The following is a 51,445-nucleotide window of genomic DNA, read 5'->3' as shown; positions in this document are numbered from 1 at the left end:
CTGCTTTGGTGCTGGACGTACATTAAATATACATTAATAGACAGGATTTCTAGGATAATACACTGACTGGCCTGAATGAATAAATGTGATCAGATTTTGGTGATGACAATGTTTGTGTAGGTTGATGGTTGGTTCCAGCTGTACAAGGATAAAACATGTTATACCTGTGTAGGAGAGTGTGTCTGTTTGTGTTTCATCCTAATAGAACTGAGGATAAGTGGCCCAGCATTAACACCGCCGTCCAAGGTGAGAGATGGTCAATGTGCTTGTGTTTGAGAGTCATTGAATATTCATTGATTAGAAGAACAAGTGGTCTGACTCAGGCAATACAAGTACAAGTGTATGTGTGTGTGTGATGTGTCCTGTTCTTGTCTAGTGGGAAGCTATTCAACTCTCTCAATTTAGATGGGATTGAATGAATGAAAAGAGTGGAGAATGAATGGAGAAGAGGGAGGACAGATGAAAGGACACACACACATCATTGTAATATCCATGTAGCAGCTCTCTCTTGACCTTTTTCATTCTTCGTTCCCTTTTCCTGTCTTTCCTTCTTCCATTTTCCAATCTTTCCTTCCATCCACTTGTCTTTTTTCTTGCCTTTTTTTAAAGTGAGCATCTAAGCCTTTATTTGATAGCAGATAGTGGAGAGGTGACAGGAAATGAGGGAAAAGAGGGTGGAGACAAAAAGCAACAACAATCATCCTCAGCTAGATTTGAAACAGGGACGTTGTACTACGGTCAACATCTTCCATCACTGTTCTTCCTCTTTCTTGTCTTTGTTTCTTCTTCTCATTTTCCTTTTTTTTTGCTCTTCCCAAAAGCTAACGTTAGCATGCTAATATACAAAGATAATATTAGCATGTTAATGTTACAAAGATAATATTATAATATATTCAATAACTTCACTCTTATACAGTGTAGTGTCCCCAAAATCACTTCACACATCAGTAGTCTGCTGTTGGTTATACGACACCACTTTGGAAAAAAGGTTTAGGGGTTATGAATATTGTTTGAAGTAGCTCTTTGTAGTGTTGAACTTTTTAGACGGTCCCTGTGCACTCGTCTCACAGCCGGCTGTACATAGAGTACCTCACTACACTCAAAAAAAAAACAACTCATTGGATGAACTCAATTAAATTGTGGGCAGAATTTCTATCCAATAAATATATGTAGCCCAACTCAAACCAACTACATCTATGCATTATAATGTATTTGTCCAACTTGCTTTTCTCCTGTTGGTCCAACTCAAACTAAAAACATCTATGTAATGTACTTGAATCGAGTTAGTCAAATAGAGCTTAAATAAAATAACTACATTAAAGTAGTTCAAATAATTTGTGGTTGTTCAACCTAAAAAATATATAATTAATTGGAAATACGGTAGGAAAGAGGCCTCGTTTGTGTTTTAACAACATTTTGCTTATGAGTTATTGAAGTGTTCGTCACTTTTAAGTCTCCTCTAGAAACACTTTTCTGTTGTCGTTTCTGTAATGTGTTCTGGTATTTACAACAAATTGATGAAGATATTTTTGTCACACCCTGCCTGGACTTTGTGTGTTCTTTGGGGTCTCCTGGTTTGCACTTCTGTTTAGTCCTTCGGTTCATGTGGGTTTTCTTGTTATAGTTGGGTTGTGGGTTTGGACTGCCTTTTGTTGTTTAGCCTGGTGTGTTGTATACTTTAGTTTAGGTTCATGGTGGTTCTTGGACGGGTTGGTGTGGGTTGTATTTAGAGTATTGTGTTTTCTGGGTTTTAGTTTTGTTACTGTGTTTCCCTTGTGTGTTCATGTACTCCTCCTCACCTGCCCTGCTTCACCCTCGTTAGCCCTGCCCTGCTTCCTGTGTTTCCTCAGCCAATCACTCCCTTGTGTCTCGTCACCTGTTCCCCATTCCCTGATTAGTTTAGTCTGTATTTAAGGTCTGGTTTTGAGTTGAGTCTTTGTTAGATCATTTGTTTTGTTTCATCTGCTAGTTCTGTTCAGCTCTGTTTGCCTGTTCATGACATCCACGATTAAAGGAGATTTTTTTTCATCAAATCTGCATTCCAGCCTCTGTGTTTGGGTCCACTCCTGCTTCCCTAACCTGACAATTTTCTTAATTTGCTTGTGTTTTCTTAAGTTGCAGGATGTTTGCCCTTGTTGGCCACCGTAGATTGTGACTTGTAAGCAGATTTTCTTTTGTGATCAGACTTTAAAAAAAAACAAAAAACTTGCAAAAACATGAAGTTCAAAGGGGCAGAAAAAGCTGCAATGAGACGTTCAGGTTGAAGACAAAATGTGTTTTTATTTAAAGATCTCTATTAGGCACTATAGTTATCATTATTATCGTTAAAACACGGGCAAAGCGGCTACCTGGGTCACATGTTACAATGCTGAGGTACAGAGGATGAAGGGACGACAAAATACCTGCAGACAACACAGTGCAAAGTACAAAGATATGACGAAGAAAGAACAAAAGGAGACACCTGCACACTTATTATAATAAATACAATAATGATAATAATACAGTCAATGAAAGACTACATTATACAGTGTTGATTAACTCAGGGGTAAAAATCAATTAAAATCTAAATAAATACCAAAACCGCATCTGAAATAATATAATTTAACATTTTCAGTTTCTGTGGTGATGAAGTGAAACACAGAGTTTAGTTGCTACTGCAGTTCACAGATTAGCATATGGCTTTAGATAGAAAATCTAACATCATTCATCTCGGACAGAAAGATGACAACAGCTCGTTAAGTCTCATAAAAACACACAAAAATGCTACAGAGAAGCTACATTTTCTTTGGAGAGAATGGATGATTCAGGGATTTTACAAGTTTTAGTGATGTCAAAACTGAAAAAATGAGTTGAAAAAATCGGATTCATAAAAGTGCGTGTATGCTTTCTTTCACAGCGATTTTAATTTGTGTCACTGATTTGTTGTCGAAGTCAACGTTTCTGTCCAACAGGTTTGTATTTTTTGCACAAAAAAAATACTGGTTGGAAACACAATGATAGAGGATGAAAACAGGGAAGAGTAAAATAAAGAAGTAAGGTTGAATATTATGATCTTATGTTGTTCTACAATTTTTTTTTGTCCAATTTCTGAGCAAAGTTATTAAAAACGAAGAGAATTAGTTATAGAAGTTTTGGTTTTACACTTATAAACAGTGATAACACAGTTCATAGCATTTCTATGACTATTTAAAAGATGATTTTGTTTATACATTTTTGACACACTATATATCAATATTAGAAAATATTCTTATTAACATTGAGATAATGATTTAAACATTGCCCAGCATTAAAAAGGAGGGAACGGAGGAAAAGAAGTAAAAGAGGAAAAATACAGGGGATAAAAGATGAAGCAAGAAAGAAAGAAAAAAGTAAGTATCTCTAGAAGGGAAGACGGAGGCAGATGCAGTGTCCTTAATGTTCACACATGGATTTGACCTTTTTGTTTTAAGTCACATTCATGGAGTCATACAACTCAGGATCATTCACTCCTAGTGAGAATCCGAGTCTGTTCGTGTGTTTTCCTGATGCCTCTAAATGTCACATCACGTTCTAAAATGCGACTGAATGGCAGCATCACTGAATTTTCTTTGGAAACTGCTGTTGGTTTGTGGCTGTCGGAACTGTTTGGAGAGCATTTGTCAAACTAAGGACAGAAATAGTTACAAAGTGAACAAGAGGGTTTGTTGTTTACACAGGAAACTACTTAATGCTCAGGAGAAAGTATGTTGTGCACAAAAAACTTTCTTGCTCACACAAGAAAGTAGCGGATGCCCTTTTAGTAGTTAAAAATTACCCACAATTTTCTGTCTCTATCATTTCTGTAGAAATGACAGCAAACAAGTTATATTTTATGGAGCCCTGAAGGCCACATGAGAGCCTTAAAAAGCACATGTTGCCTTCAGGGCTCCATAAAATATTCATTATAACGTTAGTTTTTCACTTTTCAGTTTAGCTTCATAGATGCAGCTCTGAGTGTAAAACAAAATACTTGATTAAGTCATTTAAGACTTGTGCACAGATATCTATCTAGGCCTGGTCACACCAGAGAGTGGCACAGCAAAAATATTTGGTTGTAGTAACTTTGTGACATAGCGATTACTCGCCGAGTAGTTGGTGAACTGATGTAGCTGGTGAGCTAACCGCTAACATGCTAGCCAGTTACAGACATGCAGTCACCATAGCTCTCTAAACCTCTCTACCGCTCTGTTTACTCCACCTGGGCAGTTTGTTGACTATTGTACACCATTTCAATGAGAAGTTATGGAAGAGAGAAAATAAAACTCTCTCTCGTTAGCTTAGCTCAATCGCTAACGGGACATTAAGTTCACACAGTTCATGTAAAAGATCTATTTTAAATAAACACCTGTCTCATAATTGTCTGCAAACCATTCTTCTTTTATTTTGCAGTTTTTACACCGACAGAAGAGGTTAAATAAAACTGGATGGTGACACACAGCTAATAAGCTAAAATAGTGTCAATGTCTAAAATACAAGACGTCTCTGGGGTCTAAGGCTTTGTTGAGACTGCAGGCAGAGAAATTCCAGCTTTGCCTGTACAGAGGTCTCGCCGCAAAGTACCAGCAGACAATTTATTTCAGCATCTGTCTACAGACTGTTGTTCACTGCTAGTAGCAGCATGGAGCCGCTTCAATGCACTTCCGTCACTCTGGATTTGAGGTTGCTGTTGGGTGTTGCATTGCGAGCGATACAGAAGACACTTTGAAATCCGATTTGAGCAGCCAGAGCGTCCGGACTGAGACACATCTGTAGAAATCCAATTGGAATCGCATTTCAAACCACCTCCAGATGTGGCTTGGATCCAAAAATTGCAAAATTGCATTTCATGTGTTTTTTTGCTGTCTAGACTTTCTAAAATCAATCTGGATGGGATCTGGATATGCCAAAAAACTGATTTGGGCTCTCAGTCTGAACAAGGCCTAACTGACAGCTTTGACCCCCTGAAAATCTCAAAATGAAATTTTAATTGAATTTGATTTGATTTTCAACAATTATTTTCCAGTTATTAACACATTTTTATGCAACTATCAATATCTTGGATCGTTTTGAAAACAGCACAATAAAAATATATTGCGGTCAAAACATTTACGGCATCTGAACACAATTTGCTCCGCCTCTGCATATTTAAAACGTTCAATAAAAAATGTGAATGTGAACAAATTAATATACAAAATTTGTAAAAAGTCTTTAAACAGGCCTTCTATCACAGAACAAACAAATAAAAAGACCAATAAAAAAACACAACCGCACGTGTTCTTGTAGAGCTACTGGGATCTAGTGGCTGATCTGCCTGCTCTGTTATGGAAATGATTGATTGTGACGATTCCTGTGGAGTAAATTGAATTAGCCACTACATGGAAACACTGGTGTGACCAGGCCTTAAGACTGGGGAAACTTTAAAACACTTCTCTTGCTTTTGTCCATGATGTCTAAGGAGAAATAAATAATCTTTTACATTCATAGTTTGTTTTTCAGTCGTTACAGAGGAACGTTTTCTACTCCTGCTTAACACAAATCTGAAGACTCACAGATATCAACACAGAACAAACTTCTTTTCCACAAACCAGATGTGCTACAGCAGCGTACAGCAACATTCAAGTTTACCACAAAACATGGTGATAAAACATCGTCCCACAGCCGAACCTGAGGAGGAAATTATGTATTTACAACAACAGTCAGTTCACACAGAGAACAGAAGCAGCCGCAGACTAAAGTTCGGCTGTTAGTTTTCATTGGCAGCCACATCACCCAGCCTTGTGGCTGTTGCTAAGCAACAAGTAGCATCACGCCAGGTAATTTTTAGACTGTCAGGCATGTTGGAGAGAGAACTGTAGAAATTTGGAGACAACAGTTGAAGATTTAAAACACCCTCAGATACAGGATGAATCACGTTTGATGATAGCAGTTCTATTGTTGGCTCTGCATGGAAACATTCAGCTTTCAAAAAGTCTTCTTAAAACATTATAATTGCACTTTCCTCTTCAGTTTCATTTCTAGAAATCAGTGTAAGTGTGTCGAACTAGAAAGAAGAAGAATACAGATTATTGTACAAGAACGTAGAGAGTGACAACGCTCATCTCTTCCTGTTTCACCAAATAACATCACCTACATGTGAACACTGGGAAACACTTTATGATACAAATGTTTTAGTCAACAAGTGAACACTCCCATGTAACTGTCCCGTTGACATGTTTTACAGAAGTGAATTGAAATACGGCCACTAAGTCTGGCGCTGACCCATGCAGCCTCTCTCACCATTAGAAATGATGTCCTTGCTTTGCACAATGTCAAGCTTGTGCTTCTGGTGTGAAAGCCCTTCCTAATGGTACAATCAAACTGGATTTGCTCACATACAAATAAGAGACATTTAGTTTATAAGAGTTGATTTGCACTGTTCAAGATACTCAAAGCCAGTACAATGAATAGAAACCTGAACCTTGTATGTAGGAAATAGTGTGGGCAGTGTTGTAAACATAAACTGTGGGAGCTTTCATGACAAGCTAACAACAATATTTCACAAGTTGAAAATTATACAGCTTCTTATCAAACACTTTACTGTCATTAATATCCATTATTACGCCTGCTCTCACTAGAGTAAAGTAGCATCCGTCCTTCTCTGCTGTTTCTGTTATTTTACTGTGAAACAATGAATGAATAAGACAATAAACATTTCCTGAATAAACAATTCAGTTCAATCACATTTAACTCTGCAGGAGTCAACTCACAACCAAAAGCAAATACAGAAGTCAGTGTGGCGGCCCTGCACGTCAGAGATCAATACGTTCTACAGCTGCAGAACTTATAACTTTATATTACAGACATACAGACAGATATTATAGTGCATTGATGCCAGAGTGTCTAGAATGACAGGTTGGACCTGTGCTACACACTGAGAGGAACAGCTCCGACAAAAATGGTTCCTCTACTTTCAGCAGACAAACCCTGACGTACAAGACAACAAAACACATCATTATCTGGTCTTATTGCTGGTCTAAACACCAAAACACTTAAAAGCAGCTCAGTTTCATACCACAACAGCTAGTCCTCAGTCCTGACTGCTACAAAAACACTGAGGGAGGGGGGGGGGGAGCTGAGTCACTGGTGATTTAAGACACAAATCACCCGAGATTTTTATCAGAGCCATTTTTACCAGAATGAAGCCTACAAGCTGCTGCATGAAAAAGGAACAAAGTGTCTCCTGAAGTGCTGCCAGTTACACATGATTTTTTTTATACACTTTCCTGTTCCTCACTTTGGTCGGCTGTCAGCTTTCCCTGTCAGTCTAAACTCAGGGTAGAAATCGAGAGGGGCCATCTGCACCCTACTTTATTCACATGGTCTAGATTTTGTCCTCATTACTGCTGAAGGCGATGTTTGAAAGGCCTTGAGGCGCTGGCCGTGTGTTGTTTTCATCCTGGAGCTGTTCAGTTCAGTGAGCTACAACATTCATGTTTAACACGCAGAGACATTTCATTATCTTCTTAATTAGATTCAAAGTCTTGATTGATAAGGATTGTGTTTTAGCGTGATGTTTTGGCTGTTTAAAGGACTCTTGTTGAAGCTTCCTCAAGTGCAGTAAAGCCAAATGCGTGACTTGAGCGTATTACACATGAGGGTGAAGGCCAATGACTGTTCATTACCAACCTGCTGGATAATGGTGTGATCCAAAGCTTTGTCCCATTTCTTGGTGCACAATGTACACTATATGGCCAAAAGTCACACAACTGTCCACAAATTGCTGTACTTTTGGGCTAGGACTGCTAACTGCATTTTTGATCAATTTTAATCCTACAGTCTGAAATGAAAGTTGACAATCGTGAGAGAAATGTGGCAAAATCTTTGGTCATCAATGCAAAAGAGTGTCCTAGATCTCACTGTGAGACTCGTCCACTGGCGGACGATTTGGAGCTTTGGAGACCAAAGACTGCTACAATCCACGACTACAAACCAACCAATCAGAATAAGAGACGAAATGATGGCTTACATTTCGTAAGTGCAGTTTTTGAATAAGGTTTAGTGGGAAAACACATTTAATACATCCATGGCAAATCAAAAACGATTGGTGGTGAAACAAAAAAACCCGTCTGCACAGCACTCAATGCTGTGCAGACGGGTGACAAGATGATGACGTCTTTGCTTTCATTTACTTTTTTTCTATTTCAATTGTAGCACTGTGATTCACCACACATTTGGCGCACAATCTGACAGCTTCACACTGATATTACAGTACTGTCTGACACAGATTGTGACAATCTTGCACAGGGTGACTTGCAATAAACTTACATGATCGTTGTTGTCGCGGTCTAAAGGTGCTTTAAGACGAGGGGTACGCCAAGTGGGTTTAGGACCGGCCTAGCATGCTGTGAGATTTCCATTTTTTTACTGTACACATTCAATAATGTTTTGCAATATCAAAAAATGAGGTGACATCTACATTTTTACACTCACTTGCCAGTTTGTTAAATATACCTAGATAAAACTAAAATACTGCATCCCAACATTCATGAACCTTAGGTTCAGTTTTAGAGGCTGAACTCTATTCAGTTATACTGAGAGATGTTTCTAATATTTAGGAATGTTTAGCTGTTCACATATGTTTGGCCATGTAGTGTACCAACACATTGCTTTGTTTCAGGACTTTTGTTTTACAATATCCTTTTATTCCTTTCTGAGAAATCTGGTTCAATGATCTAAATTTCCCAGTTTGGTCTCAAATTGAACCATTGCGACTTGATCGAAGGGTCGACTGCAACTTTTCTAGCTCAGTGTCTGTTTTCAGTCATTATTATGGTAAATCAATGGGGAGACTCATGTCGCAGTTGGTTTTACTGATGTCAGAATGCTCTAATGCTGTATATGAACCCTCTATACCCTCTTTGTTTTGGTTTGATTTGATGAATGCAGTGTTTGCTGCTCCCAGTTTAACCTCCAACATATGAGCCTGGGGTTTGCTCCTGCTGTCAGCAAACACCTTCATGGTCCAAAGAGCTCTCACATCATTAACAAGCAGGCGGTTCGGAGTCCCTGAAGCAACAGGAGCCACTAATGGGCCCTCTGATGAGTCAAGAGTGTATTTGAATATATAAATAAATAAATAATAAAGTTCAATAATTTAAATATATCATAAAAAATGAATCCCAGATTTACCTTTTACTGGCTCTTTTTATTTTTCACCTCTTACCCTTCCTGTTTTCCGAAGACTTACATGAATTTAACAACTTTTCTGTTTCCCAATGTCCTTGTTGTTTGAGTTACTGGTACTACTAAAGACTATCTTCTTTCCTGTACCGCATTTCAGATGGAGATATTTTTTACTCCACTATATTTTTCTGCAGGCTGGTTTTCACTCTGCATATTTGGGTTTTATTTTATTTTAAACATGAGAGAAGCTCATGAAATAATATACATAACTATAGCTGGAACAGTATAAAGCAGTGGTCAGACTAAACTACAATGTTAAAATACTGCTCACAGATTCACTTATCATTCTTTTAATCATGAGTGCTGCTGCTTTTCATCTCTGAAGTATATTTTGCTTCTAAAACTTGTTAACGCATATTTAAGTAACATTATGAAAGCAGGACTTTAACTTACATATTTGTTTTCTCATGTCAAACGATGAGGTTACTTTTCTATTGTGGGTTACATGATTATGAAAAGAGGAAATAAAAAGAGCTCGTAAAAGCTAAACAGGTAAGTATGTACAGATCATGTATTTATATTTCAACATTTACTTTTTCTCTCATCAGACTTCTGAGCTATGCCCCAAACGTACAAAAGCTTAAATAAACCCCATTGACAATTACTACAAATCATGACCTGACTAAACAGTACGTTGTGTGGTTCACTACATATATCTAGATAAAAATGATCTGATGCTCTTGTTTATTAAGTATTTCTGCTGTTAGTGGCCTTTAATGAAACCACAAGTCAGATCTCTGCAGATTAAACCAGCTCGACAAAATGAGGCAATTCAAGGCGAGTCTAGTTCACACACGGCTGTAACAGGGCATCCTGGTGGACTAGTGGTTAGGGTGCATATTACATGTGTAAGACCTTGTTGTCCCTGTTTGATTCAGCACAGTAAAGACTAAAATTAAGACTAAAATCCTTCTATCTCCAAAACTCTCCCCTCTATGATTCTATTGTAAGATAGTTGAATAAAGACAAAAATGCCCCCGAAATATCTCAGAACAAAGGACATGTGGGCCGAATGGTGCAGATGTTTTTAGACAGCATAGATTACATCGAAAAAGTTGCAACATTAGAAGAGAGTCTTGGAGAATATGAAGGATTTGGAAGAAACCAACAGTTACACTGACACATTTTGCACACTGCTGTACTCGTAAAACTTCATGAGTTGTATTTAGTTGTTTTTTTTTTTAACTGCTAACAAATGAATCATTTTTAAAATCACGCTGATGTTGGTACTCATTTATCTTAAAACCCCAAGGAACAAAAATAAACCCTCAATGAAAGATTGCATTGACTTACAGAAGCCTATGAAAGGAAGTGGTGTCAAGACTTCAGCTCTCTATTTAGTCATATTTGTGGCTACTGGGACTGGAGTAAGAAGCAGTGAGCTACAGAAGGAAAGCTTAGTTTATAGAAGAGCTACAAAGAAGACTGCAGAGTCCAACATATCAGACAACTGATTCATCGTACCATCTATCACAGCACTGGTGTCATTCATTTAAATAACCCTTCAATAAGATTAAACTCAGCAGCATCCGTCAGTCTCCGCTCATCCAATTTGTTCAGTTAAAATCAGAGGAAAGGTGCTGATGTTTCTCTGCAGAGTTACAGCTGAAATCTATAGGCAACAGGGTGGATTTCCTGTCATCCTCTGCTCGTGTTTGTGTCTCATTTGGACATTTCTGATCATACAAACCAGACGGCAGCAGGTTGTCGGTGGCGTCCTCAGCCAGCTTTGTGACCCCCACCAGCTCATCAGCGTCCTAAGACGTGAAATCAACTTTCTGCTCTGTCTTAATGTTCCCGATCGCGGCGTCGCACCGGCACTGCAAACAGTGGCAGGGTCCTAGAGGGCGACGACAGCTCGGGGTCAGAGTTTGTTGTGAGGGGGTCAGCGGCTTTGTTGCCACGGCGATCTGAAGCCACGGTCCCCAAGTCTTGGCACACCTCGTAGGAGCATTTCCTCTTCTGGAGAGCCTCAGCACGCACGGCCAGGGAGCGAGCGCAAACCGTCAGCAGCACGATGAGCGTGCCCAGAAGGAGCGACACCATTGGCCAGAGGACGCAGTGCAGCAGGACGCTGGTGTCATGGGAACGGCGCCACAACACGTCGTCAGGCCTGAAATCACAAAAAGAAGAAATAAACAAACAATAAAAGCACACGCAAAACTACAGTCACTGTGTATTGAGCTCTGAACACTTCCAACTCGCAGGTAAACGATACTCAAAACGACACACAGACGGAGCAGACGCTGCTGCTGCTGCTCTGCCTTGGTGTATGAACGGTACTAAAACAGTACTTACTTTGCTTCACCATCCTCATATTACAATCACTAATCTTACACAGACACAAATAGATACATTACCTCGTCCCTATGCATCCTGCAAACAGCTGTGTTTAAAAATTAGCAGCTCCTTCTTTCACTCGCTTCCTAAACAAATGCTCGTGTTAGCTAAGATCTTTATGACATGAGGGGGTGGTGCTCATGGGAAATGTAGTCCTCATTCTGGGAAAACACTACCGCTTTTGTCCACAGGGGCTGCAAAAATCAACACAAAATGACAGTTCCTTCCTTTTTTTAACTTTAAAAAACCCTTTTTGTGTGTTCCAGTTTTTTTCTACAATACCAAACAGGAGCTTATCTGCAGCATCAATGAGCTCCCACTGGGCTCTCTTATGAAGCAGAGTTTCCTCATTCTGATCCTTCTGGTGCAGAGATAAAAATAAAACCAGCCAAGGTCACAGGTAAGCATCGCGTGTGAATAACAGGAGGATTAAGCTGACAAGGTAAAGACGATCTCTGTTTTTCTGCGTCTCATCAATTTTTAGTCACAGTGTAAAAAAAAAAAGAGCTGTGTTTCATAAAAGGCCTGCAGTAACCTGAATAACAGGCTAAAAAGAAAAGTCCTTCAAACATTATAAATCAATTCACCTGTTCTACTTTATTTAATAACTATTTATGTTACAGGATTCAGGGAGACTCTATAGTTCCTTCTGCTGTATAATCCTACAGTATACACAGCACATACACTATATGGCCAAAAGTATGTGGACAAACAAACACTACACCCATGTTTGATAGTTGATAGGACATGTGATTCCAAAACCTTGGGCATTAATCTGCTATCGTAGCCAGGTTTCCATCTAACTGTAGTACAAATTTTAACCAAATTCCCAGAATATCAGCAAAAGAAAATTAAAATGAATGCTTGTTTCCGTCTACCGCTGTTGTGTGAACATTAAGAGATTAACAGTCGGTGATACAACGAGATGACGTCATTAAAAGAGCGACAGTCAAACTCAAATGATGGAAAACATGATGGAAATATGACATTTCTGTTTGTTTCATGTATTCATTTCATTGCTCCACACAGATCTGATGTTTTCAGCTCTTCAGTGATGTTTAAGTCACATGATTCACGTACGTTATCATTTATTCACTCAGTCTGTTTACATTACACTTTGTTGCATTTTGCAACTTTTACACTTCAGCCAAGTGTAAAAACTTTTTTTGCAATATTTTGCAATTTTTTAAAAATATTCTGCATTTCCACTCAGGTTTTTTAATACATAAATTGAAAATGCAAATAAAAAAGAGCATTATAACATTGTCAGATTGTCTTCTTTTTCGTCAAAACCTGGTGCCTACACTACCCACAATGCAACTTGACCCCTGACAGTTTGGTCTGAGATTCAGGTGTGTTATGCTGGTGGCCTCCACTTCTGTCTAACTCCACATCCCCAGATTTTTACACCTTTTATGCTCGCACACCTGATTACAGCAGAACATATAACACAGCTTACAGACGTAAACTAGAAAGATTTATCAATGGATCAGCACACTCTTGATAAATCCTTAACGTTTCTGGTGACTTCCTGACTTGTACACAAGAGAAGTCAAAATCAAACTGAGCACTTTCCTGCTCACAAGAGGATTATTCCTCTAAAACCAGCTAATTCACCAGTAAGTTGTCTTTTTTTTGTTGTTTTTTGGAGTATCATGAACACTGTAGCCTCAATGACAGTTATTACCAAACTTTTTGGCTTGAAAAATGAAACTAGGGCAGCAACTATTAATTATTTTTATTATCAATTAATCTGTCGATTATTTACTTGATGAATCGATTAATCACCTGGTCTATAAAATGTCAGAAAGCAGTGAAAAATGTTGATCACTATTCTTAATTGTCTTGTTTTGTCCCAACCAACAGTAATCAATCCAAATATATTCATTATTCATATTTACTGGTGACGACTAAATAAACCAGATAATATTCATTTGTATTATATTATATTATATTATATTATATTATATTATATTATATTATATTATATTATATTATATTATTATAAGCTGGAACCAAAGAACTGTTTATTCTTAAATATTACTAAAAAGAATTAATTGATTACCAAAAGAATTGGCCATTAATTTTTTTGTCGATCGACCAATCAAATATATGTTGCAGCTCTAAATAAAATGTCTACTTGTCACCAGTGGATTGTCCTGGATTAGTTTGAATAATTTTAGAATCTTGAAGAAGCCAAATTATCCAATTATTCACAGGAAAAAAGTGAAGTAAAGACAAACTTTTATCTATTAAAAATATGTTTTATCTATTATATATATATATATGTATGTATATATATATATATATATATATATATATATATATATATATATATATATATATATATATATATATATATATATATATATATATATATATATATATATATATATATATATATATATGTATGTATGTATATATGTATATGTATATGTGTGTGTGTGTATATATATATATATATATATATATATATATATATATATATATATATATATATATATATATATATATATATATATTAATCACTTGTTTCATGTTTCAGTGTGGTCATGTGATGTCTTGAGTTCACTATTTTCTGTTTTTGTTTCATGTGACCTCCCTATAAACTGAGTTGAATCCACGACAGTTTTGAACATTGTGGTGCTTTTATAAGACTTTCAGTTTAAAATGGTGCCGAAGATTCAAAACACGATTGTGCTTCTTCCTCCTGTTATAGTTTGTAATCTTCTGCAGCAGCAAAAATGTTATTAAAAAAAATGGAGCTATGAGTTGTGGAGGACTGTTAAATTGAAGTCAAGGGTCATTTCTGAGGGGTCAAAGGTCACAAGCAGCAAACTGTGAAGTGGAAACAGTTCTGTCAAAAAGAGACGCCTCAGTAATGCTGCTGGTTGCCATCTGTAATCTCCTGTGGAAACAATGATCTGTCACCGAGGCAAATTTCACAGCATCACACATCCCGTTTCCAATTTATCTGTATCACACCTTAAAATAGACCGCAGTGTAATAAATGTGTGTGTGTGTGTGTGTGTGTCTCACCTCCTCTGCTGGTTGAAGAAGCAGGTGAAGGACTGGCTGCTGACCTCTTTGGTGAAGTAATCCTCCCACTGCAGGACCCTGTCTCTGTTCTTCTGGTTGTCCCTCTCACACGGAGGCACGAACGAGCACTGAGACACAAAGAGAGACACGACGGTCATCTGTAGTTCAGCCACAAACGTCGTCGAAGAAAACTACTCAGCGTTCGACAAAATCTCAACTCACGGTCCACTTAACTCGCTTGTTATGGAGCTTTCAACCACATCAACATGGTCATTGTTAGGTCCTGTTGGCAGTTTTGAGCCAAATAGATGCTCAGAATCATGAAAAGTTTGACAATATAATTCCATAATAACTAAGCAAACATAGGCGATGTCTTAAATCATCCCCTCGATCACTCATTCATTACTTCTTATAGACGAATCTGAGTTGTAGACACAAGGAAACAAGCCTCCATCACTTTTTAAGAGGAAGTCTGTCTAGGAGATCCTGTAGAAAGAGTTTTATTTTGAAAATACAGCCATCAAATGCTGATAAAATAAAGATTATAATCTATAAAATTTAGCAACATCTTCAGCAAAATCAACATCTTTTACTATCTGTGCTGTTAATTTAAATATCTTCTCTAATGATGAATCCTGAACAAATACAAAATGTTTTAAATCACTTTTTTCCCTTCATGACTAAACTGTAGGACTAAAGTCCAGCTTCTGTTTGCTGCTTGTGGTTATAAGTAAGTTTTGTTGTATAATTTAGTAAGAGTGAAACAAAGATTGAACCAAATTTTAATTTTTTTACTCTTGCTATTTATTTATTTTATTTATTTTATTTTTCTTTTAGGAGGCAGGCAGTTGAGCTGGAGGACAACAGGTTAGACTGATGATCAGATTTTGATAAAACTTGAAGGATTGTTTCTCTAAAAATGGCCGTTATTAGCCAGCGCAGGGCGCTGTCATAACGTCAAAACAAGGTGATAAGTTCGCTGCTGATTGGCTCAGAGGGGGTCTGCATCTTCCTCTTGGTTTTCAGTTGCAGCTTCTAAACATGAACACAGACACACGGATTCACATCGCAGGAGGTTGATTGGTGCCTGGCTGGTTACTGTGGATCAAATGGTTGCTATGACGATGATGTGATTGGGATTGGTACAGAGAAGAGGGCTGTGTTTGTGTGTATGTGTGTGTGTGTGTGTAGTGATAGCAACCCAAACTACCATTCGTCTCCACAACATTACACCAATCTGATAACATTTTTATTTGCTCTTGATCCTGATTAGAGTCATTTAACATCGAGTATCTGCTCATAACAAGTCTGATCTGGTAGAGATGTGAAGAGGGATGAGATATTTTGGACGCCCCTGGTTCCAGTAGTAAGAATCTGATTTATTTTTCCCATAGACAGCGTTACGTGACCCATATTTAGATAACTTCTATAGCTTGGATCAACATCATTCAGTATGAAAGATGAGGAATTTAGAAATGATCTGGCTCTTTGATAAAAAGTCGAAGGCACAAGACTGTTTACGTAAAAATTTCAGGGAATAAATTAACTACGACTCCCAAGGTGCACTTCAGCAAGAAACATCCAATCACATATCTTAAATTACGGTCGTGTGTGCCACTAACGAGCAAGCAGAAGCTAAAGATTACGATGAAGAGAAAACTGATTTGACGATCTGCAGATGTAGATTCTTTTGGCTTCTTTTCCATAATAACAGCAGCTAAGGCTCATGGGTATTGTAGTATTTTTTTAGGTGTCCACCAAAATGACAAACAAAATGTGATTGCTCAGGAAAAAAGTTGAAATGACACTAGAGGTCATAATATGAACCTGTAGGGTTGTTATATTATCCAGGAGAGTTTCTATGCAGCCCAACTCACAACGGTCATTAGGAAAATAAGGAAATCTGTATTATTCATTAGGTCGAATTCTGATTGGCTTGGGGTGAAGGTGGGGGCCACACCTCCAGGAGGTGGTTATTAATAATGCAGATTTTTATGTAAATAGCTTCTGAAACAGCCTGCAGAGGGGAACCTGGGCCGTAAGGAAAGATGGATTTAAAGAAACAGCTTTTGGTGAATAAAATATCACAGACTAAGTATTTATAAAAATGAATTAAAAAAAAGAACCATAATATCAGATCTTAAAGACTTCAATGAAAGTAAAGTATGTTTTAAAAATTCATCAGTGACGCAGCCTGTTTTCCTTCTTATCAGAACATGTTTAACTCACTGCTGCTCTTTCTGTTTCTCACAAGGTGACAAATATCACACAAGCGTTCGTGTCTCTTTTTGTAAATGTCCTGTCAAGTGTGAGTAGAGCCCAGTATGTCTGAATGACAAAACACATCACTTTAACAGACAGATAAAGGTCATTTTTTTTAGCGTTTTTAAGGACACTGATCAAAATTTCTGACTTTCTGTCCTGTAAAACTATTAAAATCATACATCACCTTTTCAAATGATCATTCTCATGAAGCAAACTATAAATATAGAAGGAAAATTGTTCTTTTAGAGTAATATATAAGGCAATAAAGCAATAATTACCCATATTACTGCTTACTGTGATGTTTTCAGTGATAATAGTGACACTTGTTTTGCTTGTGTGATGTTTCTATGATCAGATCTTGATGTGTTTTTCTCTCTAACTACTCGGTGCAGGCTCTCTATGTCTGTCTGTGTTTCAGGTAATTGTCAGCTTACTACGCTGCTCAGCACAGCAGCCATTCATCATCCAGCCAATCAAACCCTCCTCGCCTGATGACGTCATAAGAGGGTCGTCCTGCCGGATGATTGAGGTTGCTATGCCAACAGGCTGAGGTTACAATTACGTCTGTGCGCGCGTGTGTGTATTTAGGTCTCTAATAAATGGCCTAAATGAGATCAATCTGGAGTGTGTGTGTGTTGATATGCGGCTGGATTTATAAAAACGACGGCCTGCTGCTTACAGGATGAACACAGCAGATCTAAACTCATTTAAATTCTACCCTCAGTGTTATTTCACTTCTTGATATTCAAAGCATGGACACACTGACGCACTTATAGAGGGTTTGGTTTGTTGGTGGCTGAAATCAAGACAGTCAAAATAATATATGATGATTCTTACATATTTTAAAGGATATGTCTGCTGATTTTCTATATTTTTCTTATTGTAAACAATCTCATGTTTGGATCCAAACCAACGATGAACTGATCTACTAACTACTAAGTGTTGTGTGTGTATCAAAGCTGATATATCTTATTAAAAACACATCAGTGAGTCACAGCGCTGCACTGGGTGACATGTTCCTTCATCATGAAGAGTTCGGTCAGTTTGTTTAGAAACGGCTCCAAAGACTAATAACAGCATCATGTTTTCAGTCTCCGGAGAGTAGTTCTGTGTAAGGCAGACGTCACTGAGCATGTGCAGGAACGCTGTTCTGTTTACAGCTTCACTAGCTTGTTGGGCTACATATCACAGCTTCTTGACTTTGTGCTACATTATAAATTTCTCAAAGAGCTTCAGTGTAGAACTTACACAGAACTACTGTCTGGAGACTGAAAACGTGATCGGAAGGGAAGCATTCTGGATATTTATGTTACAGACTTCATCTCCCAAGAGACTGAATGATGAACTTCTACTTAATGTAATGTTATAACTTCTACATGTGAGGCTATATTTATTAGACAAATACCTACACCAGTTAGTGTATCCTGGAGCTGAGTATTAACAAAAATGATAAGTTAGTCTTCCCTGTTCTGTAATGCCTTCATTAAAATGTCTAGATTCACATTTTTTCACATCCCTTACAGTGTTTTTTTAATAACATCTATGGATTGATTACGTCTATTGGTCCTCTGAACTATTTTATCCCCAGCCTCTATAATGTTTCTTTTACTATTTAAATTACATAGATATCACCGTAAAGATTCACTGATGAATTTGCCCTTGATTATACTATTTATTTATGCGATTGTATCTAATGCCAATTAGGAGATATATTTAATGTATGATGACATTGAAAACATTTTTTGACAAATTAAGACTTTTGTCCCTAATTTACCTTCCCCCCCTTTGACTTTTATATATATAATGAATGTAATATGTTTGATAACACTGTAAGATTCATGATATATCAGTATGTTTGCTCTTAATTCACTTTGAGGTTACATGGATTTATTTACATCATTATATTGTCGTTTTGTATCTTTCTTATTTTTGTAATGCTGTTTTCTGACTGGTGACGCATATGCTTTGAGTAAGTTCACTGTCCTCATCAGCCAGACCAGTCAGTGGTCCTCTGATTGGATGATCGAGGCGTCTACTATATGTGTATATATCTCGAAGTGTTGCTGCCCTTAAACCTGACGAAGGTTGGACAGACTGAATGTTGTGATCTCATAAATATTTCAGCAGTAAGCGAGGCGGTGCAGCAGTTCTTCTCATAGTTTTAAAGTTGCACTTTCCTCCGATGCAGCTGTCACACACTCAGGTGTGCAGAGTTTTTTTATATACACAAAATATGCTTGAAAAATACTGAAATGAATCATTTGCATTAAATTAATTAATTTATTTTAGTTGCCAATTAATTCTCTGTTGATCGAGTAATAGTTTCAGCTCAAGTCCAAACTTTTCTTGAATGAGCTGCTTAAAAGTCGAGTCAGTTATTCTGGAGAGAGATTGATGATATTTGAACTAAACACCCAATTAATAAAACCCCTCCCCTCAAGCTCCTTCAGAAGCTCCGCCCCCCCCCCCCCCCAATTCATGGACACCCATTGCCATGGCAACAACCAAAAGAGAAATATGGTGGAATCCAGAGCGATGCGTCAGCTGTAGAGTCACTTCTGTTCCTCTCACACTTTATCACAAGCGGAAAAAAAACCCCTCATGTGAGCACAACAGTCGGTCCAGACTCTTCGCCTCTCTGCAGCCTCCTCACTTCTCACTCGACCTGCGTTCAGCGTCTCCGTCGTCTGTCAGCTGAGAGGACAAACTGCCTTCACCAGGCCGACTGACAGCAGACATTTACTGAAAATAGTTTGCATGTCGGCTCCGAGGGAAGAAATCAATAGTGTTTGTATTGATTGATTCATTGATATGGTTAACAAGGTACACGTCTTTTTTTCTGTTTACTATGACTATTCCTAATTTCACCGGCTGGGAACACGAACCACAAATTGTTTTTCTCTTTAACATGAATCTGCTCCAACCCTGTTAAAGCTGAATAATCTCAATAACCTAAACCTTGTGTTGTAATATTAACATTACTACTGGTATATATGTCTGAGTGTGTGTGTATTTTTACTATCGTGTGCCTCATTTTTCCTCTTTCTCTTGTCATTCTTATTGACTTGTAAAGTGTAAAGAGACTCTCTGGGTGCTTTGCACTTTAAATAAACTGAAGTTAAAGTTAAAAACACACATACAGCTGCCTGCTCAGATTACGCTTCACTAAACGCAACAGAAACAGACTCGGAGCGTAAAAAAACGCGGCTGGTCTCTGTGAGACTGTCTGGGATTCAATGTGGATTGATAGATTCATAGATTTAATAACATGGAAGTGTATCTATTCTATGAGAAAACACTTTCTATATGAATTGGCCACAGCCTCTCTGTCTCCAGTTCACCAGCCCTCCCACCATTCAACAGCTGCTCTGATGACTCCTCCCTGTCCTGTGCACGAGCATGAACGCCTCCTGCTGATTGGCTGGAATAGTGTCGTGTTTAGTTCTCATCTACAGAGCACACACACTGAACGGACAGCTAGCGGACCGTGAGGAGATATTAGATGAATTTGACAAAAAGTGTGTTAAACAGTCTTTCTCCAAAATCACTGACTCTACCTTTACTGACAAAACACACAAGCACAAACAATGAACTGTGAGCGTGAGGGCATCAATCATTTCCAGACAGGCTGACAGCACAAACACAGTCAATCCTGACTGGATCAGTCAAGGAGAGAGGTTCTTTGATTGGTTGGTAATGAAGAAGTGAACTTTGTCCTGCTGGAAGTTTAGGAGCAGCAGAGCGAAGAAAGAGGACGCTGAGGTCATCACATGTTAACAGTGTAAAGTCGCCGTCGCCCCACAGCACGACTTTGTGAAAGAAGATGTTTATGAATCTCATTACTGTCTGCAAACTATTCCTCGTTTGTTGAGCTGTTTATTCTCCGTCAGAGGAGGTTAAATCTAACTGGATGGAGCAAAACAGTAAATGTTAGCTTCCTGAGTTTTGGACTCAACGATGCAAAATTGTGTCTCATATTTAATCAAAGTTAAACTTGTTAAAAAGATTTGCACTGGTTCATGTTGCTCCAGCGAGCGAATCTACTGATCGCTGCGATTCCACTGAGATTAATTGAATTTTCTGTGAAACTTTGCTGTTTTCAGTGGTGATGTGACAGAATGTGAGCATAATAAAATAAAATATTTATATTATTTGCATTCGATTTTTAAAGTTATGTTTTAAATTATTCAGGGCTGCTTTCAAAAGTTCATCTGCTTCTCAGAACTGTCTTCATAATTTTAGTTATTTTTGTTAAATTATGTATTCAGACATTGCCAAAACCTTAATTTCATCAACGCAAGTGTGTGTGTTTGTGTGTTTTTTGTTATCCAACCAAAATAACTGTACGCAGCTCTCCAGATACATAGCGTTGCATTCACTGAAAAAAGCTTCAGTTTCTGCAAAAAATATAAAAATATGAATTTATTAACTGTCCAGACGTCTGCTGACATTATAAAAGGAAGTCAGTGTGTTTCCGTCGTACAACCTTATTATGAATCTAAATAGATAATAACTCCGCACACTGCAAAACAGATTAACATGAGGCTGCATCGACCTGTCTCTCTGTCTGTCTCTCTGTCTGTCTGTCTCATCCTCTGGAGGGAGGATGAACAGGACAGTGATGAATCAGCAGGTCAGACTGTGCTTATTTAAGCAGGTGTGAGTGTGTTTGCCCTACTACCTGAGAGGAGAAAAGGCCTGAGGATCTCTCCAGATAAAACTATCACAATCTTAACAAAAGACTTTCCTTAAAACGAGTCCTCCAAACTAAACTAGAAAACAGATTGTTTGCAAGCAGCTTTCGGTAACGCTTTGTTACACAGGTCCTTTAATCTTACACGAATTTCCTTGAAGTTTTCGCAGTAACTTGCAGGTATCTGATGGTTATTTTTCAGGACGTTTTACAGAAAGGGTGATGCAATTTGGTACAAATTATAAGAAAAAACTGAAAGGTTTGGTTTGTAACTCATTATATTGGGGTTCATATACTATTTGCAGAAATTCTTTTATTACTACAGTTTGTAGTTGTTTGTGTTAAACATATTAGCATATTAGATCGTTAATTAAAAACTCTATAGTGAGCATATTTACCTCAAGCCACTGATATACTTGCTTTTTACCAACACGTACGTGATTCCAGCGTCATTATTCACATTCTCGCTTGCGTACTTTAAAACTGTATCCACTAGGGGGCAGATTGGGCTCTAATCATCCCTTGTCAACACCAGAATATCTTCCTTGAACCCCCATTTTTGCACAACGTAAACAGTAACCATGGCGACTCTCGAGGAGGTTACGATACTGTTGATGCTGAGATCACGGCATATCCATCTCTTTCAACCTTTATCATAGCACTCCTTCACAGAAAAAACAGAAACCTGGCAGTTCTGCGTAGATTTTACCGGTAATGTTGTGTGGTGTTAAAGTGACGAGATCTTTTCAGATTATTATTATTGGTAGGAATAATCTAGACCCGAATCTACTCCCATGTGTATATTGTTTTATTATTAGCATTTTGTGTTGAATGTTGTCCTGTTTGTACTGTTGCATTTTAACATTTGACTTTGTTTTCTCTCACAAATAAGTAAAAATGTGTTTGCTATCTGACTGCTTATGTCCCTGCACTTCTGGACTGACGTTTGTGTAAAAGATCTTCACTGTAAAAATAAAGAAATATGAGGCTGAATAAACCTGAATTTTCCTTTAGAGACACAGTTACGAGGACAGGATGAACAAAGGCTTCTTGTTACAGGAAAATGTCACCTATAACTTTACTTTAAGAACAATTTTGGGTGATTCTCTGCTCTGAAAAAGAGAGAGATGTAGAGAGGAGAGTGTATCCCCAGGGACAGAGGCTACTGGCTGGGCAGGGAGACACCGATGGCCCCCCTGGCGTCCTTGAGCTCCAGAAGCTCTGCCTCATTACAGTTAATTAGATTAAGTTAGCAGCGCACGCACACACACACACACACACATATACTATAATTATTGCTGTTGTCATTCCTGAGTGATTAAATTAAGTGGGTTTTTTTTCGTTTCCGCCCTTCAGAAACACATACTTTCATAAATTAATATTTCGGTTTTTGGCCCTTTTCAGCCTCCACAGTGAGGTCTTTTTGCCAATTGTTACTTAAAATGATTAGTTTGGGATCAGAGTTCATTGTTAATATTAGAATAACGGTGAAAGTCAGAGGTCAGGGTGGGTAAATGAATACAAAATGTGTGTGTGTCAGTCAGCCGAACAGCGCTGCCCTCTGGGTACCTGGAGCTCTTGTCATTTACATTCATAACATAATTAAGTCATAAACGAGGAAATTACTCGGCGAGTAATTGGCTCAGTGAAACCACCCACCTGCCTTCATCTCCCCTCTTCCTTCCTCTCTCTCTCTGTCTCTCTCTCTCTCCGTTCATCATGTCTCTCTTCTCTATTCAGAAGCCGGATCTCCATTTTACAGCTCAAAACACAGGATTTAGTGCTGATTTGCTCTTTAAATGACAGGAACTGGAAGAAAGAGACTCCAATTCATCTCCTGTATAGAGAGATTTGTCTTTTCTTCCGCTGCTTGTCACAGAATACTCACAGTAAATCTCCAGGCATTGATGTGATTATTGATCAGTACCTACAGTACGGCTCAATTAGTAGTTATACTGAATATTTCTGGCTTTTAAATCTCAGCTGAACATGTATTTATTTTGGAGCAACACATACACATACATAGCAATGTCAACTTGCTACTAGTGGCCATTTTTGTTATTGATTAATGTGCTAATTATGTGCTTAATTAATTGATTAATCATTTAGTCAATAAATTGTAAAAGAAAAATGTCAATTACACTTTTCCAGAACCCAAAGCGTCACCCAACCAGTGACCCTAAACCTAGGCAAGGCAAGTTTATTTGTACAGCACATTTCAACAACAAGGCGATTCAAAGTGCTTTACATAGAGCATAAAAGGCATTAAAACAGAATATAAAAGCAACACAAGTTAAAAGACGTATAAAAACTATTAAAAAGTGTTAAATTTGGAAATAAAAAGAAGCTAAAAAGGGTAATACGACAGATAAAACAAGAGAATAAAAGTAACAGTGCAGTGTAAAATATTAACCCTTAATGTGGTTTAATGAAAGCCTAAAGATCTTCTGTTTACTATGATATGAAACAAACAAAAAATAAATCTTATATTTGAGAAACAGAGAATGTTTGGTGTATCGAAGCGTCAAACACAGGGGTACAAAAATGTTTGGTCATCACTCATGACGACGCCACACTTCGAAAACTGTATTTGAACTCGAGCATTTAGTTCTTGCTGAAGAGGCTGCTGGAATCAGCCTTTGCTGATGATTGTTGTCTCGATTAATCAATTAGTCGCTTGGTCTATAAAACGTCAGAAATTGGTGAAAGATGATGATCACTGTTTACCAAAGTCCAAGATGCAAAATGTAGACCTAAAACATCTTCAAAACAACCTAAAAACAGCCCAAAACCCAAAAATATTCAGTTTACTGTCATCATGGACTAAAGAAACCAGAAAATATTCACATTTAAGAAGCTGAAATCAGAGAATTTGGACATTTTTTCTTAAAAAAAAAGAAAGAAAAAAAGACTGAAATGATTGATCGATTATTAAAATAGTTGGCGATTAATTTTCTGTTGATCGACTAATCGTTGTGGCTTCACACAGAGATTAAACTGAAATCAACCCTCCATCAAACTACCTGTCTGCGTATGGGACTGGGAACTGGTACTGGGATTACTGGGATTATAACTGTATTTCAAATTGTGATCAATTTTATGTTACTGATACTGCTTGCAAATAATTTCTTAAAATGCTTTTAAAAAGCCTTTTTTTTAATGTTAAGTTTTTTGTTTCCATTTTTACTCTGTTTTATGTCTTTTATTTGTTTATTTTACCTTTTTTTAAAAAATCTTTTTTTATTATGTTTTGGGTATTTTATTCTACTTTTTTTCCTATTTTCACTGCTGGATTTATTACATCGGAGTGCTGTAATTGGTTTGTTTTAATGCAGCTTTTCTTTCTGTAACGCTGGTTTGTAAGGTGCTATATAAATAAAGATTATTATTATTAATAAACTACTTGCTACTAAAAAGTGCAGCAGTGCCACAAGCTACATACAACACCACCAACAAATGAAGACTAGACTCAATAAAAGAGACAAATTTATTAACGAACTGTTAAAAAATAAAATGTGACATATGTGGACACCTGTGTCGACATTAACAGAACCACTGCAACAAAACCAGCCATCGTTACTGGTCCACAAACATGTGGAGTAATCCCCATCAGGAAGCTAACATCTGCATCAGCAGCATGTGTGTGTGTGTGTGTGTGTGTGTGTGTGTGTTGAGATATTACAGATCTCCTCCAAAGCTAAAGCTGCTTTAGTTTGTTGTTAAGACTTCAATCAGGGATTTCAGCACTTATGAAATATATTATGTGATGCACATAAACACACACACACACTCTGGTAGTTATCTTTAGGGCATATAAAGACACACACTCAATCACACACACCTCAGGATGCCGTTATTACATGTGGGCAGAAAAGGACTCTGGAAAATGTAGCTGGAGTAGACCTCTGTGTGTGTGTGTGTGTGTGTGTGTACTGGTAAAGTAAAATACATGCGGACGCACACACACACACACATGAACACACACCATTCAATCCATTTCTAGTTTAATGGAGTCTGCCAAGCCAAGCTAGGTTGGCTACATTAATACTGTGTGTGTTAATGTGTGTGTGTGTGTGTGTGAGAGCGGTGAGTTATGTCTATACTTGATAGAAGGCCAAGGGAACATTATGAGCTCAGAGCAATAAACTGCAAACAGGCTCAGAGAGAATCGAGTATAAGACAGAAAGAGGAAGCAGGTTTCCACCCGATACGCAGAGCAGATTTGAAAGAAAATGTGAATGTTTGTTTTAATCCACAAGAAGAGCAGCAGTCAAAACTCAAACGATGGAAAACATGATGGAAATATGACATTTCTGTTAGTTTCATGTACAGATGTGAGGAAGGTTACAGTCTCCTCATCATCGTCGCTCCACACAGATCTGATGTTTTCAGCTCGTCAGTGACGTTTCAGTCACATGATTCATTTATTTACTTTCTAACATTTGCTTTTTATTCACACACCGGATCGATTTGTCAACATCCTCCCGATCATTTTATTCATAACTGAACAATATTCCATCAAGTCAAGTCAGTTTTACTTGAATATCTAATATATCAAATCCCAAACTTGCGTCGGGAGGCTTTAAAATCTGTACAGCAATATAACATCTTCTATCCTCAGACGCTCAATTTGAATACAGATAACATCCCACAAAAAATGTAGGTACATCAGAGTTTCTATGTGTTCTGACTATTACAGTACTGCAGTTCTAATGACACTCTGGCTGCTTTTATACTTTAGTTTTGACTCATAATTGAACTAATGAAGCTGATATTTCCTTTCTTAAATAAAATCCACATACTGTCTGACGCAGGGAAACGTTACAGGGCGGTTTTGAGTTCTGTTAGCGTGTCTTTGTCTCTTTGTGTTTTGATTCGTATGACTTTGTGGAGCTATTTTGGAAGATAAATAAGTCTGATAGTCTTTTCTTTAATAAATGACATATTACAAAAATGTGTCTTTATAGGAGCAGCTGGATCTGAGATGAGCAGACGAGCTGCATTGATACATCAGTTTGATAACCTCCAAAGAAAGTTACAGTGGGAGACACACACACACACACACACACATACACACACCCTGTGATACACACCTCCTGAACCATCGGCCGTTTATTGGGGTCATGGGTTCATTTCATTTTTGTAGGAACATAAATGAACTGTGGAGACGAGAGCAGAGAAAATGGCTGGAAGAAAAAAAAAAGTAATTGGACAACCAGAGTTTCTACACACAGCTGAGCTGCAGTGTGTGTGTGTGTACAGGTGTGTGTGTGTGTACAGGTGTGTGTGTAAAGGTGTGTGTTCATGCACGCACAACGTAAATGAAGCACCGTGTTCAGGTGTGAAAACAAATATCAGAGCTTCTGACTGGACGTGCTCTGTTTCTCTCAAAGTGACTCCAAAATAAATCTCAGTGAAGTTATTTGATAATGAGGCGACATCATTACATGCATAGATGCTGTAGCGCTGCAACTAATGATTACTTTCATTATTGATTGATCGATTAATCGTTTGGTCTCTAAAATGTCTGAAAATGGTGAAAAATGTCAATAACTGTTTCCCAAAACCCAAACAACAGTCAACAACCCAAAGATATTCAGTTTACTGTCATAGAGACTAAAGAAACCAGAAAATATTCACATCTGAGAAGCTGGAATCAGAGAATTTGGGAATTTTTTTCTATAAAAAATGACAATTATGATCAATATGAAACTCTCCTGGTTGATTCATCAGAACAAATGATGAACAGCTGTGTTAGAAAATATCTGGTTCTTTAGTAAGAAGTCGAAGCTACAAGACTGTGGACATAAAAATTCTGAGGTAAAAGTTAACTATGATTCCCAAGGTGCATTTCAGCAGGAGACGGCCAATCACATGCGCCGCTAACGGCGGGCAGAAGCTAAAGATTACAATAGAAGGAAAAAACAAACTTCATACGTGGTGCAGAAATGAAAAAACTCTGAGATTAAGTTAAAAAACTTTTATTCATCATGGCTACTTACAATTAAAAAACCAAAGTTTGTTTTTTCCTTCTATGTGATGACCCTTATCTTCAACAGCACGGTCCTGGAGCACAGCGCTACCTCTTTTTCTAAAGATTACAATGTTGAGAGAACTGATTTTGCAATCTGCAGCGTGAGTCTCTACCGAGGCAGCCGAGGCTCATGGGTATTGTAGTTTTCTTACCCGTCCACCAGGCCAAAAAAATCACAGACAAAATGTGATTTCTCAGAAACGAAGTTGAAATAATTGAAACTGGTGGTCAGAATATAAACCTATAGGATCTTTACATTATACCGGAGAGTAATATTAAGTAATATCAGTAATATTGAAGAGATTGTTTACAGAAAAAATTAAAAAATAGGAATACAGAATGGAGAAAAACCCTTCAGTAACCAGTGACCCTTCACACTTTACAGCAACATCCATATAAATTATAAAGTAAAGAAAATGTTAGAAAATACTTAAATGTGAGTAAAAATCCATCTGTATTCTGTGGTGAATGTTACATAATTTTGCTGTTAAGTGATGTTTTATCCTCCAAATAAGTTTGACTAACCAGACGTTTTTTTAGTGACATTATCATGTTCCCAGATCTCAGATATGAGCCTGTCAACAGTTTTCATAAACACTTCATCTTTTATTTTTCAACTTTTAAAGAAAAAAAGCAAAAATTCTCTACTTCAAGCTTTTCATGTGAATATAATATGATATGAATGAATATTTTCTGCTTTCTTTAGTCTTCACTGATAGTAAATTGAATATCTTTGGATTGTTGACCTTTGATCAAGACAAAACAAGACATTTGAGGACTTTGGGAAACAGTTATTTTCAGACAATTTTCACCACTTTCTGACATTTTATAAACCAAACGACCAAACGATTAACCAAGGAAACACTCAACAAAGTATCGATCATGAAAATAATGGTTATTATTGGGGGGAAACTATGGAAAAATGTACAAAAATAAGTCGTAATAAACCAGAATTATCCTTTAACACTACCACACACACACACACACACACACACACACACACACACACACACACACACAGACGGTTGGTTTTTGTAACAGTCCTGCTGCTGTTGATCTTAATGTCATGTCAGTCATCTGATCCACAGGCGGCTCCATTAACTAATCGCCCCCTATAGACACAACACCAATTAACTGCAGGTCTCTCTCTCTCTTCATCTGTCTCCCAGTCAGCTGTTCTACAGGGACGACGTCCGTTATAAACGCCAGTGCAATTAACTCTCTGCGTCCGTCTGTCCGTCTGTCCGTCTGTCTCTCTCATTAGTTGCAGGTAAAAGGTCACAGAGTCAAAGGAAAATCCCACGTTTTAATAACCTGGATCATACTTTCATAGTTTTATCCATTATCACTAAAAGTTATGATATGTTTTTATATGTTTGTTGTCCAGACACTTCAGTATTTATCTCCAATATGTATATATGTAAGTTAGCATTAGTGATGTCATAAAAGTATTGAAAAAAGTTCATATGAATAGATTTTGTCCTGTTACTGTTCTTCGTTCCTTGTCTCACTTTGATTTGGAGGTAATCAAGCTCTCAGTTTTGGAACTACAGTTCCCATAATGCTTTAGGGGATGTGAACAGGAAGTGTAACGTTGCCATGGATTCAGTGAGTTAACTGTGAGCTACAACTTTAACCAGTATGTGTTTACAGTTTGACAAATAGTCTCCATTAAAGATACTGGATGAGCTTCTAGCAGCTCCTGTTTGCAGTGTTGCCATGAAAGTACAGACGACTGTCACTGGATCACTTTGATACTGAAGAAAACTTAAACATGTGATGATTCTCAGGCAAGTTCTGCAGCTTCTTCTTCTTTGTTTTTAATCACACTGATTAAAAACATGTTTCATATCTGTTCAGATTTGACTGAGTTATGCTTCAAAGCAAGAGTACAAGTTCTGTCACGTCTCTCCCGTCACCTCAAAGTTTGGGAACCACTGGTTTAGACAAATACCACATTATCAATTATTTCTTGGTGAGCTCTTTGTGACTCCAAAGAAGATGAATAAACATATGAGGGTTCAGTAAAGTGCTGCATTTCTTGCTGTCAGTCACCAGAATGAGATTTTCTTCCATCACCTGTTGGTCCAGATGACTTTATGTTTACACTTTATCTGGACCAATCAGCAGCCACCGCGTCTTGAGGCTGACGTACCAGGTACAGTATCTGGTACTTTTTTTGATATCACCTCCGTCGAGGACCATCTGTCTCCAGAGTAAATCATCTGTTGAGTCTTTGATGGTCATTAATCTGTGTTTTAGAACGTAACCACCATGAAACAATTAGAAGATAACAATCAGCAACCATCATCCCTGTAAACCCTGCCGCCACTGAGAGGGTACTACATGCAGTGGAAAACCGGAAAAGTACCTGGTACCAAAAGTGAGTAGAGTTGAGCCGAGTTGGTATCATGTAGTGGAAACACGGCTTTAAAGTGCCGTCGACGGCCGCTAGATGCTCCAACTGACTCCCTTTCAAAAAGACTCAACTTCTCTCTAGAAATACTGAGTCAATCATTTTTTTAACGAGTCATTCTGGTCTCAATCTCTAAATTCAGACCCTCTAATAAGTGTGCTGGTGGTCATTTAGGAAATGATTGCTCCGTTAATAAGATTTGAAGACTTATAGTAGCTTTGATGTCTGCCGTGTGGGTGTTGATTGACAGCTGTGATTGACAGTTGGCTCACACTGACTCGGACTATTGTGGCAATATTTCACTAAGTTTAATGTTATTGGATTAGTACCTGCTGTGTTCGCATAACTGAGATCATGAAAGTAACACTCTGCACTCCTTATTTGGAAGGTCTTGGCTCCAAATGGCGCCGACCATAACCTGCAACTCTGAGCTCCAATGAAACCAACAGGTGACATCACACCGGTTATATACAGGCTATGATCTGGACCAAATGAACCAACCAACAAGTGTAAAAGAGACCTCATATCGTTACAAACTGATCTATGTTTTGTTTGGATTATGGATCCTGGTCCACATATTTAAATATTAATTTGAGAGGGACAGAAACACTGGGGGGTTTTGTCTTCTCTCCAACATGTTAATGAAGTATTCATTCTTCATATTCAGACCTCGGAGGGGGTGGAGCATTAAAGGTTTTCTGTTTGAAGCTCTCTCATTAGTTATATATAAAAGGTCACAGAGTGAGAGAGACTGTGACATCCATCCTAATATTCTCTCTCTCTCTCTATTAGACATTTAAAGGATTTCTGAATGAAGCGTGACTCGTCTCTCTCTCTCTGTTTCTCTCTGTCTCTCCACATCATCTCCATTACGGTCGCCATGGCAACTGAGCGGCATCGATGACGCGCCGTCTCCCTCCTCTATATTTATTCTGTTGCTGTAGCGACGCTGCGGACGTGTACCAAAGAAGAAGAAGAAGAGGAGAGGAAGAGGTGCACGTCCCACTGAGTACTGTATGAGTCTGTGCTGGTGTTGTTTTGTGTTGGACCCACCCGTCTCCTCCTTTCAGTCGGACACGGACAAAAGTCCTTAATTCACTTTAAGTCCTTCATTCACACGCTGAGGGTCGCTTGTTGTGTCTCACTGGTTCATTCTCACTCCGTCTATTTCTGTTCAGCTCATGACTTCAGATGCTGCGATACAAACATCAATCCACTTTTATCTTCAAGTGTTTCAGCATTCAGCCATTTAACTTCTGATTCACCTGTTTTTTGATGCGTGGTGCTAAATCCTCGTCAACCACTCTAACCAGTTCACCCACAACCAGTATGAATGAATTTACTAACTGTCTGACATTAAAAGTTTAGAAATAAAGTCATCAATCAACTGAAATTTAATTGCCTTTTTTTATTGGGAAATCCATTAACTCTACACAGATACGCTGACAAATATCTCCATATCTTTATATAAATGTCTTGCCTCACATTCATTATGTTTACTTGGTTTAGTTTGTCTAAAACCTGAGTGAACACTGATGCAGCCTTTGAAACTTCAAACTTAATATGTTGTTTCTTATTTCCTTTAAAAACAACATATACGAGTGTTTCCAGGTCTGTCATCGCTGGTTAAATGACGGGTTCACATTGTTTCAAGTCAACCTAAAACAACAGTCAGGAGCCCAAATGAACATTAAACCTGTTTTTCTTGCTGTAATCATTCCTCCTGTTCATACTGACCATTAGAAGATCCCTTCATAATGCACTTACAATGGAAGTGATGGAGGACAAAATCCACAGTCCAAAAGTTTATCTGAAGCTAATATGAAGCTTCAGCGTCCAAATGAGTCAAATCAAGTAGATATCTTTCAACGTTACAGTCTTTTTAGTGCCAAAGTCCCTCTTTTTGTTACTATACTTCCACCTGCAGCTCAACAGGGAAACACTGTCCGAGGAAACACAAAGAGGGAATTTGATGTTAAAAAGACTGTAAATGTGTCAGATATCCACTTGATATGACTAACTCAGACTGCTGAAGCTGAATAGAAGCTTCACAGAGACTTTTAAATGACAGTTGCAGTTAAGAGCAACCAACATTGACAGTAGGAAGGAAACAGGAAACATAACGGAGATCCCCCATGAAAAAGTTGGACATTTGTTGACCCAACCATCCACTTCCAACAAAGTTTTGTGGTTGTATAACAAGGTCACACCACTTCCACCTTTTTTGCTAGTAGCCGTTTTTCTTCAGAGGACGGTCTCACTCTTTAATACTGATGTAGCATTGGCAACGTTATTTTTATTTATTGGTTCATTTAACCCAAAGATATTCAGTTTACTGTCATAGAGGACTAAAGAAACCAGAAAATACATTTGAGAAGTTGGAATCAGAGAATTTTGACTTTTTTTCTTAAAGAATAACTCAAGACGATTAATTGATAATCAAAATAGTTGGCGATAGTTGGCGACTAACTGATTAATCAACTAAACATTGTAGATCTAAAGAATAAAATAATATAAATCTGCATCTGTTGGACCGATAAGACACTGATGATAAAGCTAATGTTAGCCATATCAGCTAGCTAGCTTACAGTTACAGTTACATCAACTCAACAAAGCTTCTAATTTGCCACAATTTTCACAAATATCCAGCAGAACTCTTGCTAGCTGGCTCAAGTCAAGCTAAAGTGTAAAAAAACGTACATTGGGTTGATATAATAACATTTGCAATTTGAAGTTGAAGTTTTTATGTAAATCTCAACATGAAACTTTTAAAACAAAGAACATTGCTGCTATCATTTGTAAGTTTAACACACCACAGTGAACGAATAAAAAGCACTTTGTCGGTACCTTTGGGTTGAGGACCAGCTGCTGCTCATCAAAGTGCAGCAGAGCCACGGAGTTGGACTCCGAGTTGTTAACGAAGATCTGCAGGCAGGGATAGAGCGACGTCCCTTTACAGTCCGCACCGCAGGTAAACACACACTCGAACATTTCCTCAGGACGCAACACCGACACCACCTGGAGGACAGAAAACAGACAATGAGAATATTTTCTATTTTTAAGTATATTTAATTTAGCCACTTTTTTTTCTCTCTGACCCAGATCCTTAACTTAAGTACCAACACAGCAATGTAAAAATACTCCATTACAAGTAAAAGTCCTGCTTGAAAAATCTTATTAAGTAAAAGTACATAAGTATTAACAGCAAAATGTAGTTAAAGTATTGCAGTAAAAGTGGTTTGGTCCCTCTGACTGATATATTATTGTATATGACATCATTCATTGTTTGTTTCAAGTCATTTTTTGAGAAAAAAATATCCAAATTTTCTGATTCCAGTTTCTTAAATGTGAATATTTTCTGGTTTATTTAGTCTCTATGACAGTAAACTGAATGTATTTGGGTTTTTGGACTGTTGGTTGAGACAAAACAAGACATTTTAGGTTCTCAGGCTTTGAGAAACAGTGATTGACACTTTTCACCATTTTCTGACATTTTATGGACCAAACGATGAGAAAATAATCGACAGATTAATCAATAATGAAAATAATCATTCGTAACTGTACTTATGTCTGAAATCAAGGGCCCAATGTTTCAATATCAGCCACTGTTGTCTTTGTAAACTGCTTACTGAACAATTGTTCATACATATAACTGCTATCAATATGTGTGTAGACACTGAATAATGACAAAACAATATCTTTGGATGTCAGGCCTGAATATGTCAGAGAACGTGACCTGAATGATCAAGATATTTCAAATAAAAATGAAGACTGATTGCAGCAATTCTTCTGTGCATTAACAGAGACATAACATAAATAACAACCGCATGCATGAGAGTAAATATCAATAAACGTGTAACACACAATCAATCTACGCAGATTTGATAAAAGTCAAAGCTTTCTTCATCACTCAAAAGGTCGGAGAGCTACAATAAAGTCAGAGTATTGTGATTTATGTTATATTAAGCAGTGGATTAGTGAATGACATCACTCTCACTGCCACATGACATTGGTTTTTTAGAAACAAACACAAAAAAAAAAATCTTCCACTCTCTATAATGCATGAACATTATTCCAGGACGATGCAATAAGCTAACAGCCACATAAATCAAGTCAGTATGAATTCATCATCCGCAGTAAACAGGAGTGCAAGCTGTGGCCGCCTGCAATTTGAAAACTCCCAGTGGCTTTAAAAGGCTGTGCAAACACTTTTAATAATCCGCAGTGGAAAGTGACACAGCATGAAGGAACCTGCACATCCAAATGACCTGAAGGTACAAAAACACACTTTGTATTGGCTCGTAAAACAAAACAGATTAATGACTAAATATGTTTGATGACTAAATAAGTGCAAAAAGGCTTGAAGTTGGTTGACCTGTCGTTTCAAATAATATGTTAAATTTGTGTGTGAAAACCAAAGGTCATGTTTTGCTTCAGAATGGAGGGACCCATTTTCTGTATAAAAAAAACACCAAACAAACAGCAAAGTCATCACTAAAATTATGACATAGCAGGGCTGCAACTAACATTCATTGTATTACTGATTCATCTATTAATTATTTTTGATTAATAGATTAATTGTTTGGTCTAAAAACGTCAGAAAATAGTGAAAACATTTCACATAGTTTCGTCTAAAACTTAAAGATAGTTTGCTGTGATATAAAACAGAGAACTTCATAACTGAGCAGTCGGGGCCAGTAAACGACATTTTTGATTGACAAATGGCTTACACAATTATCAAAACTGTTTGCAAAACCAGTTAATTAACCAGTTGTTTCAACTCTAATTCTCAAGGATTCTCAACATTTAACGGCTCACGACACAGTTTTTAGTCGGTTAGTTGTTACGATGTTGTACATGCTGTTTGAATTCTTCTTTTGGGAGTGAAGGAAGCTCCAGATGGAATAAAAAAATATGATACATTATATTTAAAACCTTTAAAATATGTCAGTGTTGTTTTAAAGATGTAAAAACCTGGCCCGATAATCATCTCATCATTGCATCATTTTCAGTTGACAATAAAGCTACGATTAATATATAAGAGTTGTTGTTCGTTCATGTATGTCACCATTTTTCTTGCTCAGGAACAGCAGGATTATCTACTTTTAATTCCCGCCTGCTAAACTCTGATTGGTTGTTTTGACAAATGATGAATCAGCCGTCAGTGACCACAACAAAAAGTCAGAGATGAAGCGATTTTACAGATTTTAACAGATTTTAACAGATTGATTGGGAATAAAGCTGCAACAATTAATTGATTTTTAACAGCAACTATTTCAATATTCAAATTATTGCTTGAGTCATTTTCTTCAAGTAAAAACGTTGCTCTTCCACCATCTTGAATGTGAGGATTTGCTGTTTTGCAGTTTTATATCATTGACTCATTCATCTCTGTGACATTGTGATGGGCATTTGTAACTATTTTCTGACAGTTTATTGACTAGAAAATAATAAACTGATTAATAGATTATTAAAACATATTTATCTTGCAGCTGTATAGTTGAGAAACACTACAAGTGAATTAGACGTAAATACAATTTTGTAGTAATGTTACGGAAAACAGGAACTTCACTTTTAATGGAGAAGAATCAGAAACTGTTTTAGTAAAAACACCAAAACTAAAGGAAATAATGAAGTAATGACAGGACAGAGTTTCAGGTCGGCCATTAGTCAGTAACGTACAGTTCCAGCGTCAGTGTGACGTTTGATTGACATCTCAGGGTGACTGATCTGATCACCTTCACTGTCCATCATAATTATTCATGTTAACAGCAAATTAATAAAACTGGTGTGTATTAGTTCCTGTGCTGATTCATCACTCTACACTTCACTCGTTTCAAGTGTCTGAAGGAGATTAACACAGAGCACCTTCACTCAAATGATAGAAAACATGTAAATACGCCTGCAACTGATGATTATTTTCTATCTCTACAACTTTTTTAGTTAGTAGATTAACCATCTGAACCGTATGACATCAAAATATGACAGACAAAATCCTTCTTACAGTTTCCTGGAGCCCAAAGTGATGTCATCAAGTGTCTTGTTTTGTCCGACAACAGCCCGAAACCCCAATATATTCATTACATTATAAAGCAGCAAATTTAACACTTGAGAAGCTCAAACGAGAGAATGTTGATGCTGATTAATTTCTAGTCGATCGATTATTCAGCTGATTGTCGCAGCTCTGCAGGTAACAATGGTTTTAACATTTTCATCAGCAGGACAGTATGATGTCAGCTAATAAAGGTACTCTACCATCATCAGTTACTGTCACAATTTTAATAAAGACGTTTTCCAATAATATGACAATATCATGTATGTAAACTCACATATGACATAATCATCATGATGTTCAGAGATGTTCTGTGTTCCTCTCATGCTGTACGTGAGACCAAACTGAATAAAGCCATATTCACCACTTCCAACCTTTATATTATCACTTGTGCTGAAATTAATTTTTGCTATCGATTCTTTTTTTTCAATGAATAAATTCATGAAGTTTATAAAATGCCAAAAAGAAAACTGTGAAACATGTCTATCAAAATATCCCTGAGCTGAACAGTAGGTGACATCTTCAGATGTTTTGTTCAATCCAACAAAGTCCAAAATATTTAACTTAGATTAGATAAAACAAATAAATCATCAAATTGGAAAAGCTGATATCAGAGCCTCTTTGGTTTTTGCTTAATCAATGACTTAAAGAAATAACAAATCTTCAAAATTTCTATTTTTAACTAATCATTTCAGCCAATAACCTATTAATACTTCTAGTATTGCTACTGATAGTAACCCCAATAAACTAATAATACTCATAATAGTAACTAGTTTTAATATTGCTGAAGCAACTATACAATAAACTAAAGGACAAGTGTATCTTAAACCAGCAGTCAGGTGTCTGTAATCATTCCTCCTGTTCATACTGGATATTAAAAGATCCTTCAAATGTGCTTTCAATGGAAGTGATGGAGGATAAAATCCACAGTGTGTCCACACAGTCATTTAAAAGTCTGTGAAGCTTCTATTCAGCTTCATCAGTCTGAGTTAGTCATATCAAGTGGATATCTGACACATTTACAGTCTTTTTAGCATCAAATTCCCTCTTTGTGTTTCCTCGGACAGTGTTTCCCTGTTGAGCTGCAGGTGGAAGTATAGTAACAAAAAGAGGGACTTTGGCACTAAAAAGACTGTAACGTTGAAAGATATCTACTTGATTTGACTCATTTGGATGCTGAAGCTTCATATTAGCTTTAGATAAACTTTTAAATACATTTTTTGCACAGAAGGAGGACTGTGGATTTTGTCCCCCATCACTTCCATTGTAAGGTCATTATGAAGGGATCTTCTAATGGTCAGTATGAACAGGAGGAATGATTACAGCAAGAAAAACAGCTTTAATGTTCATTTGGGCTCCTGACTGTTGGTTTAAGACACACTTGAAAAATACTACCACAGCGACTAGTACTATCACAACTACACCTGAATTGGACACTAATAGCACTAAAAATACTACATTACTAATACTAACAGCTGCTTGTACTACTGTTGTTATTGCCAACACTTCCACTGATACCAAAACAACGACTACAATAATACAACTAGGCTACTAAAATACTCCACTGTGATAATACGTCACTATTATTACGATTACTGTTACACTCATAATAGTAACTAGTTTATCTTAATAGTAAAACTCATACAGGTAAAACAGCTACTACTTAAAAGCTGGATATTATATTATTAATACACAAAAAATACTAACCATATTTTTAATATCATTAAAAAAATACTACATTACTAATACTAGCAGCTGCTTCTACACAACCTACACCAAAACTACTACTACAATAATACAACTACTAAACATAAGCACAAATACTCCACTGTCACAAGTTACGTCACTATTATTAGTATATATTATTGAGCCCTAATACTTCATCCACTAACCCTCCAACTACTACTAAGTACTACTACTACATCAACAACTACTACAGTCCGTAGCTCCGACACCACCACCGGCGGCTGCGCGGAGCTGGTACCCGGGCTCACCGTGCAGTTGGCCGGCTTGCTCTGCAGGCTCTGCAGGGTCGGGCTGAGCCAGCAGAAGCCCAGGATGAAGAGGCTGAGGATCCCGCAGGCGATCAGGAACAACCCCAGCCGGATGCTCTTGTCCTCGGCCTCGGAGTACTCGTACGACACCCGGATCTTCGCCATGGCAGCCCCGCGGAGACCTCCGCCGGCATGGAGAGGAGGAGGAGAGGAAGAGGAGGAGGAGGCGGAGGAGAAAAAGAGGAGGATGGAGGATGATGAAGGTGGAGGAGGAGGAGGAGGAGGAGGAGGAGGCGTTTGCCAGCCTGCTGCTGAGAAACTGTTGAGTTTAAACACCGGCTGCTTTCTGTCTCTGAATCGGTTTTATCTGCCTCTGGCTTCATTTACCCTCCCTCTCCCTCTCTCTCTCTCTCTCTCTCCCTCTCTCTTTCAGACTCTACTGCCTCTATTTATCTTCTATTTTCACTTCCTCTCCTCGTGAGCTTCCTCCCTCCTAATTTCTGTCATTTATTCTGCTCATTTTAAGTCTCTGTTGCAAAAGAAAGTAACACAAGAAAAAATAAAAACCTTTTACTACGAAACAACCCTCAACTTTCCATATTAAAGGGTCAGTTCACGCAAATGAACTTCACTTAATAGCAGTGGTTTAGGTAGGCTACTCATCATTTACTTCAGTAAAAGTAGCAAAAATACTCCATCAGTAAAAGTCCTGCATTTAAAATGTATTATCAGCTAGATTTACTGAAAATATCAAAAGTAAAAATACTAATTTTGCAGAGAATCAACTGCCATGACTGTGTAATAAAGTACATTATTAATACTACATGAAAAATCCTACTAAAGTAAAAAGTACATAAGTATTATGAGCTTGATGTAGTTCAAGTATTGCAGTAAAAGTACATAAGTATTATGAGCTTGATGTAGTTAAAGTATTGCAGTAAAAGTACATAAGTATTATGAGCTTGATGTAGTTAAAGTATTGCAGTAAAAGTACATAAGTATTATGAGCTTGATGTAGTTAAAGTATTGCAGTAAAAGTAGTGGTTTGGTCCCTCTGACTGATATATTATTATATATGACATCATTAGATTATTAATAGTGAAGCATCAGTGTTAGAGCAGCATGTTACTGTTGTAGCTGCTGGAGGTGGAGCTAGTTTACACTACTTTATATACAGTTAGCTAGTTTAGTCCAGTGGTTCCCAACCTAGGGGTCGGGCCCCTCCAAAGGGTCAGCAGATAAATCTGAGGGGTGGTGAGATGATTAATGGGAGAGGAAAGAAGAAAAAACAAAGTTCTGATACACAAATCTGTTTTCAGTTTTTGGCCTTTTTCTCTAATCTTTGATTTTTGCTGAAATATTGGATCATTTGAACATTTATTGAAATGAAAGCATGTGAGAAGTTTAGAGGGAAAAATCACTATTTGGTGGAGCTGTTAACAACTCATAGACATGTGAAATGTGACCCCGACTACACACTGCTTTTTGTAAGACGTCAAAAGCTCAAAAAGGTTGGAAACCACTGGTTTCATCTTTAACAATGTGTTGTATTTTAAAAGCTTGTTATATTATCCATTGTGTCAAATCTTCATCTGAAAAGTAACTAAAGCTGTCAAATAAATGTAGTGGAGTAGAAAGTACAATATTTCCCTCTGAAATGTAGTGGAGTAGAAATATCAAGTATAGAAATGCTCAAATAAAGTACAAGTACCTCAAAATTGTATTTAAGTGAAACTATTATACTGATATGTGTGTAGTGTTCAGTTGTCCACATACTTTTGGCCATGTAGTGCAGCCTGCAGATATCTGGGATGTTTCTGTGGTTTCATCTCTCTCGCTCTCTGTTTCTGTCTGCAGGTTCAGTGATGCTCGGTCGTCACGGTGGCCTGATGATTCAATCCAGATTTATATGTTATTTCGCCACTGGCTGCTTGTTGTTCTCTCACTGTTACATGCTGGATGAGATAAGCCTCTTAGTGCAGGGAGAGCACATCACTCTCTCTCAGAATCCTCCGTTTCTCAGGGCTTCATGATTGCTTTTATAAAGGACAAATATACTAAAAAAGTAGGGTCTTGATCAACTTACCAATACCAGGCAGTTATTGATAAAATATTTACTGAACACAATGAGATGAACATCGAGATTAAACCTAAGTTTTAATGATTTTGACAGTTTAAGTTTTCAAAATCTGCCAATCTCGAATCAAACAAAAATAACATCTACAGTAACTTTTTTCTGCACTGATGATTGTCGGGAGCATATTTCCATCTTTAGATATTTAATGAAATAAGTTAACAAAATAATCTCACCGAAGGTTAATTTGGAAAACTGGACTGAATTTTCTGAGTACTTTAAGCATTTTGACTTCTCGTTCACGTTAACTTAAATACTGAATAAATAGTAATAAAAAAAGTAAGTGAATAGTAAATGGAAATTTTAGTCTTTACAAAAAGCTTCAGAACAACGACTAAATGTTCCTTGTGATGAGATTATTTTGTCAACTTCAAGGCCAAGAATGAACTTGTTCACTGTTTGCTAAGTCTCAACCCCCTTAATCAATACCAAAGCACATCAAGCAGTTTACAATGCTAACAGTGGAATGATTATCATCAACCATATAATTTTTTAAACAAAGGGTCTTTGTTTTCACACAGAAATAAACAAAATCAGCTTCTCATTTCTGGCCAACAGAAGGTGATTTTGTTGTCTTAAATGACAGTTGTTGCCAGCAGATTTTATCAGCTAGCTAGTGTAAGCTAATGCTAACATTACAAATCTGCAAACTGGCTAAAAAACTGTGCCTGCAGCTGACTTTTTAATGTTGTTTAAACTTAGAATCTTGTAAAAGGGTCTTAAATATGCACACGATCACTACATAATTACATGATATACAGTAATGCTAAAATATTGAGGCTAAAGCTAACAGGTCTCAAGCAAGAAAGTTTTAATATAAACCTTTGGTGCTTACTGTAGAAAAACATAAACTACTTGGACAGGCATTAAGGTTATAGATATTTTTAAACTCTACATTTCAGTTGTAGTAGATGAGATCGACAAATGCATAGATTGTAAAAAATATGGAGCCACCATGACGTCACCCATTGGTTTCTGGAGAGCGGTTTTGAAGCTTAAAGTGGGCGTCTCCGACTTCCAGCTAATCCAAAATGGACAAAGAGGTGGAGCTGAGGTGGCTGAATGAAGCCTGGTTGCTGAAACAAGCCATCTAGCGGTTAGTGACCTGTCACTCAAAGTGGCCACGTCCTTAATTATTACCCTCATAAAATTTAAATGGGTGAGTTATAAAAAATCACTGTCTGTACCAGAATATAAACATGTTTATTTCTGCTGTGAAGTTGGGCATTTTAACATGGAGGTCTATGAGGATTGACTCACTTTTGGAGCCTCAAGTGGCCGTTCAAGGAACTGCAGTTTTTGGCACTTCCACGTTAGCTTCATTTTTCAGCCCCGGAGGTTGCTGCTTGGACAAATGACAGTAAACTTAATATCTTTGGGTTGTGGACTGATGTGGACGTTTGTGGACATTTATGGACCAAACAACTAATCGATTAATCGAGAAAATAATCGACAGATTAAGTGATAATGAAAATAATCACCAGCTGCAACCCTAATATATATATATATATATTAGGGTAACGCTATACGCTGATGAAGGAAAGTTTCTGAAAACAAGTTGGGAAACAGTTTAAGGATAAAATCACAAGATGGGAATGTCTGTTTTTGTCTAATTCAGTGAATTAATTACCTGACAATTCAGGAAAATGCAAAATAATGATGCAAAAATAAAACCAATGGCAACCACAGTATAAATCTCTGATGGTAGACATTACGGTAATATTACCACTACCATCATATCGGCCAACCCTACATGTATTATTATTTTTCAAGGTTATGTAATTTCAGGAACATTATCTTGCTGTTTTCTATAATAGAAACTCACTGGGTCGTTGTATTTGTTGAATGATGTGTTTTTAAATGTGTATTGTCATCTATAATGTCTATTATCTTTACTGTACTTCATTACTTGCTGCTGTGATGACACAGTGTCTTTACGTGGATCGATAAAGTTTCATTTCATCGTGTTTGTGTTTGCGTGTGTGTGTGTGTGTGTGTGTGTGTGTGGACTGCTAGAGTGTGATCGCTGTTAAAGATGCAACCAGCCGTCCAAAATGGCCTCCAGGGACCAACGATCAATGAGCTGACTGAGATGTATTGACTTCTCTCCTTTTCAGCCTGCAGTGAAGAGTCCAGCCTGTGTAAAAAAGGCACTTGTTGACACGCCGAGGGCTGAGGATCCAAAAACCATATCAAACACACTATTAGGTGTTTGTGCAGAAGCTGTTATGATGTTCCTGCTGGCCGGTGGTCTGTCCCAGCCTGTCCAAATATCAGACTCTTTTTGTAAACACAGACACCATCGTCCACATTTCTCATCTTCTATGATTACTTAATTGATTGATGTCGTTAGTGTCAAAGGAGATATAACTGTGAATCATTGGCATAGAACTGGTAACTGACTGTGTTTCTTACTAATGTGACCAAGTGGTAGCATGTTAATGGAAAATAGTAAGGGCCCAAGAACGGATCCCTGTAGGAAAGCATAGTTTAGGCTGCTTTTAATCATTTTTTAACCACCAGGGCGCAGAAAGACTGCTGAACACAGGAACAGAAGCTTATCAAGTTGTTCTGGCTAACATGTTAGCAAACAGCAACCTATTTAGACATCCAGTAGACACAGAACAACACAATCATCCCATCGGTGTCATGTTTGTGTCCAACTGATGGATGTAAAGGTGCGTCCAGAAAGACATTGAAGCAAATTTTCGCCTTTGAAAGACAAATTTTTGCCTTTCTCCTTTTTCCTCTAGTCTCTCTACGTTTAAGTAGATACGTAAATCCCCGAGATATGCACAAATGTTTTGCTCGAGCTGAAACATTTTGAACTCACATGGACACATTTGTGTTTATTTGCACTGCCCTGAGGCAATTTGTGCCTAATCTCATCTTTCCATTGGCTTTGTATGCAATCACGCCACCTCTAAAATTCACTTTGTGTGCTGTCTGAACACACAGTAAGTCCAAAATCAACTCTTCTTTTAGCTCTGGTTTGGTCTCCACCAACTCCTGAGAAAAAAAATCTGTCTCTTTAGTTGCTAGATGTTCCACTTTCTCCACCAGCTAGTCTCTAACTTTGTCCGCTGCTTGGTGCAGGGCAGGTCATGTACAGTGGTGTTCATCAGAACTTGTCTCCTGGAAATAGCTGCTTATAATTTTACCGCAAGTTTGGAGAGTCTAAGGGACTGAACCACACCATCCATGTGCAGCCAGAAAGAAAACAATGAGCTGAGGAGGCTACTCGAAATGTATGCACTGTTTCAGAAAGTTTCAGGAACTGTCACAGGGGTTTCAGACACAGTTTGACCATCCAACAAACACTTCTGTTGGAGTATACTGATGTCTACAAGTACAAAAAATCGCCAAAGTCAGATAAATCAACCGGTTTGAGAGTCTCTCTTAACCATGTGATGGTAGTCAATAATAAAGATAATTATTAGTTGCAGCCCTGATACATCTCGTTCCAGCTCTGACACTGAGTGAAATATTCAAAATCAGAGGACTTTCTATGGCTGCACCATTTCCTCCAATGTAAACATTTGATATATGTCCTGTGTATCATTTTAGACTCATACGCTTGCAAATTTCAGCTTGACATATTTGGTATATTTGCAATGTTCCAGATGTCCACCAGAATTACAAATAAAGTTCTGTGGGTTTGAACAATGCTAGACTGCACAGCATGTTGTCACAAAGGAAGAACTTGTGTCATTTTTATCTGCAGTTCAAACATTTAATCAGTTTTGTTGCAGGGGAAAAATTTAGTTTCATCATCGAAATGCTGTTTAAGAATTTAAGAGTCTTTCCCTCAATAAACACTGAATACTGGAAGGGTTTTCTTTTTATGAAAATGGTCAAATAATAGTGAAGTTATTGAATCCTGTCACTTTTTTGCAGCTGCATGGTAAAAATATCAGTGTTGACCTTTAAACAATGATATCCTTCAACCTCTAGTGGACGTACGGTATTATCTCCCTCTGCTGCGGCTCTGTCTCGGCCTGTTGCATAAACGTGAAGCACTGAAAGGCTCCAGAATAAAGCCTCAGCATTATGCATTGGTAATCAGGGAGGCATGTGGCAGGATTATTATCATCTCTGTGGATCAAAAGATTACAAATAATAACGGACATCAGCGTGGAGGAACACGTGTCTCTGCAGAGCGCTCACAAACACCGAGCGTCAGAAAACAGCAATATGAGGAAGAGCACAGAAATATCACTCAGCACACCTGAGATTAAAACTCAGGCTGGATGTAAACAAGCAAAATGGAGGGAATTGATATATACATATATATACATATATATATATATATATATATATATATATATATATACACATCTCCAGAGATGTATTAGCATGAAGGATGTAAATGATGCAGACTGTGTCGACAGTTGGTATCCTCTTTGGACTGGATTTGTGCTTTCAGAAAATAAAACAGAACAGATAGAAAAGGGCATCGTCTGACTCAAATCAACATTCAGACGATGCGATCAGGCTGCACAATATTTGCTCCCGCTGTCCTCAAACAGCAGAAGTCGTGCTGCTGTACAAAGAGCGGCTGTGCTTTCACTGCAAAGGCAACATTTGGTTGAAAATCCCACCAGCGGCAGGTAATATCCCTCATTATGGAGATGATGGCTGCCACTCTCAAAGCATTGTGATGTAAAAAATGTAATGGAGTGATGCTGCAGCCCTGTTCTGCACCATCATACTGAGGGCAGCGTATTATGTTCAATGTGTTATTTCGACTCCAAACATTGACAGCAGCAGAAGCCGAACACAAAACGACAGTCAGTCCTGTAATTTGACAAACGAGGAAGTTACGACTAAATTTCAACAGGTTGTATAAAGTTTAAAATACTGTTTCTCAACCAGTAATGATGTGGATGCTTGGTTCTTGAAGTGTTTTAGTGATTTTAAATGAATTTTGTTCCCTATCTGCATTAATTTAACACAGTCTCTCTATTAATTATTGCCTTTATAATTGTTTTACCTTATTTAATTACATATAATAGTCTTGGTTTATGTTGTTCACAATTGTGTAGCTTAACTTTTCATTGTTGTTTTAATCTAATTTTTTTCTATAACTTTATATAACTAACATTATTAGATAATTAGTTTTTGCAACAAATAATAAACAGCTGAATTTATCACACTGCTTTCACATAGTCAAGAATAAACTGTCACAGATGTTTTAATCCTGTTTGTTGAACAAATAAAGATATTATTATCATCATTAAAGGAAATACAGAGAGTAGTAAAAAGCAAAGGATAAATATCCATCTGTCAATCTCCCAGAATGATTATTATTATTATTATGACTTTAATTGACTGTTCTTTAACTTGTATTGTTTGGAGACAATCCACAAGTATCTTTGTTTTCATCAATACTCTCTGCAGAGTCTCATGTGTGTGATTGAGTGTATTTACTGGTCGGTCTGTGATTGTTTGACCTTGAGGCAGACGAGTGTTGGGTCGATACACATCAGTCTGGTTTTTAATCGTGTACTGAAGCCACAATAATAAAGGTTTTGTAACTTCTGTACTTAAATGAAGTAGTTTGTCTTGATATTTTTTGCAAGAAGAAAACTCAGCAACACAAGTTTCTTTAACTCTTGGATGTTAGTTTCTGCTGCATCTCAACAGCTGTGGAGCTCCGACTGATGACTGATTCATTACAGATTACAGGAAACTTGTTGTTGTTGTTGTTGTTGTTGTTGTTGTATGAGACAAGGTAACAACAAAAAGACGTCATGAGTCGTGATGTTGTTTTCAGTTAAGTTAATGTTGTGTGACTGTGATGTTTAAAAGAGGAGTTTCTTCATCTGCTTTAATAAGAAAGTAAGTTTCAGTTTTAACTTCTCACATTCGCCCACTCACTCTCACACTCTTTGTTACACTTTTTTTTTTTTTAGATACGTTGCATAACTGCTATTTAAACACTAATAACATTATATTTATATTAACTGAATATCAGGAGGCATGGAAACTATATATGCAGAGAATTTACAAACTAAATACAAGCAAATGAAAGAAAAAAAGCAGTTATGAGTCTTGAGTTTGTGTGAAGTTCAGCACTGAAGACTGAGACTTCCTGTGAGAACATTTCCAGAGCACCAGGAACAATTTTAGTAACTCAGGAACTCTACCTGATGTTTCCTGTGATGTTTCTATCCTGCTGTTGTTGTGTGAATATCAGGAGATAAACAGTCGGTGCCGTTAAACCGCCGCAGAAGAAGAAGAAGAAGACACGACGGGATGACGTCATTAAAAGAGCGACAGTCAAAGAAAAACCATGATGGAAAAATGACGTTTCTGTTAGTTTCATGTATTGATGTGAGGAAGGTTACAGTCTCCTCATCTTCACTTGCTGTTTGTTTGTATTAAATTCGGGTGCAGACATTCTTGATCTTTGTGAACTTTGACATCTGGCGTCATCATCGATTTCAAACATTTTATTTGTGATGTTTGTACTTCTTGAAAACAAAGTTAGCATTTTCAGAGAAACTCAACCGATGATCCAGAACTGGACCAAGATAAGAGAGAAACAGCTCCAACAAGTCGGTCGTCAAATACAAAAGTTCCTGGAACTATTCAGTGGAGAAAGTTTTAGTTCCTGCGGTCTAAACGAAGGTGACGTTTCTGATCGTCTCTCGGGATGTTTGATATTTTAAATCAGTGATGTAGAAGATGAAGGACTCGATGTTCCAACAAAGCATATCATTGTTTTAATTCAAGCAATTAGTCCATTAATTGATTAATTGATTACAAAGTGCTTCATAGAGCAACAAAACCAGGACAGATTTAAATAAAAGTAGCGACAGTAAAATAACTGTTAAGACAGTCAACAACCAGTTAAATAATAGAATATTACTGAGATGAAACAAGGTAATAAAAACACGTATGTGCACGTGTGGATACATATCCACACCAAATCATAAACATACATGTAGAAGATTAGTCGATCGACAGAAAAATAACAATTTCAGTCATTTTTCAAGCAAAAATAGTGAAAAGGTTTCAAACGTTCTCCAGCTTCTCAAATAAGATGATTTGTTGCTTTTCTTGATCACATATTATTGTAAATTAAATATCTTCATGTTTTTGACTGTTTAACTTTTGTTAGTCGATCATCTGAACACAAACATGATGTGATCAGATGCAACGTTAGTTCCTCCATCACTCTGCAGTTTTTCTTTCTTCTGTTTTTCGGTTGGTTTGAGAGTTTGGAGTCGTTTCCTCTAAATTTAACAGCTGATTTTAATCTCCACTGTGTCTCTACCGCTGCAGTAAAATCTGCCGGTTTCTGCTTTTATCACCACATTAAGTCTTTATTGCTTTTACCAGAATGCTTAGCGTCTGTATGGTGTGTGTGTGTGTGTGTGTGTTTGTGTGTTTACCTGCAGGCTATAAACCAGCCCTCGACCCAGAACAGTCTCCAATAAACTTCATTTTATTCATTTTCTTCAGCCGTCACCTCGTCATCACACATTCAGCTGCTTGGAGCGGAAAATTAACAGTAATGAAAAGTCAATTTAATCAATTTGCTTTCGACAAAATTAGAAGCGTTCAGTGTTGTGCAATAATACAAAATGTTTCCTGGCTGCAGAAATATTACAATAATCTTCTCTGCTTCATATTACTCAACATGAATCCTTTCAGTGGATGTAAATAAGAGATTCTGAGAACATAAAATATGATATATATCGATCATTTATAGATTAAATAAAGATTGAAGCGTCAGTTTAATCAGTGCAGTTGACTTGCTCGCCTGCCTGTTGAGGTTCCTTTAGCTTACAGCGCCCTCCTGAGGACGAACTACTGAAACACAGCTGACAAAATGATCTCACCTCAAGGTCCATTTAGTAGCTGCTCCGGAGCTTTCATTCATGTCATTTAGTATTGTTTGTTTGTTGTTTTTGATCTCGTATTGTAAAGAATCTTTGCATGAAAGATGTTTTACAGATAAAGTTATTATTAATGTTTTGTCAGCTGCTGTTTTCAAGGTCAAGAATTAACACTGAAGTTTAACTTAAGTGCTACAAGTCCATGAGAACAACTGAGCAAACTCTCACCTGCTGATGAAGATGTGTGAAATGATTGAAAGTTCTTTAAAAAAGTCACTAAATGGACCTTGAAGTGAGGAGTGTGGACTGTGTTTAGTGACAACAGTAATTCATTTTCTAATATATTCTTATGATCTGCTGCTCATGTAAATACATATTTCTGTCAGGCAGAATGTAAATCGGTTAGTTAAGATGTTCTTGTTTATAATTCGGGAAGAAACGAGTCAGAAGTCGCTCATTTTAAAATCCTCCTCCAATCAAAAACCAGTTTTTTTTATTCTTCAGTTGGACGGTTGTGCAGTTTGTTTTCATCTTCATCTGCTAAAAGAGGAAAGTTTCTCTGAACTCACCTTAAATCTCAGTTTAACACGTTTACCTACGAGCACAAACACGGAGGATGAAGTGATGAAGGAGACATCATCATCATCAACATTTACATATTCAGAGATTCGGGATTTTTACATGAAGGAGATTTCAGTTTGAAGTAATTCAAGGTTTTAACAAGGTGATTTCACTTTTTTGCGAAAAAAACCAAACAAAAACAAAACAAGACGTCAGATACAAATTATTATTCAAAGCGTCTTAAAACATGTCTGGAGGGCATCTCTGAACATTTTATATTTAAATACACACATATAAAACTACAGCTGAAACTACTGATTAACTGATCAGCCAATCGGAAGAAAATTAATTTGTTACCAGCGTTTTAATTATGAAAATTTGTGTGACAGTAAACTGAAAATCTTTGGGTTTTAGACTGTCGGTCGGCTTTATTTTATTGACCAAACACTTGATTAATCAAAAATGCGATAATTAATTGTTGCCCCATATGAGACTGATATCTCAGTTTTCTATCAATAATTACAGATCTGACAATAAAAGAAACAAAAGCTCCACTAAAAGCTTTCTCCACTGAGTCAGAAATATGTTAGACGTAACTCTCTCTCTCTCTCTCTCTCCATATATATATATATATATATATATATGTGTGTAATATTTACAGTGAGTGTTTTAAGTTATGTTTGAAGAAAAAGAAGGTTGTCGTCGGACCTTCTGGAGCTCCTCCGTCCTGGAAAACAAAAGATTTTTGCACCACAAAGACAAAAAAAAAAACCACTCAGGACTCCTCGTTCAGTTTCATTACCAGAATATTTATTTTATTCTTTTTTCTATTAAAACACTAGCTGCCATATTTAATAAAACAGCCAACGGCCAAGTGCCTCAGTCCTCATCCTCCAATCAAAATCTTCTCGAACAGGTCACATGGGTCTGTGGGCGTGTCCTTGGCTTTGCTGCTGCAGTGTGAACGAGCTGGCCCCTGTAGTCACGGCAACAGATGTCGCCGCCGTCGCGTCGCGTCGCGGCACAGCGGTTGTTGTTGTTGTTGCTAAAAGGTTGGTGTCGGTGGAGTCGGGCATGGTCCCCTGTAAACCGTCTCCATGGTGGTTTCCGTGGTAACGGGAAGTCTAGTATTGCATCGTTTACTGGCGGCCAGAGGAGGGAGCGCCTCCTCGTTTCTGACTATTTCTCTTTTTGTTTTTCCACTTTTCTTAAAAATACTGCCTCGTATGTATGTATATATAGAAAATATATATATACACATGACTGAACATCGGTGCCTCCTGGAGGGAATTTAAAACTAATGTCATGAAATGGAAATAAAAATTTAAAAAATATGATACTTAGCCTTAAAGATGCAATATGTAAGATTTGGCCACCCCGCCCCCTCCCCCCCCCCTCCTCTAAACCCACCACCACTCTCAGAATTATCACTGCATAAAGGTTACTGTTTACAGAGAATCTGTGCGATGGCGTCGTCAACATTAGATGATGCAGCTGAGATAACCGGCTGTCTCACCCGGCCAGCGGCTGCAGCAGCGGCATCTCCAACCATGTTGGAGCTAATTTCCAAACAGGCGTTATTTTGAATAACTGACCACATATTGGGAATCTAAATGTTCTCGCCTGAAAAAACTTGAAGTAACATATTAAACAGTCCTACAGCGAAACTCACAGCAGCTTTCAGCATGGCTCAAAATCTCCGCCATTGCTGGCCGGTTGCTCGGGGCGACGCTACTTCTTCTTTCTCTCTTGTTGTTGGACTGAGGACAGACTGGACGCTACAGTGACTCACCATCGCCTGCTGAGGTACACAGTGGTATTACAGGACAGGACGGACCGGCGCTAGCTAGCTGGTTGCTAACTTCAGTAGACATCTCTGCAACACAATATGTCTGACATGTTCTTCACATTCTGTTGATAATTTCTGTTAATTTTTGAATGTTTTAAACTAAAATTCAGGCCAACAAATCGTACATAGTGCACCTTTAAAATAGGGACTTTTTTTTTTGGTTACTTTTGCCTTTTGGTGAACCTTTATGATGATCAGAAAGCCTGATTGGTTTGACTGTTGCCGGGCAGAGAATAAACACTGCCAATAAATGCGGGAGGTAGAAGAGAAAAAAGCAAAAGAACTTAAAAAAAAGGGAGTTAAATATTAAAATGTGAAGAAACAGAGTAGAAATGGATCTTAAACCAAAAAAAAAAAGAAAAGATGAGAAAGCAGACAATGAAAACAGAGAAATCTGTGTGTATGAAGGATACTCTGGCATTTTAAATTCTAGTTACTTTAATCCACGGAGCTGTGATATTCAGGCATCTGTTGTTTCTGTGAATTTTGTTGCTGACATGTAAAGAACATGATTTTCTATTTTCTATATTTTTTCTAATTGTCAACAAATCTCATGTTTCCAAACCAACAAACTGATCTACTATCAAGTATTGTGTTTGTATCTAAAGCCTGATATATTCTTATTTCCTTACATTTTACAATGTAAATCAATTTATTTAAATTAATTTCTAAAATCTATTTAGAGCATCAACCTTCTTCTTTTGTTTCAAGATGCAGAAACTTAATATGTTGATTTCTGTTGATATTCTCATTATACCTGCAGATTTTTTCACTTTTTTTTAAGAATTAAGAGGTTTTGTAAATTTTATTTTAGCCAGAAAATGACAGAAAATTTTTCCACAGTGATGATCAAACAGATATGAAATATAAATACATTACGTTGATTGTTTTCTGATTTTTTTTCAAAAATGCAACTAACAAATGCAACATTTCCTTCTGTTTGTTTGCTAAAAACTACAGCGATCAGCTGTTTTAGGAAATTACTGAGCCTTTTTGAAAAAT

The 51,445-nt window shown here is 37.4% G+C and overlaps 1 protein-coding gene across 3 annotated transcripts; it reads right to left on the bottom strand.

Moving 5' to 3' along the window:
- Nucleotides 1-2,248: 2,248 nt before the first annotated feature.
- LOC137176282 (calcium-activated potassium channel subunit beta-4-like) lies at nt 2,249-46,429 on the bottom strand. Of its 3 annotated transcripts, none has more exons than XM_067582479.1 (6): nt 46,336-46,429; nt 39,829-39,938; nt 38,053-38,581; nt 32,854-33,024; nt 14,599-14,726; nt 2,249-11,332 (listed from the first exon to the last, which is right to left on the bottom strand). In XM_067582479.1, the coding sequence occupies exons 3-6, from the start codon at nt 38,215-38,217 to the stop codon at nt 11,008-11,010; spliced, it is 789 nt and encodes a 262-aa protein (XP_067438580.1). In that variant the 5' UTR covers nt 38,218-38,581; nt 39,829-39,938; nt 46,336-46,429; the 3' UTR covers nt 2,249-11,007. The 3 variants fall into 3 exon arrangements, with proteins under 3 accessions (XP_067438580.1, XP_067438579.1, XP_067438581.1); XM_067582478.1 differs by having other exon boundaries at nt 38,053-38,234; XM_067582480.1 differs by lacking the exons at nt 39,829-39,938; nt 46,336-46,429 and having other exon boundaries at nt 38,053-39,818.
- Nucleotides 46,430-51,445: the final 5,016 nt, after the last annotated feature.

The sequence above is a fragment of the Thunnus thynnus genome, chromosome 23, assembly GCF_963924715.1.
Source record: "Thunnus thynnus chromosome 23, fThuThy2.1, whole genome shotgun sequence".
Classification (NCBI taxonomy): Eukaryota; Metazoa; Chordata; class Actinopteri; order Scombriformes; family Scombridae; genus Thunnus; species Thunnus thynnus.
The sequence above is the reverse complement of the archived record's forward strand: the minus strand, read 5'-3'. Positions and strand labels throughout refer to the sequence as shown.

Coding starts and splice junctions, on each gene's coding strand:
- LOC137176282 (XM_067582478.1), bottom strand. Junction 14,727..32,853: donor AGCTGGTCCTCAACCCAAAG/GTACCGACAAAG, acceptor TTTGTGTCTCAG/TGCTCGTTCGTGCCTCCGTG. Junction 11,333..14,598: donor TTCTTCAACCAGCAGAGGAG/GTGAGACACACA, acceptor TTGTGATTTCAG/GCCTGACGACGTGTTGTGGC.